Source organism: Hylaeus volcanicus, chromosome 4, assembly GCF_026283585.1.
Source record: "Hylaeus volcanicus isolate JK05 chromosome 4, UHH_iyHylVolc1.0_haploid, whole genome shotgun sequence".
In the NCBI taxonomy this organism is placed as follows: Eukaryota; Metazoa; Arthropoda; class Insecta; order Hymenoptera; family Colletidae; genus Hylaeus; species Hylaeus volcanicus.
The window spans coordinates 29,099,767-29,165,513 of record NC_071979.1 but is presented as its reverse complement, the minus strand read 5'-3'; the positions used below and the strand labels follow the sequence as shown (position 1 = coordinate 29,165,513).

Sequence of the window (65,747 nt, the reverse complement as noted above, 5' to 3'; positions counted from 1 at the left end):
AGCGACTGTCCACCGCTTCACATATTTGATCTTGAATGGTGCGTTACGATTTACGTTAAGCACAAGGAAATTGTCGACAAATGTGTGTTGTATATACAGCCATGTGTTTTTATATATTTTCAGACATGAAAGGTCCAATAATATAACAAAAACATTTTAGTTACAGCCAATCTGATATACTAAAACACAATTGGCGAAGAGGGGCGGGGATATTAGACATGGTTTGGGATAATCCACAAACTCTGCTTACCTGTGGGTATGACACTTACGTTCGAAAATGGGACCTGAGGTAACTTTTCAAATGGATCTTAGAATGTCAATTAAGAATTCACTCTTTTAGTAATTCTATAATCTCATTTCATTAATGGATATTCCTTCAGGACTGGAACATGTGTATACTCGTGGCCAGATCCAACAGATGCAACTTTATATTGTTTATCGTCAGATTATTACTATAGCATGATCACGGGATCTCAATTTAACTGCAAGGCTGTTCTCTGGGATCAAAGACAGAAGAGCTATGTACAAGTGAGTAGTTGAACATTTTTTTTAACGATAATCATAGTTAACTTGATAGTTATATAATACTGTATACATGAATATATATTTTTTTCAGGTTTATTTCATGGATCTCTGCAGAATGTCAAGTCCTGTTTACTGTCTAAGTTTCGACAGTACTCACTTATACGGAGCAACAGATCAACATTTAGTTGAATTTACATTCTCAGGATATTCCTACAAAGAAACCAATTATAAAGAAATTCTTAGATACGAACAAATAAGGGCGAACAGGACCAGCCCAGACTGGATTGTATAGAATGGACCAACAATTGTTAATTGTGAATCCTTAGAAAAGAATCTTGTTATATTAATTGTACAAAATAAACGATAACCTAGGATTCGAGTATAGCGAGACACTTAATAATTTTTTGGAGTATTGGAAACTTCAATAGTAGGTTATAAAGTAAGTCATGCTGAAACAATTATTAACACTTTATTACGTTAATAAATATTCTCTTTCTCACGACTTACTTAGAAACGACGCCTATAAAATATAAAAAATTCGATTTGGTCAATACACGAAGCTTCTATATATTTATTTCAATAGTAATAATTTTCAAAATTTTAATGTAACACAACCAGACAAATTTGTAACAAACAAAAATAAATATATTTATCCAACATGATTTTATTATCTCTAATCCTTCGTCCTTTTATATATTTTAAAAAAAAGTAACAGTACCGTATTCGTTATAATGACCTTTCACTATGTAGGATATGGATATATTCGGACGTTATACGCTGCAAATCCAAACCCAAAATTAAGTATTAAGTAACTTCTTGCAATAACGTAATTTGTATTCCGCAACTCATTCGACCCCTAAAGCATTTGTCTAATCATGTAGTTCAAAATGCCACCGTTCTTATAATACGTTAAATCTACTTCGGTGTCGAACCGTACGATTACATTGAACTTTTTTTTGCCATTATCCGTGGTAACGGTAATGACCTGGCCAGGCTGACAATTGTGAGGAATCGTTATATCGTATAACTCCAGCCCCGTCAATCCTAAAGACTCTGCAGTTTGCCCAGGTAGATATTGTAGCGGAATAATACCCATACCTACTAAATTTGACCTGCAAAAATATGAGAACAGCAATAAAATATCCTTATTCTCCAGAACCTTCTCAATAATTGTACGCTTCGATGATACCTTTTCACCAAAGGTTGTACATAACGATATCGAATAAAATTGTTTTTAGCGTAGTTTCGTAATTAGAAAATATATATTTACCTATGTATTCTTTCATACGATTCTGCTATAACAGCTCGAATTCCCAGAAGATACGGTCCCTTCGCGGCCCAATCTCTAGAAGATCCAGATCCGTATTCCTTACCCACAAGTATAATTAATGGCGTCTCGTCGTTTGCATACTTTTCAGCCGCGTCGAAAACATCCATCTACAAGTCAATCGGCAATTACGATCGTACATATTATATGTAGATTATTACTTGATTACAAGTTTCATATGAACCTCCTCGTTAGTAGGAATGTAAATAGTACGTGGTCCAGGTTTTCCAACGAACTTGTTCACCAGGCGAATGTTAGCGAATGTGCCTCGCGCCATCACAGCATCGTTCCCCCTACGCGACCCGTAAGAATTAAACTCCTTCGGCGTCAATCTACAAATAAAAGCAAAAATAATTCATGACAAATTATATTTTTTATATTTAAATTATACGAAACGTTGGCCGTTGTATATTACTTCTAATTTCAAACGTACCCGTGACTCGCAAGGTATCGCGCCGCTGCTGAATTACGCGCGATGCTACCAGCTGGACTAATGTGATCCGTCGTAACGGAATCTCCAAGATTGAGAAGAACACGTGCCCTTCTCACTGGTTTCAATTCTGGTAGTTGCTGAACGTAATCGAAATCATTTATTTATTATAAAACAAACTTACACCTAATATTTCTCTTAAATTTCTTAAACGAACCTTATATAAACTATCGAAGTACGGTGGATTCTTGATGTAGGTGGAAGTCGGATCCCACGGATACAGTTTACCGTCAGGGGCTGCCAAAGTTGCCCAACTGTTGCTGCCTACCTCTATCTTGCTGTAAACTTCTTTGAACATAGCTGGTATCACGTATTTTTGTTCGACAGCTTGAATAGTTGCTCTCGTAGGCCAGATGTCTTGTAAATATATCGGAGTACCATCCCCTCGACGCCCTAAAAATGTTCCATATTGTTATAAACCAGCAATGACTCATCATGGTTTAGGAGAAGACGTCTGTTTACCCAGTGGCTCCGTTTCGAAGTCTATGTCCACTGTTCCAGCTATGGCGTAAGCAATTACTAACAACGGTGACGCCAGGTAATTTGCTCGTGTATGAGGATGAATTCTACCCTCGAAGTTTCGGTTGCCAGACAAGACGCCGCAGCATATGAGTTCGTTCTGATTAAATGAAGGTAATGGCGGTTGAGGTCAAGATGTGATTAAAATTAAAACTTAAGAATAGGGCGACTGAAGCAAACGAGAAGTCATATTGTTACCTTATCAATAGTGTCGGCGATGACGTCAGGGAGAGGACCACTATTACCGATACAAGTCATACACCCGTAACCGACAATGTCGAACCCTAATTTGGTCAGGTAAGGAATCACTCCACTTTCCTCCAGGTAATAAGTGACGACGCCTGATCCAGGAGACAATGATGTCTTTATATAGGGTGCTACGGTCAAACCAGCCTCGACGGCATTCTTTGCAAGAAGACCTAAAATTCAAACAATACTCATTCGACTTTACACCTCAGTTTAACGATAAATGAATTTTAAGAGGCGTCGCATCACACGTGGAATGTAGATTCTATATTATACATCTAAGAAAGATCCTAAACGTTCTCATTTACCTGCTCCAAGCATGACACTGGGATTGCTAGTATTAGTACAGCTTGTAATTGCAGCAATAACCACCGAGCCGTGTCTTAATTTGTAATCCTTGCCTTCGAACTCGAACATAGCTACGGAATCTACCTTTTCGGGGCTTAAGCCGTACCCCTTGAATCCTACCTGAAAATGAAAATCCTTTATTGTCCCCTGTAATTAATACAGCTATTCAAAACTCTGAGAACAGGTTCAAACGTTTAACAAAATTTCGAACTACAAACTAGTAAATCTAACAAGAGAAAATTATAGTTAAGATTAATCGAAAAGTTCACGAAGTAGACACCTGAAATTTTTCATTCAGAACAGTTTGACGACCCAAGAATGTGAATGAACTTTCAGCATCTAGAATTCATTATCCAACAAATGATTCGCTGAAGAAGCATTTTCGCATGACTGGCCAGCAGTTCTACGTTTGTTTCAACATTCAATACTCAAAGCACAAGCTCGCTGTGGCGACATAATTATTTTTATATCCTCTGAATTAAGAGTCTATTTAATTGCAATAAAACATATGTACATGTATATATAGTCAGAATATTCTGAAGATCTTCATACCAGACAACCGAACGTAGATAAAGGCTTGTACAAGACTCTAAAATTGTTTCCCTTTTTTCAGAGGTTCCAATACTTGGTAAATTGCAGTATTCATTTAAGAACTCGTTGGAAGGCTATTGAAGGTATTGTAATCGCTTCTTGGAAGATAAGCCAATCCAAGACGACGCCTAAATATCCAAGGGTAAACCCTGGCCTGTGAGGGATACTCATTGTTTTGTACTATTAGACGTTCGACGTCATCGTCTGGGCTTTTCCTCGCGCCGAGGGTTGCTTTCATAAATTCTACAACCGTCGAGCACTGTTACTTCTCCATTCTTTAAACTTTGCGGAAATAGATACAATTGAAAAGGAGGAAACCCTCGCGACGATGGGCTATTTATCATAGAGACGCTAGAAAAAAAATCTGCCACCCCACTAAAATTTTAAATATTAATTGCAAAAACAGATTCACGATTGTAATAGCGTACAGGTTCATAATTGCGAAAACGAGCGTAGAGAAATTTATAATTGCAAAAAGTCGCTAGGAATGGTGGTAACTTGATAGCAAGACCAATCGTTGCAATACGAAGCATGGCAAATATCTGTATATAAGACTACAGTTTGCAACAAAATGTGTGGAGCTTCGCAAAACTAACGGCTGTTGTATCAGCAATTTTAGCGAGGTTGCACGACGTTCTTGGCTTCGCTGAAGACAGTGGCCTGAGTTATCCGCGAAATTAAAGATCGATCGATCATCGTTAACTATACAAAATTATTTTCTTTCGTCGAGGATCATTCCTAGATTAACAATTTTATGATAGATGTTAATACGGAGAACATTTAGTATACGTTTTTTTCTTATTGTAATAGTTGTAATCGCATTGCATTGGTACACGTACATATCGTAACAGTAACACTGTTGAAAATTGATACAAAGTACGAGCAGTGTGTAATTGATACGTATCAATACTTTTGAACAGGTATCCAAATAATTTAATATAAAGTGATACTTCATTATCAGACATAGTAACAAAATATAATATATACTCGAAGAAGAGAACATTGGATTTGATGTAGAAGAAATGTTAGCTCTCTAATTCACGTGCATGAGTTTTCAGCAAATGTCCTTGCCGTGATAGCATAGTAACGCGATTCCGATGTTGAAACATCTTTCAATAGAAATCGATCGATCTCTTGTTTTTAAAATCACAAGCGCTCGTTGCTGCTTTATCACGTTCGCGCGATTACCATTTCCAATTTGAAAGTACAGTCAGTGCTTCGCAGTTGAAATACAATAATCTACCAACGGATCGTTTGATTTTCATGTATTATTTTCTAGTCTTTCTTTGTGTGCACATAGCTAGTTCATAGATTGATCCATGTAATCAACAACATTGTCTTTGTAAACAATGATTTCATGATTGTTTACTGTATTGTCTAAGCGTCTAGACACTTTTGGGATAGAAAATCCTCGACTACCTGGACACGGATGATACAGTGGAAACTTGTAGAACGTTCACCGGGGTTGGTCAGGATGCACCGCTGTACTGGAGGAGTGGGGGGTGCTCCGGAACCCTATAAAGGTGACTCGACGAACGTGGAAGGTCATCAGTGTACAATTAACAGTGCGAGTGGTTCGTTATCGTCGCGATCGGAGTCAGAGTGCGGGTCTCCACGTTTCTGCTTTAGTATTTCGTTAAGTGCTTAAAGTTTAACGTATCGTGAAAATTGTATTCTCGACGTTCTTCTAAGAACAGAATTAGTATTAGTCATTTCGCTACAGTTTCATCTCTCAGAAACAAATTTCTTTGGTTCTTCGATATTTGCTCAACAAGTTTCGGAGATCTTCGTCCTTCCTGCAACCCACAGTCGAAGAACTCAAGAAGAAGGAGATATTCTACAGTGGGGGTTGCTATCGGATGAAATCTCGTCCGGTGTGGGTGGAATTATAGCCTCACCGGGTAGGATTCATCCAATGTCTGCCCCTGTTCAGCGATAACATCAAGCTCCACGGGGATATTCGACGTCTTGTTATCAGGGGCGAAGTATTCGTCTAGTGAAACGCTGGAACAAAGTCGTGACTAGATCGAAATACTCGTCCCCGATGCCGAGATTAATCAGCATCGACGTGACCATCGAGCCTCAATGTCTTCTCAAACGTCCCGTTTATTTTTCTTTGGTGATCTAACTGTATGGTGAATCGAAAGATCATAAAGCTAGATCAGCAAGGCAAAGTGTACGAGACATAGCATCACGGACTCAACGTACTCTGTCGTACAGAGACCAAGGAAGGTAACGGAGAATTTTGTCTACATTTGACTGGAAACTTTCCGTTTCTGGTGTTCCATGGGATTCCAATGTCTGCAAAACTGCTTTCAACATGCACAACAGGGCACAGCTTTCGGATGAAAGAGTCTGGAGGAACTCTTGCTGCGATGTGTGCCATGAGAAATTCATATCACAGCAGTAGTTACCTGGGAGTCTTTCATTTTTGTTCAACACCTTTGTAACAATGAAAAACACTGGAAAACAGCACTTTTGTTGATATTCCGAGTACAGGATGGGATGAACGTAATCCCGTTTGACGATATGATTGATCGTCACTGGGTTATGTTTGTCCCATACGAGTACTAACTAGTCATCGCCTGGGTACCTTGCACTACCGCTAAACGCTTGCACCGCTGATGTCGAATTCTTATGTTACATTATATGATAATTTTTAAATAGTTTTTACCTTGTTTGTAAGGCATTTCTTGAAGTCACTTTTCATGTCTACCACGGATACACGATCATGGGGCCTTTTTGGACCACTCACGCTGGACACCACGGTACTTAGATCCAGCGTCACTACTTCTGAGAACTTGGGATCTTGGCTTTCGTCGTCGTAGTTCCTCAACATGCGTATGGTGGTCAAATACTTCTCGATTCGATTGATGTGGTCTTCATCTCTGCCTGTAGAGGACAATTTCATAAGCAATTCTTTTTTCTATTCGACTATGATTTTAAGAATGTTCCAGCGTTACCTGTTTGTCTCAGATAATTTAAACTCTGCTGATCAACTGGGAAGAAACCAACTGTAGCGCCATATTCTGGACACATGTTCGATATCGTGGCACGATCCGCGATGCTTAGCTGAGATACACCTGGTCCGAAGAATTCTACAAACTTCCCAACTACTCCAATTTGTCGCAAATTCTGCAAGTACACGAGAAAATCTGTTGAGAAATAGTTGCACCAGGTGCGAGTTTTATTTGTACTTGAAAAATTTGTACCTTCGTGATTGTGAGAACAAGATCGGTCGAAGTAGCGTACTGGTTCAAAACTCCTTCTAATCTATATCCTACAACTTTTGGTAGTAACATCGATATCGCTTGTCCTAACATAACAGCTTCAGCTTCGATTCCTCCAACACCCCATCCTAGTACACCGAGACCATTGATCATAGTTGTATGAGAGTCTGTTCCAACCACACTATCGGGATAGAGCAAGCCATTGGTACTGAATACAACTCTGGCTAGGTATTCTAAATTAACTTGGTGCACTATTCCACTTCCTGGAGGTACGATCAACATATTTTCGAATGCCTTGGCTCCCCATTTTAAAAACATGAAACGTTCCTTGTTTCTCTCAAATTCAAATTCCTCATTCTTTTTAAGAGCGTCGTTGCTAGAAGAAAGATGCGATCCTTATCAAAACTCTTATCTTCTCTACTTCAGACAACTACTATCTGTTTTGAATATGAACGCATTATCTTTCTGCTAATTTTAATTTCAAATGAAGCATAACTATTTTTAGACTTTGATTCAAAGTAGTTATATAATTGCTCTATTTTTGTTAAAAAAAAAAAATGAACTTATGTTTAGATCCAGAAAATTTTTTTAGCTTAATTTACCTTCTAATAAAATCAACTTGTATCGAATGATCGATAACAAGGTCTGACGGGCAAATAGGGTTTATTTTATCTGGATCACCTCCCAATCTTTTAACAGCATCTCTCATAGCAGCGAAATCCACCACTGCTGGCACCCCAGTGAAATCCTGTTATAATTTATGTAATTTAAAATGCACGTTAACTTGAATGTAACTTAAAGACTCATCTATGTTTTATAATTAATTAAATATAATTTGTAATAATTTTATACACACCTGTAATATTACTCTAGATGGTTTGAAAGCTAATTCCACTCCTTCACTGTGAGTCTGGTTAACTTCCCAATTTAATATTTTATCAACATCAGATGTCTTTACTTGAAACTCGTCGCAATTCCTAACAGCACTTTCCAGGAGAACTCTAACCGAGAATGGTAACCTGTCTACACAGATCATTGAACATAATAATTATACTTCTTTAATCTGGTCAGTGTATACAAATGCTCTAAAGCATTCGATTATTCATAGATATTTACCATATTTCTTTCCAAAATGAGTGACGTCATAGTATTTGTATTCCTTTGATCCAACTTTAATGGACTTGAGTATGTTGTTAAATGGATTATCTTCTGAAAATCAATGAAATTCATTCATTCTTGTACAGAATTATAACATAAATATTGTAAAATAAAATAAATAAATTTATTTAAAATTTGTTATTAAAACTTATAGAGAACTTTTATAAATATAAGAATTTGTTACAAAGCATGCACAGAAGGTCTTTAAGTTTTGACTCAAAAAAGGTATTCTAACGAATTGTTTATACATAGCAATCCAATTGACAATTCATATTCAAATATCTACACTCGTATCTTTACACTATGATATAAATTTATCGTTGCAATACATTAGTTATTATAATTAAAAGTGACTTAATGAGAATTATATCAAATTTCACTTCATTTGTCACACACGATGAGGGAGAAACAAGGGAGACCAATTTGACACATTGCTTCGAAACAAATGAACACACAAAAAAAACATTACAATTTAATTACTTGTCACACGTAACAGGTGTCACAATTAATGCAATCACAACTCGTGTCAAGCGTCACGTTTATAATTGTATTTCTCTTAATTCATGTAACAGAACAATCACAAATTTAGTATTGCCGCGCGTTGTCACGAGAAAATGATATAAGTACACAGAATTCGAGACGTTTCTTTTCCGGTGTTTTCTCTTAAATTAGAACAGCATTCATAAATTATACAAATCTAATACTATAATAAATGGAGCGATATTTCTATTCTCTCGTAAAAGATAGCTAAATTAAACGACTAAATTGAAGATGACATGTATTATTTTCGCTAATATTTACATGTATTTCTTAAAATAATTAGGAGCAAACAAAGTGGATCTTCACACTTACCAGCCATGATTGTCACTGTAGAAGTCACGTCGTCCAGTTTGCTTACGAGGTGATAGTATTTATACAGGGTGACGCAAAGAGTTTCTTTTCGCGAATAAACATGGTATTTTGATGTAGTAAAACATGAGGTAATATTACAATGAGAATACTTATTTACGAGTTTAATTCAACGGCGTGAAAAGTCGAGCAAAAGTATCGAAGTTTGCTAAAATTAATGCGCTAGAATTAAATAAAGATATTTTATCCGTAATTGTATATGAAAAATATTGAGGTATGAATTGAGGTATTTTGAATACATTCCTGCGACGATTTCATAATATTTAGCAATAGTTTGCACGAATGCGAACAAAAACACATTGTAGCAACGTTGTTATGAAATTTTTGATACTCCATTAAATATTTCGCATTTTGCAAAAAAAAAACTCCTGTAATATTTCATATGCTGTATGGCCAGTTGACTTAATTAAGTTTGCGACTCTGATTCGAAGACTAAAACTGAATATAAACTGTAAAGAATGTAGGATTAAAGTTCGACGAGAAGGATAGACAGGAATAGATTAAGATCCTCTTCGTCTTCTTGCATGCAATTTTCTTGCACAATTTATAACAAAGGTAGTTGAATCGCCTATAGGCGATATTATTATAATGACATAATCTATTTTTATTTATACACGAAGGAATAATTCATAAAATTATCGAGTTAATCTTAATAACAGCGCTTCGTGATATGATCTATTCTTATTTATAAATGAAGGAATAATTAACCCTTATTTGAATACGTGTTTATGTTCAAAGTTCTAACGCGCGTTGTAGAATTTCGAAAGAATCGAGATAATGGATGAAATATTCCATTATAGGTGTTTTACGATAACCTCTGGAATATCTTTGCCGAAATACCTTATCACTATACTCTATGCTAATGAATGGCCTTCTGTACTGCTTATAAGAAACAATAATAACAATACTGTTATGAATATTCATATTTTGCGACTAGATTGTGACATTGTAAATATGAAAATTGAACATAACCCCAAAGAATGTAATAATAAACAAAAAGTACATTTACTGACAATATTGTGTACATTCTTATCATATTATAATTGCACAGTATACAAAATTCATCTCAGCTTTCAATCTTTGAACCTATATATACATCAGTAGCGTAATTAGATATTTTGAAACCCTTGATGAGACAATATAAGAAAACTTCATTATAAAATAGTTATTTTCCTATACCTACTTTTTATTACAGTAAGTTATACTTACAATGTAAATATGTATCTAACAAAATTAATCCTAAACAAGAATCCAAAGTAAACTACTATTGCTTTTGCTTTTTGTTATTTTTTTTTCCATAAGTTCAAGGCTAATCTTACAATTAGTTACAGCCCTGGCATCCTTTGTTCCTAATACTTATTTCTTGCATACCCTGTATATGGTCGATAGGTCGATAGTAAATTCTCGAACACTATATCGAATAATATGATTACCTGTTGCGGCATAGTTCTGATTGGTTTTTATATGTAAACGTAACAAATCCTAATAGTTCGTTTGTGACTATTTGTGACAGATACGTCAAATCGAATTGCTTCCAGTAAATATTTAATTCTTGTCGAAAGTAGTTTATTAACACAAACAAGACATGGAGAAAAACTTAGAAAAAACGCTGGATGACGTGTAAGTTAAATAGAAGAATAGATATTACTCTCGTGGAAGGAGAAGCATATTAATAGTTGTTTACATTATTACTCACAATGTCAACATTTGTATAACATGGTATTTCTGTTAGCATGCATCGGATTCTATTGAAATTTGTATCAGTTGACGAACAATATTGTCATAAAACTGTTAAATGATCACAAATCTTGTTTATAGAAATAATACTGATGGCATAATTGGCTGCGTTTTGGCTGACCATGCAGGATTATGTTTAGGAGGTATTTCTTTTAAACGATATTTCCAATTCAATATAAACATAAAATAACATAATAAAATACAAATATTTTTAGTTAAAGGGAATGCATCTACAGAGAGCGCAGGAATAATTGCAGCTATCGCGGATCAAGTTGCAAAATTGGAGCCCAAACAGTCTGCTCCAATCATATGTCTTCAGAATGATAGCAGGTAACAAGACAAATTTTTATACTTTTATATTTTATATTCTTTGTAATTGGAAGAAAATTGATGCTAAGTTTAAATTATTAACTGAGGAATTTATTAAAACAACATTGAAACTGAACAAGTTTTTTTAAATAGAAGGATGTAGTTAATAATAAATACGAAAAACATTATAAATAACTTTGTAGGATATGCCTTATACAACGTCAAGGTCCTGTTGTAGGTGCAATTTATAAGGATGTCTCTGTGTAAAATAATTTCTGTTACTCGAACTAATAATACTGGTTATATTTAAGCTAAGTCCATTATGTTTAGAACTATCTTGTTAAATATATATATATGTATATACATGTATATACATAAACTCTGAATAAATAATTTTTATGTAACTTCGTTGAGATAAAGGAGCTTACACTTGGTTGATTTGAACTATAACAGTATAGAAAATATGTAATTATTAAATTTTATAAGGTTTACATTAGTTCTGCACTGCAGCACCTTTGTAAATAATTTGTATGTAAATATCAATAAACCATCATCATCAACAAAGTTAAGGTCAGTCGCTTTTCTTGTGTCTATTTCTGCGCTCGTACCACTTGTTTGTACCGAGCCTAATTAGATCGTGATGCTCATAGATCCAAGACACAAGTACAACTATAAACAGTATTACTCCGATAATTAGATGTAAGACTTTATCGTCAGGGAAGAAGTAAGTCTGAAACGTACAAAGTTTAAAATGTTAATCCAACACTTTCCAATAATACTTGGGAAGTTATGGAATGATCCTCTTACATGAGACACATTGGTGACTAAAGCTGCTATAAAAAGAGAAGCGGAAAACATTGGCTTTGGTACTAATCCACGTAATGGACGGTATATCGTATCTTTATATCTTCTGTTGATGAAAATGGTTGAGTGGACAATTCTTAGGCTCATATTTACGCAATTTCCAAGGATGAAACCAACTGGTCCAAACCAAATGGCAAATAAGTACGATGCACCTAAGAATGCGATCGACTCGTAAATCATAATTAAATTGCTTTTGTTTATAGTTGCACTGTCAGCTGTTGCATTCGTGTAACATTCTGTTACTCCATTTATTCCCAACAATAGAATAGCCAAGCAATGCGCTCGCATTAAAAGAGTTGGTAGATGCGAAGTCAACTTTGCACCGCCGTACAACCATAAAAGAGTGCTCGAGTAAGACTGTCCAAACACCAAAACGACCAAACCGATAGACGTGACGGCTGAACATAAATGTGTAAGAACATTTACGCTTTCTTGAATTTTTACCTAAAGCACATATTTTATTAATTACTCCATAATGATGTGTATCGTATTTCTACCTCTCGTCAGCTACTTACAGGATTTTGATCATTAATTGGTTTGTCACGTTTGATCATTTGGGTAAAATAGAAATACCCACTCTCCTCTATTGGACGGAAAATAAATCTTGCTGCTAGAGAACCTAGATTGTTCACAATTTCGTATGTTCCCTTTAGAAACACGAAAACAGTGTTAATTTTTTAAACAAGAAGGATAATTAAATACTTATCTGTAATTAAATACCTGTTCAGTGAATGTTAATACTGGCATTACTGTCATAATTAATCTTTCTCCTTCAGTCAGAATTTGTTTTAAAATTCCTTGTCTAAAGAAACTCCATGTAAGGATAGTCAATTTTTTATCTAAGTACGATTCCTAAAAGATAACTATTTGTACAAGCGCTATATATACGAGATGCGTTTTAATACATACTTTGTTCTCTAGATATCCAGGCAAAAAGTCTTTTACTGTTTCGAATGGAAATTCTCTCACGACGTATTCGTCGCTATTGTCTTTTATCGACATTCTTCTCTTTAACTTACACTTATTCATTTTTTTAATATAATAATGAAAATATGCATAGTGACTAGTAGTATAAAATATTGCCGCGATTAGTTGAGCTGCGCCAAATGCGAATAACGCATTTTCTGGATTGTGAAGTATCAATGGTACAAACGTCATGGTACGAATGGCGATCATGATAGTATCGAGTATAATCTAAAAAAATTAAAAAAATTATTTCTTACAACAGGATAGATAGAATCAATTCAAACAGTTTTAAGTCGAGTTCTTACTTTCAGCCTAACAAACAAAAATGCACTTGCAACCAGTTGTACAATTAAAGATGACAATTCGATAATACAAGATAAAGCAACTGCCCAAACTGCAAATGTGTAATATGGCGGTAATGCTTCAGCTGTTGATAAGATAGAAAGCCAGATATATCCAAAAGTTACAGACATTAGAAAGCAAATAGGAACCCTGTAAAAATATTATAAAGTGTGTTTCAGTGTTATTAAGTGTTATTATATAGTTTAGGATTATTTTGTTTTGAGAACTAACGTCATCCATAATAAATTAACAACTTGGGCCCAATTATGTTCTGCTGTGTTTGTTAAACATGCTTTCATGAATGGTTCTCTGGATAAGAATAGGATCATTGATTCCAGCAGCAGCAGTCTAACATTTATAACTCCCAGAACTGCTTGGCCCACGTGTCGGACAACAAAAGCATTTAAAACAAACGTGACACCTCGACATAGGATCTACAAATAAAATTGTTATAATTACTATATGTTACAATTCCTTGGAGATTTATTATATTGAAGAAATAATTCTTCCAGATTATCAGTAATTAGATATAGTAATTTAAAATATCGATAATATTAGTATTGTTTGCTTTTACAGTAAGTCCTCCAGTTACACAATTTTGGGTTGTATAAAATCATTGATACAGAGTTGCCAAATAAAGTTTCTTTGTTTTTTTTATAATAGAATATGTATAAGATAGTACACCAAATGTATTGTAGGCAGAATCAGAGCAGGGTCAAATTTCACAAGGCTTGCAACTAATACTTTTCGCAAGTAAAAATTATTTGACAGTATCTACATTCCCCTCTCTCTAATAGTGTCAATTATTCTTGAACCATATCTGATCTTTCTTCCTAGAAATACAGTGGATTTATACAATTTAATACGGAAATCTTTAAAATGAATAAATAGCGTAAGTCGAGGATTTGCTGTAAAGGTAAAATAAAGCTTTTCAATGAAACCGAAACGACAGTTCTCGCCATGAAATAATTACGATAGTTCGAACGGTCGTTACGTTGGTAAAATACCTGAAACACAATATTGAAGGAAGCATTTTCCAAGCTGCTTTTCAAAATGGTCTGCGACATTTTTCTGGACGATCGTGCGAAAGTATAAATCTTTCGAGATTCCCGCCCAAAGTGGTGTCAACGAAATTTCGAGGTTATGTGAACACTTTAATGATACCTAAAACATCAATTTGATCATTTTTCGGAAATTTCCTTCGCGCTCCCGACCGACCAGAATACAGCAAATAGAAAAGCCAAGAATTTCCTCATACTGAATCCAACGGCTTTCATGACGTAATTGCGTCGTGATCCCCTATATATATGTAATATATCGCGTCTAGTAATATTCTCTCACGCATCTTCGTCTATTTCTGTGTTTTCGCTAGTGAGAAATTGCCCTAAAAAACAAAAGCCTCTCCTAACCTATAATAAGACAGTGGTTTGTTCGGTTTGGTTCGGTTTCGTAACGTACGAGGTTAGGTTAGGTACGAGCTAGCAGACTACGGTGGACTACGGTTAGCTACGGTATCGACAGTTATAACTGGTTACAACGAAAGTAAACGACGGTTAACTTGTGATGTCGTTACATAATAAATACACGTGCTCGTTGATAACGCGTAGCAATTTCGTTAACGTCTACGAACAATCGTAAAATCTTAAAGCACATATCGCACTTGTACTTCCCATAAATCGTGTTAAACGTTTTGTCAAAAAGCTCTTTACAATGGTTAATCTTTCGAACGATACTTTTTAACTTATTAATTTAGCGACACGTTTAAATCGTTTCATTAGTATGCTTCACAAGTCTTGAAAATGTTAACGCGATAAGAAACTATAACACTAACCAGAAATGTTGCACGACAAGAATTTCGAGGGGAACACAGACACGATAAATGTTATCCTCACATCATCTATCGTAAGTAAACAATTCAAATTTGCGTAATTAGTATAAGATCGATTTGTACGCGTGTTAGTTACTGCTATCACTAATCCACGTGTCAGGTTTTTTTTTCGTTGTCAGTAGATTCGTGAAGATTATTCAGTGATCATTTTCTTACGATTTTATTCAGAATCCGGACTTCGATGTTGAGGTGGAATTTTTTCTACGAGTGTTTATCGCTTGCTTAAAATTATTTCAGGTGGAAATATATCAGTATTGCAAAAATTTTAATGTTAATTGTACATAAGTTCTCGAAAAAAACAGGCGTTTCTTATTCTGTCCTGGATTTTACGAAGATATTTTAAAGTAATTTTAATTTTAGATAATTTCCTCTTAACGTAACGTACGAAAATTATTATGAAAGAAAATTGTCACAAAGAAATAATTTTTTTAGCACCATGTTTTTTCGATATCTTAAGATTACCGACATTTTTACTAACGCAGTAATGTAGCTAATTAAAAAAAAGAATTTAAACGCGTAGATATATGTTGACCTTTACATAACTTTGAATTATCAAATTCACATGTACAGATGTGACAACAAAGCAATTGTACTTAATAATATTAACATTGACTTTATAAGAAAGTTTTCTAAATCGCAAATAAAATTAATATTTCACTTGAACAGACCTTGCGAATCTAGGTACCTCGTCAAAAAATAGTTTTAATCGTACCCCGCAACTTCTAATGCGATTCCTGCGTGAATCATGTTGCAGATGCATATTAAAATATTATTTTCAATTCACGACAGTCAGGTGCCCTCGCAGGAACCGTTTGCGACTTGACATTTTTCCCATTGGATACGCTTAAAACACGCTTGCAAAGCCAGCATGGTTTCATTAAATCTGGCGGTTTTAGACGGTTGTATCGGGGATTGGGTCCTGTGATGGCAGGATCCCCCCCATCCGGTAAATTCCGATTAATCATACTTTTTCCAATCAACAAAAATAATTTCGTACTAATAAGCACATTACTTGCAGCTGCCATATTCTTTATAACTTACGACGGAATCAAAGAAGTTTTACAACCTCACATACCTCAACAGTATCACTCGTTTATACATATGATCGCCGCGTCGTTTGGAGAAATGGTAAAATTTGTTTATATACGCTTAGATCCTAACAAGGATTGTTCACGAAGAAAAAAAATTAGCAGTCCTTCTGAATATCAGGATATTTCATAGTTTTACATTTCTTTCTTTTTCTAAATTTTTTAATTCGAATACAATGAAGGGTTGAAGCTCAATTTTCTAAAAATACGATCTACCAAATTATATCACCAATATGATTTGAGATTCTACTAACAGGTCGCATGCCTTATTCGGGTCCCAGTAGAAGTAGTGAAACAAAGAAAACAAGCGCTTTTACACGATAGACAAAGATTAGCACTAAGAACTTTATACCGTGGCTATGGGAGCACCGTGCTTCGCGATTTACCGTTTGGTTTCGTTCAAATGCCCCTGTGGGAATATTTTAAACTCTGTTGGACACGACAAGCGGGCCGCGAATGTACACCTGTGGAAGGTGCCTTCTGTGGATCAGTATCAGGTAGAAAAAATAAAAATTGCATTTAATGTATAACCTATTTATAAACGCCGCAACGAAATATTTATGTAATCATTGATTTTTTTTGTAGTGGCTATATCCGCAGCTGTGACGACGCCTTTGGACGTTGCAAAAACTAGAATAATGTTGTCGAATACGTCGGCAGATAAAGAGGAAGTAAAAATATCGATAATGTTGAAGGAGGTTTATCGAAGTTGTGGCGTGAGAGGGTATAGACATTGTCAAATTTTGTATTGAAAATTATCATTGTTACGCAAATAATAATTGGTGCCTAACGTCCCCAGGCTTTTTGCAGGCTTTCTTCCAAGAGTGGGCGGCTTTACCATTAGCGGATTCGTATTCTTTGGCGTTTATGAGAAAATTAGGGAAATCCTATCGCCGTAACGTTTTAAAAACTAAATATTGGTGACGGACACGTTTCTCGTCAAACACGTCATATTGCTCAATTAAGCGCACCAGCAAAGCATTTATTTATAGAGATTTATAACAAAAGGTAATGCCACTGTAATAAAAACGAATACAATTGTCTATTTTTTAAAATAATAATACATTGTTCCTTATAATATCTTTTATTATAGCTCTTAAAAGGGACCGCGATTTATCTTGGAATAAATTTTCTTTTACTAAAGAAAGGCACTGGATTAAATATAAGGCAAATTTGAATACTTGCACTTCACATTTTTATCGATGTTAGTAACACCATGTGTTATAACTTAATAAATTTTTGTCCATGACCTAGTCGTGACAAAGGTTGAAAATTACATTTTTAAAAGTGTATTGTCGGATCGTAATACGCTAACTTTATATTTACCACAATTTTTCTCAAAGGTATATGCTTCATAAAAAAAAAAAAGTATGAACAGTATTACAAAAATGTAAAATAAGTATATTTAAAAATAGATCTCAAGGGTAGAAGTTTCCTTTACATGTACGTGCAAGTATGTATCTTGACTAAGTATATTGCACATTGATCTGCATTTACAACATTCACTTACATAGAGCGGTATAATATACGAGAGATAAGAGAACTATAGTAACTTCTAATATCCATTTTGTTACGTAAACGAACAACAATGTGTTTTCTTAGGCTCTTCGATTACATCAATTGTCTCTTTTATACTTTGTACATTCACTGGGTCGGACATAAAGTCTTGTGCAATTTCATTAAACAATTCAGCTAAAAAAATGGACTAATAAATATATACGATTTATAGTATCGATGCAAGTCTAACATGTGTGTGTATATTCTTACCAACATTTTCCCCTGTTTTGCTAGATGTTATGAAGAACTTAGCTTGTATGCCTGTTGTATATGTTTCCACAACATCTATTTCAGGTGATGGAATTGCACCGTGGTCTAAGATATCCTTTTTTGTACCACAAATATATACTTTACAATCCTCTTCAACACTTCTGAGCTCCCTTACCCAGAATTTTGCCCTCTGAAATGTATTTAATTTCGTAATGTCGTAACACACTACAGCAGCTTTTGCTCCACGGTAATATATCCTAGTCATTGCATCATACCTACAAGAATATACATCATTAGCAACAAAATTCAACAATGAGAAATTAAAAGAAACTGAGTTATAAATGCTTACTTTTCGCTGCCTGCAGTGTCCCATATTCCCATAATAAACTTGTTCCCATCGTGTTGTATTTGTTTAGCTGCAAACGCAGCGCCTATAGTCTAAGGAAAGTGGAACTGAGTTAATTTGTTTTACGATGCACCTTCTAGACGATTCTCAGCGCAAATCTTAATAACTTTATTTTAGAATATTCCTTCCATGCCGCGGACTAAGAGAAACAAGACGGCCTAAATTAGTATTATCTCTCGATCGACCCAAGTTTTTACAATTTGCACAAAATTTAATAATATCGACCCTTTCGCATCCCTTACAAAAACTTGATGCAAATTCGTTTCAAATTATTTAGTGTAAAATTTAACAAGAATCATAGGAATTGCTTGATAATGTAAATACCTAAAAAGAGAATCTAGTATGTAATGTATCTTTTTATAAAGTACACTTACATTTTGATAGGAAAGACTCTCATTGAATCTTTCGTTTACGAAACGTTCCACAAGACTTGTCTTCCCTACGGCCGCGTTACCCAGTAACACGACTTTCAAGTCGACCCGTCTCATGCCTAAACAATGTTGACTCCTCCGAAATATAGAATTATTACAGCGAAATAAATACTATCTTTTTCTGTAACATTTAGGTTAGAATTATCTCGATATGTATTCAATCAGGAATGAATCACTGTTTAATCACTGTAAATAAAGTTCAAATGATTGTCGTGTCATTCGATACGAACGACTGTTTGATTAATGATTCAGCATTATCTGGTCAAAAATGGAAAGTCAACCAACAAATCAAGTACCTACACAACGCACTTAATAATTCATTTCTTGTTATAGATGGCGCTTTTATTTGTCACGATTTAAATAAATTATTTATATTACAACACTATTATTCTATAGAAGATAATAATCTAAAAACAAAAATAAATCTGCCGAGGTATTTTTGTAATATCGTTTTCTTACCGAATTTTTTATATTTATGAGTTTGCTTGCTGATATTTAAGTTCGAAAATATATTTTTAGAATTTTCATTTGTCAACACATTTCGATACAATTTTGTATTCTTTTCGAATTATAAAATAGGTTATGTTATATCAATATTTGTTTGCATTAAAGAATGATCAACATGATTTTAATTTTCGCTCACTTCAATTAGTACAACATGCATCAAAACTTACTACATTTTACACTTCAATTTTTGTTACTTACTTCGCTTATTAATAATTAAAATTTGAATATTTTTTGAAAGCATAGGAGGAAAAATAATTAGATTAGATTTATCTTTGTACTTTTATACTTCTTTCATCACACCTTATAATGGTTTTCAATAAATATTTCTCTTAATAAATTACAATGCATTTTAACAGTTACTGAAAAATAATGACTGTATTTGAATCTGTTTCTTTGTTTTATTATAAGCATACAATTGAGTATGCTTTATAACATTGAAATTAACAATAAACGTGAAACTAGAAACTAGTCAATAGTTTTCATATACGCGCACAGATAGAGTTCTCATTTTATAAGCACCTTTGGCTTTACTTAGCTTTTCCTTGTGCGGCAACTGCAGCTATAGCAGCCTTGACAGTTTCTTCGTCGCCTAAGAACTTCATAGACACAACTGGTTTGAAATTTTCGTCTAATTCGTAAACGAATGGAATACCAGTTGGCAGATTCAATCCCATGATATCTTCGTTGCTTATCTCTGAAAAAGGAATGGAGTTAATATACAATTATTTAAAACTTCCTTTCTTTGAAAAAATAACTGCTTACGATCCAGATGCTTGACTATTCCACGCAAGCTGTTTCCATGAGCAGCAATGATAATTCGCTTTCCTTCCTTCAACTGTGGAATAATAGTATTATTCCAATATGGTAAAGTCCTCTCAATCGTCAATTTTAAAGATTCAAATTTAGGAAAATCTTCTTCTTTCAGTTCATTGGCATATCGTGGATCTTTTACTATGGCATCGTAATACTTGTGGTCTCGTTCCATAGGTGGAGGTGGTGTATCAAAGGACCTTCTCCAAATTTGTACTTGCTCTTCTCCGTATTTGGTCGCTGTTTCAGCTTTGTTCAATCCAGTGAGAGCTCCATAATGACGTTCATTCAATCGCCATGTTTTGTGAATGGGAATGTTCTCTTGCCCTATTTCCTTAAGAATTGCTGCCAAAGTGTCATTAGCCCTTGTCAATACTGATGTATGAGCAACATCAAAGACTAAACCATCATTTTTTATTGCCTTTCCTGCAGCTTCTGCTTCTTTTCTGCCTAGAATTGTGATCACATGTTATAGAATATTTATTATGGAATGGAATTCATTAATTCTTTGAATGAATCAAAAATAGAGATGTGTTTTTAAGAAAGAAGGATATGCATCTAACCATGGGCTTGAAGGGATTAAATTCAGAAAAAATAAAGGTTATATCTTGTTATTCTATAAGTGTAAAATTACAGTATTTATTTACTGTTTCATGGACACGATAACGAAATGCATCGATAGATCTTAAAAAGCGTGTTATGATATTTCAATCAGCTCGACCTTTTGCCCTTGAAGCCACTCTCAAGAGTTGCCATCATAAGATCACTCACCTTTTTCAGATAAATTGGCATCGTACCATCCGCAGAATTGGTTCAACTTATTCCATTCGCTCTCTCCATGGCGTACCATAACAATCACGTATTTCGACATTTTTGTTTTAGAACCAAAGTCGCGTAAAAGAGAAACACGATTAACCAGCGCAGATCTGTGCTCAATACTCCGGCACAACTGCTTGATTCGTAAACCCCCACCACCTGTCACACATTTCGATCGTACGAGCACCTTATTTAAAATTTTACACGACCACATTCTGTCGTTCAACGATCTCAGTTACAGATAATTTCTCAACTGTAGAATCAGAAATTAGTATTCATTGAAAAATGGCTCGTTGAGAGCCGTACACAGTTGCAGTTGGAAATCTTAATACTTTATCTCCCTACGTTTTCATTTAGTAAGCAGCGAAATATTTCGCGCCACTGAAGAGAAAGGTTAGTTTTTATTGAACGTCGCAGCGTTCCTAAAACTTCGTTCTCTTTGCAATTACTGGCGAAATGATAGGCTGTAGTGAAACCATGTGACTTGGGTAAAAACTTATCACCTTATCACTTATCTGTTGTTCGTTTTGTGTTTCTTTAATCATTAATCATTAATCATTAATTTTGTGTTTTTTTAATTATACTTACAATTTCGCTTATTGCCTCTTATGCCTCATTTTTTCCATCAACGCGTTTCAAAAGTCCACAAATTACAGTTTGAGAAACACTGACCACTGACGTATATACAAAAACAGTATCAAATAGATAGCATAAAATAGCATTCGATAACAATGCTTAGAAGTACAATTACTACTGACTGTATTTAAAATACAAGTATTACTGACTGTATACAGTTTTACTATGATAATAAAGAATTATGTGATTTTTTAGAAAAGTCGTCTTGTTCGATTATAAATAGACATAACCTTCGTAAATGTCACAAGTATTGAAGTTACTTTTAAATATATTTTTAAACGATGTTATTCAAATAGCAAACATAATCGTGCAGCAATTGTAACATTCAATGATTTGTAGAGGAATCTATTAGTTATTGTTTATGTACGATGGAACATTCGAACAATGAAGGACTTGACAATTCTTCTTCACTGCTAAACAAGGATTTTTTACAAATTTCGTGCAATTGGCAGATCAATAATAAACTGTTTCACGATGCCTTCACCATAGCAGCCTCGTCTCAAAAACTTGAGAAGTAATGAAAATATATCAACATCTCATTTTAAGCATATTCAATAAAAAAGCAATCTGACTTTGATTACAGGATTAATATCGATGATATAGTTTCCTTGGATACATGTATATTATTGCAACCAGTTGAATCCAAAGAACCATGTGTGCTGGATATAAAACTGACTAACCGTCAAAGGATATCTCATATTGCTGTAGTGTCAGAGGCCTACGTGTTAGAGTTTTTCAAAGAATTTGGTGAATATGAAAAAACAGTATTTGCAGAATTCGAGGATGAATTTGAGGATAGCTTTGTTTACATCGCGGAAACTGCAATTATTCCATCTGCTACAGAAGCTAGCATTAAGGTATAAGAATTACACGCAATATAGTTTTAAAAGTTTCAAGAAAAGGTACTCAAAGTAGAATTTTCCATTTCAGTTTACAAAAATAAAGAGCAAAACTTTAGGTATGTGGGTATATGGTATAAAGCTCTACTTAACAGAGCCTGATAACGATTCTACGAGTTTCCCGACTGATATTTTTAATCCTGAAATAATTAAAAATTTCCTTACTAAGCTAAATTTTAATACAAAAGAAAATGATGCTTCCATTGATGTTCAATCGTGTTATAAGAATATCTTGAATTCATCGAAAAATAGAAGTATCGAAGAAAGTACTGAAAATGAGGCGGCGCTCGGTACCAGTACTAAGAACGAGACTGTATCGGATATTACGCAACTTAAGACTTATATTGATAATAAATTCCATGATATGGAAATAAAAGTGATGAAAAGCATCGATGAGATGGAGCAAAGGACCAACCAAAAACTGGATACCATTTTACAAAAATTAGAATCACAATTTAATGCCAAGTGATATTCACTTTATACCATTTAAATGAACTAAGTACACTTGTAAATAACTAAATCGTGTATTTAATGTAACTCAATATGTACAATAGAAGAAAAAATAATGATTTTGAAAATAATACTGTTTTGTAATATTTTTTTTATAAATTCGAAAATTCAAAAAATTTATAAACTTCCTGGAAGTAGTTCATTTTGCCATGGTTATCCATTTTCATATAGACATCATAATGTCACAAAATTTTTTAAATTTTCGATTTAGCAAACGAGAGTAATTTAAAATTATATGTACTAAAGCTACATGTATTATGTGTTTCAAACCTTTTATAATACACTGTGTAAGAATGTACCAAAATTTATACTAGATCTCACCTAATTCTAGAATGTTTTAATTTTATACATGTATGTAAAAAACATAGAACTGTAAAGATTATCATAACATATCAATGTAATGAAACAAAGTTTAAACATAACACTACTTTAATCTGCATTATCTTGTGGAGGATCCCATTGATGAAGTTGCTTCCTCCACAATCTTACCATGCCGTCCCATCCTCTTCTACTGTATTTAATATGCTTTGGAGGTGTTCTTGGGTGTTCTCTTGTACGCTTATCTCTGAAATGAATTTACAAATATATAATGTGATTATTAAGAAATTTTTCAAAATCCCATCAATAATATCTTTGCATATAAAATCATTACTTAGGCACAGCCTCAAGATATCTATCGTATCCGATGGTATTCTTTCCATAATCTATTTCTTTTTGCCTATGTGCTAATATTTTAGGATTTGTTTCGTATTCTATGCGTCTTCTACTACTGTCAGAAGAATTTGTAGTGGTACTTGAATCACTGTTACGCCTAGTACGTAAAAATTTCCTATCTTCGCAATATACATTCTTTTCTCCAGGTCTTTTGCGAAAACTATATAAATCTTCTGGCTTATTTCTTACATTATCTTCGAATTTTATGGCATTCCCATTAGCTAGTTTATTTTCTTCGCATTTGACTTTATTATCTTGTACATTTAAATTGGTATCTTCCTCTTTTTTCTGATCTTTGTTGTCATACGAATTATTTTCCACAGGTTCAGTTTTAACAGGACTTTTAGGTTTTACAACATTTTTATTTGACTCTATTATTTTATCAAGCTCACTTGATCTCATACAAATGGCTTCATTAAGAAGAGCATCTTCTTCAGCATCCAATTCCAGACATAACTCGTCTTTGTCTAGATCCATTTTACTTAAATTGTAGGAATTGTAACACGATCTACGAGTTAAAAAACTGATATAAAGTAAAGTGTATGTATTAACTGGAAAAATAATTCAAGTAGTACGAGGAGCAGACGATACCTTAATAAAACTAACCTAAACAAATGTAACAACTTTGTTATTAGAACATAATGGGTAATCGTTGATTACACGCTTTAGCAATAAATGTAAGAAATCGATAAATTACACGTTTTTCTCAACTGTAAACAAGAAATTTAGGTCGGGTTACATTGCATTTAATTTTAAACGAACGACTGGATAATTTCAATTCCTACAAGTGATACAAATTCTACGATGCGCGCCTTTTCTGACAATAATAACAATAACAATAGACAGAGAAAACTCATAGTTTGATAAGAGCTTAGGTAATTGGAGATGATTTAGGGATAATAAAGGAGGGTTATAAAGCTTCTATAGTAAATCCAAGCGAAAGATAAACTTGGATAAACTCTAATAACGCAAATAGGCGATTTACAAAAGATTCTCACTGCTCGGAAGTATGTGTGTTTTTATACTCAAGGAGAATTTGAAACGAATTTAATGTATTTATAATAATTATGCAGAATGGATATATCTGTTTTTACATTTGTATGTGTGTATTTTAAATATATTGTAAGAATTAATGGTCTATTTAAAAAAATTATTTATAGTTGAAATTGTTTTCTTTCATGTTAATCGCCATCTGGTGGTGAACAACCTGAATTAAAATTCGAAGTTTGGTCAGCGCCTCTATCAGGAAAACGCCCAAGTTTGTCCTCGAATAGTTCCCATTGCCAACGCTAGATAGAGCCATTTGTTTATATTAATATAAGAAATAAATATATCTTATAAAAAATTAGTAGACAAGCATTGTGATATTAAAATATAAATGAGAATTATTCTGCAACCCTTGAATCCTTTATTATTTTTTTTTTAACAAACAAATGGCGCCATCTAACGTTGACAAGGGGAACTATTCGAGGACAAACTTGGGCGTTTTACCGATAGAGGCGTTGACTAAACTTCGAATTTTAGTTCGCCCTATTTACCACCAAATGGCGATTAACATGAAAGAGAAAAATTTCAACTATAAATAATTTTTTTAAATAGCCATTAATTTAATTATTAAATTAATATCAGAGCTGTGATTATGTTATATAGTATACTTAATTATGTACGAGTATGAAAAAATGAGTTTTTAATAGTATAAGAAAATATGTATTACAAGAGTAATAGTACAATAAATTAAATGCAACAGTAGAGTATAGATCATTTACATAATAATTGTATACCTTTTTCAATAAAATACTTTCAATGTATTGTTGTTCTTTTTCTCATCAGTCTTTATAATTTATTATAAGCCCAAATGTATTCCAAAACCCTTGTTAACCTGAACATAATCTTCCCTCTCTTGATGAGCAACTTCAAAACAATCATTTGCGTTGTTGGTCCTTATAAAACATGTATACTACAAGTATAATAGCCACTTTTATCCAAAATTTCATTATTTATACCCCTTTACACTTAACACACTATTAATTATAATGATTTCAATGTTTTATTTGTCTTCCTTTTCTCTAAATTGTATATCTTATGTTTTTTGTTTTATTAGTTTCAATTTGTCGTTTAATTGTGTAGTAGTAACTGGTAATTAATGCCCATGAAGAATTTATTCTCTTGGTGAAAGAATGTAGTAGAAACCATTTGTAAAGTATCGCAGAATTGTTTCAAACACCATTTCTCTGAATACTTCTGCAATGTAGAAGTATCATGTAGATATATTAATATAATAAAGTAATAATGTTATATTCAAACATGTATTTAAAGTGGGAGAGAGCGTACAGAGTAAAGAGTTGTGTACTCTTATTGAACCAAATAAGCTTATGGATGCCTCAGACATTGCTTTGGATTTACTTGAGCATTACTTGTCCTTGGTGAAGTTTATCAATTCTGGTAAAAGAACATTCAGTACATATCATTATATAGAAACAATAACAAAATAAAAGAACGCTGCGTGACAACGCATCCGTTGCACGTATTCTAATTAAAAAAAAAGCGATCCTTGAGAAAAAGCCCACCACAAATTGATGACACTATCGAGTCTAAATATGGGAAGGACGAGGACCGTCCACCCACGCTACACCCACTCCATTTGTTTTCACGCTATCAAAAATTCCCAACTGCTTCTATTCATTCAAAAGATTTCATTTAATGTATCAATACTACATTTGATATCGGTACTTCATTACACACTAATCTATCTTAGGCTTCCATTCCCTCTTGAGTGACTGATCTTTCCATTTCTCTAAACTACATTGGCTATACAATTTTTGTTTTCTTTATGAAAAGAAGTATTAAAAGAAAACTCTACTTAACACTTTATCTACCAAGGCTGTTCTATTCCAGGCCTATTTATTCATAGCCTTTTTTTATTCCAATGCCTATATAGAACTTCTATGCGCAATTATACAAAAAAGTTTTGTTTTTAATAATGCTACAGGTTCTCAAATAGATGCGAGAAGGTATAATAATAAGAAAAACTACCATTGATTTCCTACAATAAGCTCAGTGGCTGTGCTGTTTTTTTTTTTTTTTTTTTTTTTTTTAATTGAAACATAAGTGATCCATGTCTTATTGGATCACCAACAGGCCCTGACTCAGTGTACTGTTAGTCCATTGCTTTTTAGAGGTCCTGTACGTTATAACGGCATTCACTTTCAGAGCCTCCGGGTAGCGCGGATCCGCTGCGATCTCAGTCAACCAAGAGACGCCGTCTCGCGTGGATCAACAGGTGTTCTTGCTCGTGCAAAAAGCGATCATCAGCATGGGTAAGTTTTCCTTATAAACTGATCTGTTCGCACAAACCAATTGGACAAAAGTCCAGATACTGCGTTGGGCAGTGAACACCTCGAGCATGTTGGGACTCGTTTGGGCCGCGAAAGCAATAAATTGTAGACGAAACCCACGCTGCATACTTGTTAAGGTATGCGGGATGAGACACGCTATGTATTCATAATGTTAGACGCTCTGCTGACGCTATTCTGCTGACAGAACAATAGCATCTAAATGGCTATAACGATACAAAATTACCATGCTCAATGTATTCGAAGAACTTTGCTAATATTAAATTTCTATAACGTTCTGGACCGCTTCGTTGGAAAGAAGAATTTAGTTGTTCGGTATTTTTCTGAAAGACGGAAGAATCGTGCTTTAGATTTTTAAGGAAGATATAGTTGTAACAAGTATTTTTAGAGTTTGACAACTGCAGGAATATATTTTTCTCGTATTATTTTAAATATTACATTTAAGTAGCATTGCACAACGTTACATATTGAATATTAATTTTTAAATTTCGAGCGTTATGTATTAATATTAATCAAGAAGTTAATTTATGGTGGCTTTCATTGTACGCTACGCGGCGAACGAATGATGGTTCAAATGTCACAGACAAATGTCAGAAAGGAAAAGTAACGTTGAAGCGCGTCTGCTTGCTGGTAGCGATCGAAATAATTGAGTTACGAATTATATGCCACGAAAAGAAAGTACCGTGGTACGTATGATGTAACACTGTACGCATTTTTTTTTTTTTTTATTTTGGTAAACGGTGAATCAGCGATCACCTTCGTAACACTCGCATGCTTGCGCCTCGTTAAGCATTGACCTAGAAAAGAACAAGAACATCTTGATGAGTAAAAAAGAATGCAAATCCACGTTTTAAAGTAGGTTGATTTTTCTCTCCTTTTGCGGAATGAAGGGAAGCAAAAATATCTGTAACTTAGAAAAGTATAGATATAGTTTGTTTAACTTTCTTCCTTTACTATTTTTTAAACGATGAGGTGTAAATTAAAATGTATACCTAGAAAAGCAGGTCGCGTTTATGCAAGTGTCGTATCTTGTTAACGAAATGTCAGAAGGGTATCGGTTCTGCGTGATCTGTATCCTGAAACAGGAGCAGCCTGATATCAAACACACCACGCGGAACCACGACCTCGTCGTCCTTGCAAAAGACGTGCTTGAGCGCTGCTTAGGATCGATGGTAGATCGGATAAAAATAGTGCCTGGCCGAGTGTATCCTCCCACTCGCAATAATAGAGTCAAAGATCAGTTCAAGGACATTGACCTTGCAACTATTTCGTATTCATCCGTACCGATCTACCTCCGGCTATAACGCACCTCTGAAGCTTTTATTTGCATAATCAATCATTTCCCTTACATTGCAAAGACGGTGTGATTATATTCTCTCATAATTGAATAGGTAAAGTAACAAAAAATTAGCTCAAGGGAACTGCTGCTCCTGCAACTGTTTTGCATTTCACCATGAACACGCTGATCTATCTCAGGCTTTAACGCGATTCTGAAACATTTATTCACATAATTAATTGTTGTTTTTCTTGTACCGCGAAGACAATGTGACTCTGTCCTCAAGACCGTAAGAATGACTCGTCGGAAAAGGGATTGTCTGTCGCACGGCATTGACTCCCTTACCAGACGGCCCAGTTTTCACAGTTTACTACGTCTGCTTAATGACAGAGTACGTTCACGCGCTCCCTTGCACAACTTTTCACGCACCGAATGAAACCTGTTTAAAATTGCCAATTATATTTTCAATGCGTGCAAAGTGATGCAAATGAGGCGGTTATTTTCATGGTAGCAATCGTTCACTCAGTGAAACAAGCGTTGCATTACCAGTTACCTTTAAATTACAGAGGAATACTTACCCAAAACTGAAGTCGGTGTTTTCTTTCTTTTTTCAGGGACCGCGCACGTTTGCAGTATAGTGGCCGTGCTCGTCGTAAGTTTAACTCGAAGCATGTCGAATCACGTAGAGAAATCGGGAAAATGACGATGTCTTGGCACTGGCCACGCTCTCGGACCATTTCCATATTTTTCCTTCTTCCTCTGTCACAGCTTTACGCAACTTCAGAAGGAAAATCGTTTACCAATTCTGCGCTGTACTCTGTTGCATAAACTCACGGAACATTGATCCTTTCACGAATGGAAAGTTAGATAAATGATGTATGAATCACTGTAAAGTGCATATAATCGATTCACGATGGACCAAACGTCTGTTTTCTTATGTCGAGATAAAGACACTCTGGTCCAAACAATTTTGATACCGCTATAAATATTACAAATTGTTTTGCGAATAATTATTTCACGGTATTAAAAACAAATAGAGTATTAACAGTACCTTTCTCATGATCACGGGGAAAACAGGAGAAAATGCGTTTCAAATGTTGTTTCAATTAAGGCCTATTGAAGATACTTTCACGGACGTAGACCCCCTCGTAATTACAGAGTAGTAACGGAGAAATATGCTTTAAATATGCGATACTCTCTCTTTTAAATTAAGGTACACGTAAGATGTTTTTAATAGAGCTAAATTATCGTTAATTCCTAGTTATTGCAGAGCTACTGATTTATCTTTTAATAGAAAAATAGCCTGTTCTATCAACTGGAAATTATCATTATCTGCTGGTGCAGTCTCTTAGCTTCGAACCGATAATCTTCTTTCGTAGAGCGTCACGCAGTTTACTCTATTGTATCTGATTAGGTCCTCCTCGTCACAGCGGAAGCGGGCGACATGATGCGTAAGAGCATCGTCTTCGACAAAAACACCCCAGACGTGTTCTACTGCCCGCAGCAGAAGCCAACGGGTTTCAAGAAGATGATCGTGAACGCGAAACCGTTATCCAAGCTGTGCCAATTCGAGGGGAAACCGATACCTCCAGATTACAAAAGTGATTGTTACAACGACGTGGACGAAACGGAGTACGCCTGCAAAGAGAAATACAGAATCATGGTGAGTCGTCATCGATGAGATCACCAGGCCCACTGAAATTTCTTCGTCGAAAGCAGTCGTCAGAAAAACAACAAATATAGTATTAGTATGCGAACGATACGGTATGCAGAAGTTTACGCGCTTCACAGTAAAGTAGAGAGCGAGCTAGAAGAAGTTAAAGCAGGAATTTCCAACTATAGCGATGAAATCATATTGAAATGTAGGTCTCCATATAAAATTATCGGGGCTTGTGTGCTTTAGCCGCATTTCATGGCGTGTTTCGTTAACGCGACTACACTTCCATGGCACGAGGTTCGATCAGAGACTATTAAGTACATACATTAATTATATGTTAATCCTTAAGGGTACTTCATCGATATCGTTTAAAGTATTCTTCAACAACATGATTCAGAAGGCCCTCTTGGATCCTCCTGATTCTATCCAAACTAACTTTGTGTCCACCGTGACGAAAATAAAATTGCACAATGAATTTCATTAAAACGAAAAGTCTCTAATCGAACCTTGAAGAGCACACGATAAAAGTATGCCAAGCGAATGTCAGTTTTACCCAAGATGCACGCATCATCCGATCATCGTAGCGCCGTGTCCATCACGTGTAACGGATTGGTGTCGGTTTTTTTTTTCTTGCAGAAGCGATTCAGAAACGCGGAAGGGAATGAGAAAGCTGCGGATGACTTCGTCAAGAAATAGATGAGAATCAGTGCTGCACGGCCGAAACTGCGTGTGCCAATTTTGCAATGCGCGATTAATGCTCAAGCTTGCATCCCACAGTCTCATAATTGTAAAGCACTTTTTTTTTTTTTTCTGAAAGTTGAAGTAGACTGTCCACTGCTATTCGCCTGAACGGTTGGATGAATCCTGAAAATAGAAAATTATATTAGTTCCACGATCACTTAGTTAACATTTGCAAGATAATTAAGGTGAAAAGCATCAGTAGCAAACAGCTTTACACTGGTGACTACTGGTACGATTACCATAGTCTGTAATAGTACAAAGCATTTAATTTATATTATTATCGTTACTTTACTGTACGTAAAATTCTGGTAGGATTGGACGTTAAAAGATATTCTCAGACTGTTCCTTTTGATGTTGAAATATTAGAATTAGAGGGACTAAACTGTACCGGTGCTCTGTACTTTCCGAGCTTGGTGGGTGTTCTGTATTTTTGACAATAACATTAATAAAACTAACAATAACGGAGTTGGGCAAATTGATCATTAATCCGCCATACGATGCCTTCAAAAGCTGCTTCGAGAGATCAGAAACTAGTTTTACGCGATATTACGTAATTCCTGATATTTTTATAACCGTTTTGCTCACTAACTTTGCATTATTCATTACGTCGTGAACGGTTGATTTCATTCGATACTTTTGTACACGTGAATGCTAGCTTGTTTCACAAACTAAGAATAAAATTTCGCTGCATTAATACAAATTGTTTCATCATTTACTTCAAAGAAATTCATTTGTTTTAAGTTGACCTTAGTTTACAATGTTGAAGCTCTTTTATGTCTCTAAATATAAAAATAAAATTCAAGAAATTATAAGATCTATATATTATTACTCAAAGTAAAATTCGGAACCTTGAATCGTGAAGTGAATCAGAAGACTGCATCAGAGATGTGTACACTGGGGTAGGTAGCACTTCACATTAAGTCTCAGCTAGAAAGAAATAGGATAAAATAATTACCTATTCTCTTCAATTTTTCTCATACTTATTCTCTGTTTGTACATTAGTGTCATATATGTATCTTTGTTTTAGACGAGACTACATCCGCCAGGAAGTGTAACACCTTACAATGGAGCACGTCTGTCAAGGTTTCTTACTTTTGATAGCGATCTGTATAAGAATAAAAATCAGATTTAAAATGTTAGGCGATGAGAACAATCTTCCATACGTATCTCTCTTATTGACAAATTGTCGACGATTATTTTAGAATATCATTTTTACGTCGTAACATCCCGAGAGAGTATCTTAACGGAACAAGTTCGAATAATCAAGCTTTTGTTGCCATTAATCCATCGATAAATTGATGTCCTCAACTTTCGTAACATTTCAAACTCTTCAATCGATTTTTGTCTTATTGATAAATTTGTATAATATGTTGGCAATGTTAATTGTAAATAATTCAAGTTCCTGTAACTTTCTCTCGCTTTAAAAGTCTGACTCGATCTTATTTAAAAGCATGCTCGTTGTTATTAAAGTATTTAACGTTCCTATTCACTGTAAAGTGTACAAAGGTTTCTTAGCATATTTTTGTAATATATTTGTAACATAACGCATTGTAAAGAGATATAGTAATATATGTGAATAAATATGATGTTTGATTTTGTATATTACTGATTGTATATACAATGCACTAGCAAGTCTCTTTTTATATTATTTTACCTGAACACATTTGATATATTCTTCAGTTTTTTTAATAAAATCGTTTGAAACACTAGTTAATGTACATAATGGAATGTTTCAGAGTGGAGTTTAAAATAAAATACTGTATATATAATTTATACAATATATTAAACAAACTATTTTAAATATACATATGGTTTCCCTCTAGAAACTCAACATTTACTAGTTAGACTATTTTGGTGATGATGTACTTACATAAACAGTTGCACGAAACTTAAATATAATAATTTAAAAAGAAAGAAAAACAAAAATCTTTTCAGCGAGGAAGAAGTTTTTCATATTTATAAATCTAAACGAAAATGATTGTAGAAGGTGAAATTTCTCGTTCAATTTGCTTAATGTTTAATATACTATTATAAAATATACAAACTATATATAAAATAATATGAATAATTTATATATTCATAAATGAAATATCACATACTAAAGAATAGTATAGTACAGCTATACACTTTTGTTATTCACTTTTGATAACATAAATTATCAGTTACTAATAAACACGTTTCGGTAGTTTATAGAAACAGATAAGAAATCTGTCTACGTAAAAAATTGATATACATATCGAATGTAACTAACTTGCACAATTTTCTCAAACGACTTACACACGTAATAGAATCAATTGAATTTTCAATCAAACATAAATTAGTAGTCGCACATACTTTCAGAGGTATTCGTCTATCTTAATAATATTTCACTTTTAAAACTCCATTACGAATTGATTCACCAAGCATAAAAAGAGGGAGAAGAGTATCATACTCTATGTTATATATTGCAGGAACATCAGCTTGGAAAGCATATCATAACATAAGTGAAAGAGATCAAAGTGCATCACCCCGTCCACTCCATTTGCAATTTACTAACAAAGGAAACATCGAGACATACTGTACACGCGTCGATCGTATATGCTTCGACGTTCCCTTGCGAAAATTACCATTCACTCACGAAACGTTCATTCGCGTAGTTCATCTCCGTTTGGAGGAAATTTCATTTTACAAAATTAATTTTCCACCGTTCGAAGCACGAATCTGCGCCACCTGTTCAGGAGTGAGGATGAGCTTGCTTCCGTTGGGCAATGCTAAGGCATAATGGCTTCCAGTATCGTTAACGACCACCACCAACTGCGTGTTCGGACTTTGAACCGGCTGAGCAGGCTTCACAGGCGTTATAGAGATGCCACCTTGGCTCATACGTTGTATTATCTGTTGAGGTATGGAACCCTTCGGTGTGGCTACTGTGACGTTTGAGGTAATAGTTGGCTTCTGCCTAGATTGTACAACATTTTTACGAGGCGTGGTCTTCGCTTTCCCCGTTTCAGAACCTGCTTTCTTAGTAACGATCATCTCGATCTCGTCGTCGCTGTCGCTGAGAACGATCAAACAATTGGATTTATTCTGAGTTGCATTTTCTGAAGGTGCACTCGGTTTCCTTGGTTTCAGTGATTTGACAGAATTCACTCGTTGCTGGGGAAGGTTTCTGGGTTGTCTGGCGTTATTAGTTCGCGGAAAAGTCCCTCTGATAGGCATATTGCTTCTTATAACCGCGCCATTTGGGTGTGGATTGGGTGTCGGGCGTGATGGGTATCTGTTTTGTGGATGCGGGTATCTATTTTGCGTGGGATTCGGATGTGTTGGAACAGGAAGATGTTGATGTGTATTCTGTGGAAGAAAATGAGGATTGGCAGGTAGGAAGTCACGTTGTGGCGGATGGGGCGCTGTCATCACGTATGGCATGTAACCAGGGTGATTGATGAATTGTTGAGGAGCTATCATCTGTGGCCCTTGAGGCTGCAACGATGGAGGAGGAACGTAACCAGTTTGAGGATTCTGAATGATATAATTCTGCCCTCCGTGAACGTAGTAACCTTGCTGCATCTGTGGTATGATATTCGAGACTACGGATCCATGCTGCACGATCGTATTGGGCGAAACGACAGTCGCGGCATTCGGCTGCATCACGTAATAATTCATTGGATTAGGCTCAGTTTTAATCATCATGTAATTGGCGTTGACGTTCGCAGTGTAACCGTTGTCGACCTGACACGGAGTGTAGTCGTAAATCGGGCCTTCGTCCTTGATATCCAATTCCGAATGCACGCTCTCAATGTTCTCGACTTTGTTGATCGTTTCTAAGGAAGGCACTATTTGTTTAAAATTATTTTCTACCACAGCCTCGTGATTCTCAAGGTTTTGATTCTCCGCCACGGCTTCGTGATTTTCTACCGTAGGTTCATGATTCTCTACTGGAGCCTCGTGATTGTCGGTGGCGTTAGGACTGGAAGCTTTTGTCGAATCGGTAGAGTTTTCTAGGTTACCTATGTGGTCTTCTTTGACTGCAAGTTTTTCTTTGTCGATTTTTACAGTCGAAGGAGCAGCTACCAGCGATTCCGCTGCCTCTTGTAGCTCGACTACTTTGATGCTTTGTAATTTATGTTCGAATGACTTCAATCTTCTATTGGCAGCTGAAAGAATATAATAAAAGTTATTGTTATCAGTAGAAGGTATTGTTTATATTTATAGTAAACTGGTATACTTACACGGACGTTTATTTTTCCTTTTGCGAGAGCTCGGTAGAATCCACTCTTGGTCTGAGTCCTCCTCGTTCGTCCGACCATCAGCGAGTTTGACTTTCGAACCAAAGTGAGGAGTGGATGCACCGGTCTGTGCGCTGGGAGCCGCATAGACTGCCTCAAGGTTGGGCCATTCTTCCAGCTTGTTCTCCTCGATCTCATCGTCTGAATAAAATTGTTCTGTGTAGGAGGAGATGCCGCGTGCTCGCAACACTCTTCGTGTTTGTTGTCCTGTTTCAGTAACAACAATAAATCATTTATGAACACCGATAAATGAAGACAGTAACACGTTTCTATGAGATTGTGTCTACTGCTTCTTTTACCTTCTTCACAGTTCGAATCTTCCTTGGACTCTTCTTCGGCTCCTGTGCTTTCCTGGCTATTGTCTTCGCTTCTTTGTGACTCGCTTTGCGTGTTTTCGCCTTGACGTTCTTTGTGGTCTTGGGGCTCGTGTTTACTGTCTTCTGCGTGACTGGTGTGCTCCTTTTGGCATTCTTTGCTCTTGACGGTGTTGCTTTGGGCGCCAGTTGGGGATAGGGTAGACTGCGATAACGTTTGTAACGATGCATCTCCGGAAGTTGGCAGTGGATAGCCCTGCGATCCAAGAACCCACCAATTAGAGCCGACACCCTCCCCAGATGAGTCCTGACACTCCATACTGCTACAACATACAGCAGCTTGTCTGCTCGACAAAGAAATCAACGTTACTAAAAAAATGCGGATGAATTCCCCCCTTAATGGTCATAAACAGATTGTAGCAATTTTTAGAGGTTCTATATAGAATGAACGTTTAATTTGGGAATATTATGCGTTGTTCACGAGGTGATACGACTTACAATTAAGAACGTAAAGATCAAAGATATTCAATATATATCATGTGTTTAGAGGTCATTATTCCCAAATTAAACTTAACATGATGGAATGAATGGTGTCGGTAGAATTTGATGTTCCTTTTATTATTACATCACGTGCTTCGATATAAATAAAAATAAATATACCCTTCTTTTAAATTGGTTAATTCCTTTTGAAGTTTTGCTCTGGCTTTCTTCAATGAGTCGCAGATAGCTGGTTCCATTTCCTTTAAAGACTCGAGTAGATCTGACAATTTCTTGACCAGTTTCAGTTCACACAGAGGAATAGCCTCATTCTGAAAAAATGATCATTCGATCGATCGATCAATTAATTAAAAATTTAGTTGGTTAATGCCAAACACTGATTTATGGTAACACGTCGCACAATGGCCTTATATTATCCTTACACTTCACTTCTCTTGGTCCCGACGCGGGACATTATGCGAAGCATTATGATACCGTTCCGTTGATAAAAAACCTACTACAACTTTTTAAAAATTATTATTACAGCAATGCATTCGACGTTGTTGGGCAGACAGTTCGCGAGTAACTGAGGTATTTGTCCACGCGTTATTTTCGACAGAAGTAAAATGTCAGAGGGGTCAAAGCAAACCATGATTGTAGGTAAACAAAGCAAGAAATTTCTAGACCGCGACACTGTTTACACAAATACTGACGTGAGTGTAGATCCATCGTTCCTCTACCGCAATATGCCTCTTGTATATTTTTTAACACCATCTTTCTTAATGAACAATCTGGTTCTTTTGACCGAAAATTCGATCTCTTTTAATGGAACTTAATGAGATACTTTTTATTTTTTTGAACAATATTTTCGTTTTTGTTAACTAACAAAAGTAATTCAAATGAAAATGAAAACTGATCTACATACGTCATCATCCGTATCAGCACTCGGACTGCCGTTCTTGTGCAAGAAGGAAGCTATGAGGTCCTTCAGTGAAGCAATGCTGTCTGCTACGAGTTGAAATTTCGAAGCACTCAGTTCCAATAGCATCCCATTAAAATCATCCACTTCTTGTTTACAGTCCCGCGTTTTCTCACTCCTCGTTCTTCGAAGGTTATATCCAATTTCACTGTCCTCGTCGAATGAGAGATCATCCTCCATCACTTCTTCTTGCAACATCGACCTCAATTCACTCAAAGAAAGATTCTGTTTCTTCTCAGATTCCATCTCGTTATCTCTACTTTTGCTACTTTGACCCGATTGCGATTCTTCAACAGACCCATTACTTTCTTTCTTAGTCGTAAATTGAACATGTTCCTTCGTTTCTTCGACAAGACTAGCGTTATCTTCCGGTGTGCTATGACCACTTTGAGTTTCGCTCAATTTTTCGTCGTCGGATTTTGATATGGTTGATATTTGGTGCGTTTCTCTAACTGTGTGAAAATTACTGGAACTTTTGTCGCCCAACTTGAAGCATTCGGCACTGATAATTTCGTTCAATTTCTCATCGTCAGTCTTGGAAACGCTGGACAGGTTATCAGCGGGTTCACTTTTACTTGTACAGAGATCTATTGTGTCTAAATATTGTCTCACCGAGTTCAACTCTAACTTATCTTGCGAGGTATTTGTCGAAGATGCGTTTACATCGTCTGTCCCCCTCCCCTCGCTTTGATTCGTTTTTAAATTACCCAATATACCGCTAATTATTTTTATATTACATTTTTCGTTACTGCTATTCGAGAATCCCTTGAACATTTTCTCAGGCTTACTTAAATCAGAAGACGTTTCAACTGAACTATTCGTGTCATAACCGCTTGACTTTACATTTGTACAGTGCGTCTTACCGCACTCTGTACTCATTTCCGAACACTTCGATAAGCTTCTCGACCTTTTCCCATTGACGGTGTCTAAATTAACTTTTTTCTTATTTTTATTATTACTACTATCGTCGTTATTATTATTATTATTATTGTTGTTATTATTATTATTATTATTACAGGTGCTTGTACTACTCAGATTTGTGTCTTCGTTAATTAAGGAGCCTGTAGCACTGTCGCTAGTGCACTTGCAGTCGCTTAGAATCTTTTCATCGCATTTATTTACTCTTTTTCTCGATCTTGAAGGCAAACCATTGCTCCACCGTGATTTTTTCCTTTTGTGCTTGGCTCTTTTCCTCATCAAATCTGACTGTTCCAGTGTTTTATTTCCTAAACCTGTTTTCAACTTTGGCTTGATGGGCTGAAACAATAATAAATAATTAGAAGAAATCACATAACACAACGGTATGTTCGATTAATTTATCTCGGTTAGTACCTTCACCGTAGATAGGATTTTATTATCGAGACAGTGCCTATATATTCGTAGATCACTTTTAAGGAATTGTGGAAAATAAATGTATCTTGCTCCGTAGCGATCGGTTCCTAAGACTGTTTCGAACTGGTCTTCCCATGGTTGCTTAGCTATTTCCTCTTGCACAGTTTTCCTAGTGTGCTAAAATATTTGTTCTCTTAAAGATAGAAGTTTAATGTATTTGCTTATTATACAGCTTCATTCTATGTAGTGAGCTTAATCAAATTCTTTTTATCGTACCATAACCGTATCACAGATTGTTTTCAGAAGCCAGACTTTTTGCTTGAAAGTTAACTCCTCGAAATCCTTCCCATTCAGCAGAGGGGCATCGGGAAAAATGTTCCAGAATTCTGGTTCGACGCCAATGGTTTCTAGAACCTAAAAATCTTTGATCACATTTCCTGTCACTGCAATGCACAATCGCGATCTGTGCATAAAAATATTCTATTTTGTGAGGTCATTTGTTGCATAACGGATGCACGTTTCAATTAATGATGCGACAATGGCAAATGCTTACTTTGACGGCATCCTGATGCTTTCCCTCGTAGACTTTGAACCAGCTTTTTATTTTGTAGGCTAAAATGTTAGTCCAGAACTCGTATGGCATGGGTGGTATCTTCCTCAACTTCGCTTTGGTGATGGGAGAGCTGAAGTTAAAAGACATAAGAAACTTTATCACAATCTATAACACCTTTCACTTGATGTCATTTTAAATACTTCTTTGGATTACGTATTTCCTTACCTTAACAAGGATGTCATGATATTCGCCAACTGCTTTGAAGCTCTTGGTATTAGAAGCATACGTTCCATTTCATACATAGATAAATGAGGTATATTCAGACTTTCCTTGGTAAGATGAAGAAAATGAAAAATTTGTGGTAGCTGAAACACAAATACTTGTGTAAAACATTAAGCATTACGTGAAATTCAGAGACATCATTAATAATAGGGCTAAGTACCTCCCACATAGATTCCATTTCCTCTCTGGTTTTATCTCGGAAAATGTTCTCCTGTTCCCAGTTGGCTATCGACTGCTCCTCCCCCTCTAACTTCCGTTTTCTGTTCTTCTGCGGCATTTTCTGCAACTGAAATTTGTGCAAATTTTAATTGTGTAATGAAGTATTTTTTGTTACTCAACTGCTACAAATATTATTTTATGGTATCAATATATCAACACACTCTTGTCTTGGCTCGTTGAACACATTTTCAAGAGCAGGTCAGAGTAACTCAAGCACACGTGAAAATGTCATTAATTAGACAGAATGGAGCTTAAAAAGTTTGTTTTCCTTTCCAGCGTACAATCATTGTTATCTTCCACCGCGCCATTAACATAAAATACACAATGATGACCTAGTAGAAGCTCTCTACCGCCAATGCAGTTTTAAAGGCCATGTGTGTCTTTCCACTCTATCTTCTAAATTAGATCTAGTTCAGCATTTAATAAGCTTTATTAAGTTTCCTACTTATTGCATACGTTCTCGTGTCCTGAGGGTAGCATTTACTTGCAATCTTGATAAGACAAGAAACATTTATTTAAAACTAAACGTTTCCGTGAATATTTGCTGTAATTAACAATGGGACTTTTCGCTATGTGAATAATTACTGTGTACATTGTTTAATGTATTACAGACACGACATTACATATAAAGATCCTTGAAAAGGTTTGAAGAATGTCAATAAAAATTTAAAAATTGTAAAGCTTGTCTTATGATATGATTAATTGAGATTTCTTATAAATATAATAAGTAATTGAAGAGTTAAGATTGTACCATTACTTCCTTTTCTGAGCTTAGACAACTGTATAATGTACTCGCGTTTAATATAGATAAGGTATTTGTCGAACAGTCGTGTTTGAGAAGTCCCATTAGAGTGTGAAGAATAGTTAACATTTTCGCTAGGCGGTTAGCGGTTGTAGTTCTCGCGTAATGTGAAACGATCGTCGACGTTCTCGTAACTTCGTTTCTTATCTCGCTGGGAGATCGTAAAAGCTGTACAGAGAATTGACAATTTAAACGATGTACGTTGTTTGGTCGACCTTGTACTCTTCTTACAAAGTCGTTTACAAATGACGCCGAGCAGGAAGAATGATATCATTTTAGCATAATATTAATTTTAATTTTATATTCATTATGATGGCTCCTCCCACTTCGTCTCACATTCCTTCGCTTCTTCCCTTCATTGGACGTAAGTGGAGGCTGACACGATTCGCAGTAGGGTAACCTTGAGCAGCCAAATAATTTTGTCTCGACTCAGAAGAAGGTCTACATTTCTCTGAAATGTTGTAACGACTTAAATAAAGCTGATAGATAGCATTAGACTAGTTACAAGAATAATTTTGTGAGAACTGATTTACCAAAGTAAAGGTTTGTTTTTTTTTTTTTGATATTCGAAAGACAGTAATGAAAGTTGCTCGACGAGGGTTGTCGATGCATGTACTTGTTATCGGGCTTATTATTCGAGCTCCTTCGACGAAAGCGTGAATAGACATCGCATTAGACCGCGTGCACCTCGTCATCCCTTTGGCCAAGTGCACAAAAGATCTATTTCAAGGGGAAACGATAAAACACAGCCGTCTGTCATTATCTGTGTCATCGCGCATGCACTATGGCTAAAGAAAACAAGACACATCGGCACGTGAGGGTCCTGTCGGCGTTAAAAGGATGCCCATGCTAGCGTTCAACCCCAGTCCGTTGACAGACATCTCTCACAGATGGTTTACAACGCCCTAAACGCTTTCCCAGCCACCCTAATTGCGTGAAAATATTTTCTGACCAAACGAGGCCTCTCGCAAACTCGAACGAGACCGTGTTCTTAAACTTCTCGACAATCTCGAAAGTATCCAAACTCCTGCGCTTCAAATAGGATCCGCATTGAATTTCCGCAGACCTGCGTCGAATTTTCTGCAACAGAAACGTTTCTTTTTAGGAAAGTCAAAAATAGAATTCAACTCGATTCTTTTTCTTCGATCGATTTTTGAAGAAAGTTGGCCCGGAGAGTGGCAGATCGTCGCGCGACGAATTCAAAGCCGCGATAGTTTCTGCTTGTGAATTTATTATAGCAATCTGGACACCGATGCGATGCCGATCAAGCTCTACTATCGAGGTTACTCGAGAACGGATCACGAAAACGAAGCGGCGCCGGATGAAACTTCTTACAAGACGACCAACAAGGCCACGTTGAATTATTTGAGAAATCACGATCTGAATCTACCTTATTCTATCAACACGGTTCACTTGCAGAACCCGTACAAGCAATCCCAACGACTGGAAGGATACTCAACGAGGGAGAACTTTAAAGTGCGATCAGGGTCGGTGAAGGTGAAGTATTACAGTATTGTCTCGAAATAAGCAACTGCTTTCTGTCTCGAAATAAGTAACTATCCCCACCTTTTATACTGTATTTTGATTAAATGGTAATTGTAAAAGCATTCTGGTTTCCTCGTGTTAAATATTTTCGAAGTACTAGTGGTCGTTATGTTCAGATTGGAAAAACTAGGAAAAAGAATCAAAGACATTTCAGTAAATGTAGATCAGCAGAAATATTCGTGAAGTAATTAAAAAAAGTATTGTACAATAAATACTTGTTATAAGAAATTTGGATGCAAAAATGCGAAACTTTATACGAAATAAATACTTTTCAAGATCATGTATCGATCAAGGGACACGACGCTAAGATGGAGGGCCAATAAAAATGCAGTGTCGAAGAGGGACACCTCCATGCTGCAACATTACGATCACGACGACGATAAGAATATAAGGTAATTCGCTACGAAGACGATAACAATTCCATTCCAACAAAAAGAGACCAATATGTACTAAGAAATGTTAATAAACATGTATCTTCCAACTAATAGGAAACATGAAAATGTGCAACAGTGTTTTAACAATTCAGACATAAACAATTCTCTGAAACAATACTGCACGAACAGTTCGCTTCATGGCTTGCGTTACGTTGGCGACTCAAACCTAACGATCATGGAAAGGTAACTGTATTTATTTGTATTTTCATTCTGTACTCAACCCGTCCCTTCCAACGTGGATGCTTCTGAAAACATAACAAGAAAAAGAAAAAAATTAATTAAACTTTTTTTGAGAGTATTTTCTTGAAATATTTGAAGAATTTTGAAGAATTTTGAAGAATTTTGAAGAATCACAGTTTTTCTTTCAGAATCTTCTGGATAATCTCGTTCACGCTTGCGGTTGCAACTGCCAGTTACTACATCTGGTATCTGTACTGGAAATGGTCCTTGTCGCCTATCATCATCTCCTTGAGCCCCGAATCTGCATCCTTGAACGAAATTCCGTTTCCCTCGATCACCCTTTGCAACATGAACAATGTGAAAAATAGCGACGCAGTGCGCATTAACGCTGGGTGAGCAATACAGAAACTATCGACGCACGGGTATCGTGTAAGCAGAACATTTGTCTATGTTATTTACAACGACGTAGCAATAGTCGATCGACAATGGTAAAATGAGATAATCGTAAAATAAAAGGCAAATACTAACGGTTTACCAACTGGGTAGTCTATTAATCATCTTTTTGCCATGGCAGAAGTAGTACTTTCTTTATCTATTACTGAATAAAAGATATTATTGAATTCGATTACTTGTTCAAACCTTATGTTAATGCTAGATATGAGAAGATATCGAAAATAAAATACTGAGACGACTGTTCGTTGATAGAAATGACGCACGGCTGAAGCTGTTGTTAGAAGACAGATGCAACTTCGATTCCAACCTAACGGCCTTCGATCTCGATGAGAGCACGATAACATGGAGTAGCATGCTGCATTTTATGATCAATGTATGTACGTAACATATTACGATACACTTCTACCTTGTGGTTTATTTAGATAATCGAGTGTACACACGCGCTGTTTGCCCTCTGTCTGTACAACCAAGTATCCTGGACTTATCTTAACGTATCTACTTATGGTAAACAAGATCCCCATCGATGATCTTTCGCGGTGTCGCCCTTGCAATTATGTTCGTACGTATTAAATTACGTGCTTGGTTACTCACTTTTGTATCCAACTACATTTATTTATACGAAAATTGTTGCAATTAATTTCTCTCCCCTCGAACAAATATTCTGTAAAAGTGTATCGTCGATAAATAAAAATAATTCCTTCGTTGGTATCGATATTTCCATCGACGATTCTTTTAATTCTTCGACAGATGTCGCAAACCTGCACGGAGATGTTGCATTTGTGCTCTTGGCATGGTAACGTTACCGAATGTTCGAGGATCTTCAATCCTACTATGACCGATGAGGGAATATGCTGCAACTTCAACTCTGTGCACAGGAAATATCTATTTTACAATCCGTGAGTAATTTTCATAACAGTTGGACGAGAATTTTAGATGGGGTAAAAAATTACTTTCCTTGTTTGAAATGTATATAGAGATAGCGTGACTGCAGGCATGTCCCTATGCCCTTCAAACATAACAATGCGACTGCCAATGAGTAAAAGAGAGAAGTTAACCCCTAGCTAGATGGTATCCAGAGCCACTCAAGTGTCCTTAAACCAACAATCTGCCTCCAAACGTCAACTTTTTAACTTTTAAAGCTACAAATAGTAGGACAATTGTCCAATAGAGCTACAATTTCAAAATCCAGAATCAGAGACTCCTAGAGACTAAACCCAGACACCCTTGGTTTTAGCAGAAGTAACTCCGACTTTAGTTACTTGATCCTGGGAGTTCACTTTAGAGGAAAGTTTCTAGTATCTTCGATGTACCTTCCAGACGAGATTGGCCCGACCTGAACATCACGTACCCGTACAGTAGCATCGATTGGAACCCTGAAACTGGCTACGACGAAAACGTGGCCGCCGATTCTCTGCCATGGAGGCCGTACGGCGCTGGACAATTCTACGGTTTAACTTTGGTCCTCGACGCGGACATAGCGGAATATTATTGTTCGTCCACTGCCAGCGTGGGTTTCAAGGTACTATTACTTTCGTGCGTACGAGAAAATTTGAATCTGTTATTCGTTGAACATAAAAAGAATAGAAAAGAATTCTGTAGAAGGTTAATAATTTATTCATTTTAGGGATTCAGCTTGCAATAGTGAAACAGAATTTGTGTTCCAGTTCCTTCAAAGCACTATTGTTCGATATAAGCTCCGGTAACTTAGACAGCCTTCCCCACTCTGTCTCCGTTGCCATAGTGCAGGGACGTCTGCTGATGTTGCGTTATGTGTGCACGTCCTACGCGAATATAATTATAATATCAATGACACGTTTTGCATTTATGGGGCCTCTAACACAAAATGAAACTCGAGGTCCCATTTAACGTGAAATACAAAGATGTAATCAATGTTTTAGCAGAGATGTTTGAATACTTGTTGCGTTATTAATTTCAAATAACAAATTAAAGATCGGTTAAGATTAGACTTGCCAAATAGCGAATAAAGGATGAAGAGTGACTTTTAGTAACTAAGCAAACATAAACAGACGACAACAATAACTGTTTTCCTAAAGATGCATGTCTCTCGTGACCTAGGCCACTTGCCAACCCAAGAACCCTTAGTTACAATAGATGTAAACACGAAAGGTACAAGGGTGGCACGCGATTGTTCAACACAGTAAGTCTTTTTGTAGATGCTGCTGCACAACCCAGTGGAGACCCCTAAAATAGCCGAATTCGCGTTCACTGTGACCCCGGGTGAGGAGACCAGGGTAATCATAACGCCTCGGATATCGACCGCCAGCATGTCGATAATCTCCATTCCTCAGAAGAAGAGAAAGTGCTTCTTCACGACCGAGCGAAAGCTGCGCTACTACAGGACCTACACGCAGAGGAATTGCGTATTGGAATGCGAGGCGAACTTCACCCAAAAAATTTGTCACTGCGTCCAGTATTACATGCCCAGTAATTTCTAACGCCACGATAAACCATAAGGCTTCGTGTTTCTTTAGCTTGAACGAGAGGTTGTGACCGCGACCCAATGCTTCAGCTGTTTATTATTCGCAGAGTCCTCGAACACGCCGATCTGCGAGAAGAAAGACGATGCATGCGCGACGAACGCTCGAAGAGCGATGGAAATGAAACTTTACGACGAGGACAGTGGCTTAACTTCTTTAAACGTTTCGGGAACGTGAGTCCTCCGATTCATCTCTATAGAATTAACGTCTAGTTGAACGTTGAAGATGCTGTTGTTTACAGGCCCAGCTGCAACTGCTATCCAGGGTGCTTCGAGATCAACTACAACGTCGAGATTTCGCAGAGTAAATTAGTTCCCAACTTCAATATCGCCGAGGGCTATGTGAAGAAGAGCAAAAAATATTTCACGTAATTTTCATTTTGTGTTGAAGTCCACGATGTAGATTTTATGTACAGTATGAGGCACGTTCAACAGGTCTTCTGGATCTATTTTTAGGGATAGAAAAGAATGTTAGAGGCAAATGTACGATTTCACGAGGCCCATAGAGTACTATTGCTATTTTAGTTGCAATTTCATGAGTCAAGGGCATCTGAAAATTATTCATATATATATATATTCATTTTAACAAGGAAACGTGTATTTCGACGTATCTTTTAGCAATCTTCTATTGCGACCCATAGTCTAAATTGAAATTCTCTTTTTTCAACAGCGAGAACATGGCAGTGGTTCACCTATTTTTCGTCGAGTCCCAGTTCACCAAATACGTGAAAAACGAACTGTTTGGATTCACGGAGTTCCTTTGTAAGTAGTAAAAAATGACCGGTTCGAATGTTATGTATGCGGAGCAAGAACTCGATGACCGAGATAAGGCTTGGATATTATTTCAGTAATTCGATCGACGTTTCTTTTTTTACGAGTACGTTCTCAGACACCTGATCTACGGATGGACAAAATTGCTGGTTAAAATTACAATCACGAATACCGAATTAAAAATAAAATATATCGTGACGAATAAATAAAGTTGCAAGTACTCGATCGAATAAGCGTTTCGATTCAAATTAAATTTTGCCCATCTGTGATTTCATGCTCATCCTCGTGCTTTATTCTCAATGTATTGACCGTTCAAGGTCACTAATCAACAGCCTCCCATTTGATTTATAATTCCCTTTCGCCTCGTTCGTTCGTTCGACTGCGATCCTCGTTTATTTTCCTGCACATTCTTTCTACTTATTTATCAAGGTTCCTTGTTATTTTCAATAGCTATTCGGGAGTCTCGAGATTCTTATAATTGAATTCTCTTTGTACAGCAAGCACGGGTGGCTTATTGGGACTCTTCATGGGCTTTAGTTTCCTCTCGCTGGTGGAAATTGTTTATTTCCTAACGCTGCGGATCTGCTGTCGTATATATAAAAACAATCAAGCTGCTCGTAACATTCTTCAGGTGCAGCCGTTAGATCAGAGCCGGAACGTAATTTACCCATTTGTACAGTAACTTTTGCTGAAGAATCTTATTTTTAAAAGTGCACAAACATACGAGCAATACATGTAAATAATTATCGAAATAATATACGAAATATACGATTCAGTGTGCTGTGCTAATTACATTTAAAAAAAAAAATATTCCCTCAATATAACGTGTCCAAATTAGGCATTTTTTATTATAGTACCTGGTAACTGTTGTAAATCAGGTAATCTTAAATTTTCGATGTTAATATCGATAGTTTATTTCTTATATCTTTCAAAATCGTATCTATTATTGATAACATCTTATTTTAAGTATTTTAACTATCGTCAAAGTGACAATAATATTTGACCTTTCAATTTTATAAATTACTTGACAAAAACATGAAATACAATATACTATAATTCTACGTATTAACGATCCAAAATCAGCCAAAATTCAGCGTAACAGTTTCTTGAATTGACCACAATTAAACTAGAAATTATTCTATGAATTCCGACACAGAGACCAAGTGCGTTACTAGTAGATAATTAGCTGTATTCTACGCAATTAAAACCTGTAATCGCGACGCAACAATTAAGGACATCCATAAACACAAGAAAAATGAAATTCTGTAACGCAGTTGGTCGTGTCAACTGAACCGTCGCATTTCTGAAATATCGTGGACCAGTTTTTCCAAAACACAGGTAATCCTGTCTCCGAATAAATGTATCTTTTCAATTGACTTACCTTCAGCGCGAGATTCCTGGCCAAACTTCAACCGTAGTCAGGCAACATCCTTGCGAGTAATTTAACGTGATGTCAGACCGTGACGGCAATTTCCAAACCCGTTGAAATCCAAAAAGCTCACGTATCCAGGAACTAAACACAGTTTACTATTCCCCACGACGCCATGTTTATTTCCGTATGGAACGGGTGTAACTGCGTCCACTCACCGCCGCGTAATATCGTCGACTGATGTCACGGCATCACGGCGTTCATCGAACTGCTCACGCATGCGCACTACGGACCGCGAATTTTCGAATAATCTCTCTCAAGTATTTTATTTACTTCTTATTCGACACGTTTTCTCATCGAATTTCTAATTTACTGTAAATATATATATACATGTAGTTTTAATATGAATTTTCTTGGAAACGAGTTCAGACATTTAAAATAAAGACACGTTTGAGTGTAAATAATGTTTTAAAGGAAAAGAGTATACAATAAATGCGAAATAAACGTAGAAAAATAAACCTTTCGATACTTTACATATAAAAGATAGTTATTATTGGAATTAAACGATTACTGTCGCTGTTCAGGCGTGTCAATCTTCCCGTTCATCTACTAAATAAAATTCACGTGAGTCTTCAAAAATGAAAATGTCCAGCGGACATCATTTATTATTATACCTAATGTCTGATATAATCGTGCGCTAACTTTTAATCGGTACGGTTTCTTATCTAGGCAATAATCAATATGATACATGTTACATTCAAAATTATAATTCTAGTTATATTGACAGCAGACTAATCTAAAGTGACAATCTTTTTTTCTTCTTTACGACTGTTCGTTCCTTCATACAAAACGGTGTGTGTATACACGCATATAAGTTTCTTCACAGTGGCTTCACCACCGCGCGCTATTCGTCACTATTGTAGCTCCGTTTTGCGAGTAATCCTCTTTTTCTCTCTCTCTCTCTCTCTCTCTCTCTCTCTCTGCCAGCGACATCGTTCAGAACTGAAACATTTTATAAATCTTCCTTTTTTTCTCACGTTTTTTTTCTTTCGATTCGATTTGATTAAAAAACCTCGCGGAAGTTGAAGCCAAAGGAAAACGGAAGATTGAAACTTAAGTTTTTAAACAGCGCATGGCGGAATACATTCGCTTTGTCTGTAGCGTGTTTACATGATGAAAGTAATTCTTTTTTTTTTTTTTTGCTGTTGTTGTTTTCGTTTAACTACATCCTCCGTAAAAGTGTCTTCGGAATTCTCGCGTGGCGAGCGATGAAAATACCGAGGTCACCAATTTATTCGTGGGACAAAGTTACGTCAGAAATGGACAAAATTTTATTCGAAAATCCGATAACAAATAAAATCAACGTATAGCAATTTATTCGTAACGATCATTCGAAAATGAACGTATGAACAATCGTTTGTATTTTATTCGTTATTCGACATTTTTATCCGGATAAGAATTTTGCTCATTTCTGGTTTCTGGTATTGTCATAGCGTCGACGATGAGAATACCGATGAATTCATCCGAGGTCCTCAGCGAAAGGACGAAAATAATGATTATTCTTCTCTCTTCGTCTTCATCTTACAATTTCAATTTCATTCGTTTTTTTTTTTTTTTTATGTATAACTTTACAATCCTACAATAGCTTATAGAAAGTGCGTAGATTTCCAAAAATTTTTACAATGGCAAATGAAAAAATATCTCGATAGATACCCTGAAAATAAATTACGTTAAATATACAGTCTCACGTCGTTATTCGCGGTTTTTAACCAATGTTTCTCTTATTACTTTTTTTTTCCCCCATTTTGTCGTCGTGATAAAAAATTTGCGAGACGTCGTCTCGCTTTTGTTTTCTTCTTCCTCTTACTTTCCACAAAGAAGGATGTCCCGGTTTCTACTTATCTTACAAAGAGGCCATACGACTCATTTCCTTACATCTCGTTCGTAAGAAAGAAAGGTAAGTTAAACTCCTTCTATCCCGTCTATTTCAAAGATACCGTTCTTCTAATCGCTTCGAAGACTTAACAATACGACAATGAACAGATAATTTAATAGGAACGTGTTCTTTTATTATCAAAAATTCGTATGATCAGCAATTATTGCTCATACAACGTGTATCATGTAAAAATTAATCTATATCGTCGCGATAGGACTGCATATTTTTTCCCATTATTTTTTTTTTTATCCCCCTTCATCCATTAACTTCCTTCGTTTTAATTAAGAAACTCCGTAAAATTGCACGCTATGTCTAAGGTCTATTCATGGGTTTCCTTTCTCTACGCCTTTAAATTTTTTTTTTTGTTTGTTTGTTTACGAATACGTTTCTAAATATTTACGGTATCCCGTGTGTTTCGCCGTATACCGTTCTGTGTATATTCGTTCTTTTTCCCCACCTCGTTTCGTCATTACTTTTCTTTTCCCGTTGTTTGGCTAGACGATGAACATCGTTATCGAACAGAAAAAGAAACGGAAAAAGTAAATTAACGCAAATACTATTTCGCTTTCGTCTCGAATGGAACAGCGTCTGCGGCAACGAGGAAAGTTTGTACAAAAAAGAAACAGCGTTTATCATCTTCCTTCGAGCACGGACGAGAAATCTGTACACGTTTTTTTAGACTTATTACAATACTTAATACAAAGTTTTACGTATTATTCGTTCACCTCGGTCAATCCTTATCTGGAGTTGCAGATATTCAGCCAGAGAATAGGCGAAAAATTGTCTTACAATTATCTAGAGGAGACGAACGAATCCAGATAAAGACTAATTAACGACAATGGCGTGCGCAAACGGTTAAGCCGTCGGTCCTTCGGAAATGAACGCAATTAAAAGGGTCGAACGTTTTAAGGATACTATTAATCTTTTCGACCCGAAAACTCGTGCAAGCACATTATCTTCAAGCGCTTCGAAGATCCGCGTGTAGTTACAGGGAATTTGAGCTGCGTAACGACCCTGAAACCTCGACCCTCGAACTTCTAGACGATCAAAGATGGATACGACGCAATCATATTCGTATTCATTGTTAACTCGGGTTCCAAACGTGACGCATAAAAGTAAATTTTTGTTTGTTTGTTTCAACGATCAAATTAGTGCTAGCTTATGTACAACTGATGTGACAATAAATCGGGCAGGTCAGGACATATAATGTTTCACTTGAGGCTCAGGAAGACGCTTCCAGGCGTTTTGATTAAAATGGAAGCTCCGAATTGTTTTGTTTCGTCCGCAATATATTATCTAAATGCGCGAATAAAATTGTAAGGAGCCACGTGACCACTATACAGAATAAATCTGACCTCTAAAGATTAATTGTTTTAATATCGAAAGAATTTGTAGCAAACTCCACAATTATACCAAAATTCAGGACACTTTTCAATTAGGAAAAATGGTGAGATTGGTGAATGGTGATATAAAAATTGATCACTGTTTTATTCTTAGTATTATATTATTTAATGGGAGTGTTTTGCGGACCCATAGCTCCTTCGACAATTTTCACGGACGCAGTTCCTAAAATTACTTATTCACCTAGTACTTCGTACTTACAATCCCCATCGACCTCTCGTTGGCAGGTCTCTTAACGTAGGTACAATATATAAAAGTGCGCTTCTCTCTCTCTCTCTCTCTCTCTCTCTCTCTCTCTCTCTCTCTCTCTCACTCTCTCACTCTCTCATACTCGAAAAAAAGGGCTCGAGAGTTTCTGGTACAAAAGAAGTGTCGACAATGTAGGGTTCTCGTAGAAATTACGCCGCTCGAGGAAATTAGGGGTTCCCGTTGCCGGACGATTCTGAAAAATGATCTGGACCTCGACAATCGTGAACTCTGCGCTCTTAACAGAAATTACCAAGGTAATCGAAACACTTTCTCGGTCGGTTTGCCAAATCGTTCTGAACTAAGAAGGCCGTGTACGATACGAGTCTATGCAGATCTGTTATCGAGACGAGCGTTGATAGATGATCTGTGGTGTTCAGTCTGCCTCTGTGTCGCGACTATAGTCGAATCAAATTTAATTAGTCACTCAAGGCCACGTCAAACTCCCACTTTTACTTGCTTCCGTGTTTGAGAAACGGAAAGGGGCGTTTACGGTAGAGTTGGGCAACTGTTTATTTAGCGAATTTTGTAATCGGTTAATAACAGTCATCGTCGAAGTTATAGTTTAGTAGGATAGTTTACGTCAAAGAAAAATATATATATCAATTATATCGTTATAACGAAACACTGAATAAAAAATTGTTATTGTCTAGGTAAGTAGAAATATAAAACCTCGCTTAAAGTAAAATTGTTTTATCATTTAGATAAGTTAAAACATGAAACTCTTTATAAAATGTACATACTTCTATCCCCTTAATAAAAGATATTTGATCGTCCAAATAAGTAAAAGCATAAAACTGTACCATATAATTTGTATAATATTTTACTTTAACATAAATTGCATCCTATGCTGATAACTTACAGATGATCACACGCGTTCGATCAGCACTTTGCCCAACACTAGATCGCAAGCAGCTATGGGCAAAATCTTCGCTCGAATAACAGATGACTTTGATCGTACAATTCTGATCGTACTTTTCATTGAAAATATAACGAATCAGACGTCGTCTATTCTTTACACGAAATTGCGTTATCTAGTATTTCGTTCGTCTCTGGTCGCAAGTACGTCTTTCCGTCTTTCGAGCACACTTACGGAACGAAATGAAAAGAGAGGATAGCCAAACCAGTACGGTGGGGATAGCTCCTCGGTAGCCTTGAGCGGCCAGTTGATTCCGACGATAGTCACAGATTTACGGCAATGGCACATCAGACTGGTGCGACCGACATCGAGTAATCGCACGCAACAATACATTTGCTGGGGCCGGCGAATCGAGCGATATCGTTAGACTTCCTGTAAAAGCAAAACAGAGATGAAACAAGATGGCCGTCCCGCGTCGTTTTCAAATACGTGCATCTTTTATTTTTGGCACAGCTCGATAACAGACGGAATTAGATCCATAGCGCGTACGACCGTTTCGGTTCGGAACGATCCGCCAAGCATGCTGGAAAAGTTTCGTGGCATTTAAATAATATCTGTATCGTATACGGGGCCTTTAAAGTCGGATACCTTACTGGGCGTTGTGGTCTCCTCCGCACGGCCGATCCTCTAATTATTTCGAGCGGCGGTGTTAGCTAGCACAATTGTTTTTTTTTTTTGTTCGTATTTGATTTCTTTCTTTTTTTTTTTTTACTTTTTGTTTTGTCACGACGAAGCGTGCGGTAAATGCGATTCATCGGTGTCCAACGGATTAAGAACTATTTTGTCATGCTTTCACTCGCCTAATCGAACGAAAGTGAGTCGCTTCGTAAAACGTAACGGTCAGAGCCCTCCTCTTCGACCTGGGGACATCGTATAATTAGTAATATTTACAAACTCTGCTCGTTCAAAAGTGCCGTTAAGCGAAATAAGAGAGGCGATAATCGTGTATCAGACACCCTGACCTACCGAGTGCCTGCTATACGTGTTTATATATATTTTTTTTTATACTTTTTTTTTTGCTACTTCGAAATCGTATGGACGTAAAGGTGGCTGAATTTGAAAAGGAAAAAAAAGAAGAAGAAGAAGAAGAAGAAGAAGAAGAAAAAAAGAAGTGATAGAGTTAAATGAAGCGTTAGTGTTCTCCATCGACTATCGTGTTACGTACTTGGTGTGTCGTAATCAGGGATGGGGTACGTTCGAACGAATACGCAATCGAAATAAGTACCGAATAACGAACGTACGTACTCGATGCTCCGAACAAATTACGAGTTGCTTGATTCGTTATTCTGTTTTTTTCTTTTTCCACTGTTCCGACGAAAATTGCGATAGCTAGAGACAGACTCGGAATTCGTAAGATATTCGGCGCTCGAATACTCGTTTATTCGAGGTACAAATTTTCCCCATCCCTGGTCGTGATCAGAGATGGGCAAAACCTTGAGCTTCGAATAAATCTGAAGTTTGCCGATACGTTTATCTCTTTTCCTCTTTCGAACATTTTCCAAAGAAGGAAGCGAGACAAACATATCGGCAAACTTCAGATTTATTCGAAGCCCAGAGTTTCGCTCATGGTTTAATGTAATCACTCGTGATTGAAGGAAACTTTTTTTTTTTTTTTTTTTACGAGCGTCACTCAGTCTTGCGGGTGGGGGGGGGGGGGGGGGGTGAGAAAAGAAAAACGGACCCTATAGGTTTTATTCTGTTCGACGTTCCGTAAACGACCAAGCGAGCACGCGGTGGCACGAGCCGGCGAACGGAAGCCAGGGAAAACACCGAAAGAAGTATCTAATCTAATCCAGAAATACTGTAGCAGGTATTATGACCACGTTAAAAGTAAATTAAACGTAATTATCATATTTCTTTATATTTTTACAAGTTATATCGATTAAAACAAAGAAATCCCCTGAAAATGGATACCCCAGAATTCTCCGCGACATAACCTCGAGAAAAATCGATGCAGAAGGTGTTTCGATCACTTCGTGATCAAATGCGTTTAGATAGCGTTCCCTTTGTAATACTTCGAAACTGATGGTCGCTTTATACACCGTATAAAAGAATTATTTTGAGACGTCACCGAGCCATCGTCTTATTAACAGCGATTCCTTTGTTTTCCCCTTTCCCTTTTCTTTCGTACAAAAAACATCGGTCGGGGTGAGAAGACGAAATCTACTCGCGATTCAATTGGTAACGCTTCCTAGGCGAATTCCGAAGGGCGATTGCTTGTCGTTCGAATCTCGATTAGAAGTACAATGATGTCTCGCTTCTTGATTACGACCGCGTTAAGAAATACTCGATGTTCGTGGCAGCTTAAAAAATTTTAAAAAACGTCGGCTTAACTTGAAACTAGTGCCGCGGGATGGATAACAGATGGCAATACAGACTAAAAACGTTTGGAGGTTATGGCCAGTAGATGAGATTTTTGATAAAAAGCTACTTTTTCAAATGAAACAGTGGCGCTGAAAACCTTACAGAATAAGAATCTACTACGAAGAATAAATTCTTGACAAATTCCCTGTTCGCGGCAATCTCGAGTTTTTCCATCGAGAAGCGAGACATTCGTGTAAAACAAACGATGATCGAAGATGGAAAAAAATGCCTGGTCGCGAAAAGCAACGTTAGACGATAATGATACACGAGTAACAGCCGGTTCTTTATCCTCGATCAGCGTGAGTGTGTTTCTGAAGAAGAAAAAAAAAAAAGTATCGTTGACGCCACAGTTTACCGACCAGTCGGAGCTATGGTATCGTCGATACTTTTCCTTTTTTTTTTTTTTTTTTATTATAAACCGAATAGATTCTCTCCGATTCACATCGTTATTCGAAGTAGTTTCAGCGACGGCGCTCGTGCTGTCGCTCCTAACAAGTGGGGGATATAAAAATTAATTGTATGTATATGTATAGATAATCTAGTCAGCTAATTGCCGTTTACAAACTAGCAACTATTTAGTTAACTGATATTCAATATAGTTCACGGCCTTAAAATTATAAAACAGATTAGTCTGCTCGTCGATATTCACTATTAATTATTGCAGCTCCGGTGAGATATAAATCTTCGTCACATGTGGCGTCACTTCTGTCGTTAATTTCTTAGTTTTCACTTTTAGTGTTCTTCTACACAGGGATGGGCGGGTTCGAACGATTTCTGTGGATTGCCTCATGAGGCACGGCCGAAGATGTCCATTTTGTAATTTTAATCCTCATTGCACAAATGATATAAATGCAATATGAATATATATTTCATACACAAAAAGTGATAAGCTCATGACTAAGGGTATAATGCACTCATTAAATTGTAACAAACGGAAAATGTAACTTGCTCTGGTTTTTTTTTTCTCCACGGTTAAAGGAACCCAAGTAACTACTGTCTGATAAGTAAAGAATACTTATATTCATTTTCAAATATACGTTATTGTTTCAGGTCGTGTGCGTATGGTATTGGCCTGGTTCTTCGAATTTATTTATGAGCAAACGAAGAGATCATCATTATTCTCATTATAACTGTTGCACGAATCATGGAATACAAATTAGTAACGTACTTAGTCAGATATTTTTCGAAGTCAATTTTGCCCATCCCTGTTTCTATGTCGTGGTCGTTATGTCATTGCAATAAACGCAATCGTTTCTTTTTATTCTGAACCCGAATGACTGGACGGAAGAGGGCTCGCTCAAATCGCGATATCGTTCCTCGCCACGACTTCCGTTTGAACGCGCGTAAAGATAATGCTTGTTTCTTAACAATAATTGTCCACGCTTTTTTCCATTCTTTAATCGTTATCCAGCTATTAAGATTCGATTATCAAAGGAGACGACCGAGATAACATAAATGTTTAATTTCGTTTTCCTATTTAAATCAGTGAAGAAAGGATCGAGGTTCAGGCGTATTAAGCGCTTGGATTCGCTCGGGAATATTTCGCTATAGCGTTAGTGAAATGTGCATTGGCATGGACAATGTGCTACTAGAGCGATCGGGTTATTGCGCTTCCTGCCTAATAAAGAATTACTTCCAGCTATCGCACGTTATCGTTCGAATGAATCATGAAACCTCGACGCTAAATCCACGCTGCCGTTATCTTGCTTTTGCTTCGATTAACCCCAGAAAGACTGAAGCACGAGTACGTCACGTTAACGCAATGATTCTTAATCCCCGCCATAATCCTACATATTCTGCGACTGAGATTTATAGACGAAACATGTCTGTTACGTTTATTTTAATTAATTCAGAATTAAGTTTTTATTGTTCGAATTCTGTACTCATTAAAATTAATAGACCCTTCCCTTTCCTTGCATATTTTGTTAATGTTCTCAACGAATTAAAACTAATTTTTAAATAACAACATACAAGGCACAAGCAACAAGAGAAATTTTGTATCCTAACCTCGACGAGCTCCCCCCGTTAGTCTTTCTAGGGTTTACTCTGCTTTGGAGTGGGAGACGATTCATACATAAATATAAAAAAATCAAACAAAAGTCAATGTGCAAATTCGATTTGTAAATCAATTTAACGAAATTCCTAGCAACCGTTTCAACGAACGAGATTTATTATTCGATCCGACGTCACTGGTTTTTTTCCCTTCTAATAACGCGATTATCCTCGAGAGAGAAAATATAAAATCATTCTCTTTCATCCTTTTCCTTCTCTAATATCGTTTCGTAATTCGATCGCATGAAAGATTCTCTTGATTTTCGAGCCCGCACTCTTCCGAGTCACGTGTATGTTTCGTTCAGAAATTATATACGCCCGCGCAAAATATCGTTAAGTCTCTCTCTCTTTCCGATACCCTTCCTGGTGCGTTTGAATTTTCGTACACGTGTATACCCCCGGCTGCGTCAAACGCCAAACAATATCCAACCACTAGAACCTAAATCTCCGCACAGTCACTCCTGGAAACTCGTCTCGAATTGTTGTTCCACGTTTTTGCATTCTCGCACGCACGCGTTCGTGTGTGTGTCTGTGTACCGTGTTTCCTCAATGTTAATTACTATTTGTTGCTTTTTTTCCTCTCTCTCTCTCTCATTTTTTAAAAAGGTTAAAAAATTAACCCCTTTACCAGCTCCTGAAAGGTATTCTCTAGCTGAATCATTTAGGCTCTGGGAAGGTCACCTGACACTTGTAGACTTCTTCGAGCATTACCGCTTGTCCTTGACCTTGGCTGACGGTAACGGGAGTCGTGGCGTTCACAACGACAACCTGTTGACCTTGCTGCGCTTGCTGGGGCTGCTGCTGCTGTTGCTGCTGCTGATTGCTCGCGTTCGGTTGCTGTGCGTTGCTTGCATTGTTCGTGTTCTGATTCCTGGCTGTTTGGCCGTACTTTTCGTGAATTGCACGATGACGCTTCAATGCGAAACGATCGGAAAATCCGATCTCACATATATCACATCTGAAAAAAAAAACGACATCGCTCGTTAGATTACACTATTTTTTTGTTTGGATAATCGAGCTGAAGTTTTTCTTTTGCTCTTGAAAAGGATAAGCGATAATACGTTACCTGTGCGGCTTTTCACCAGTATGGACTTTCGCGTGATTTTTCAGATGTGTAGCTTGATTAAAGGCCGAACCACATATACTACATTTGTAAGGTTTTTCACCGGTATGGATTCTTCTGTGATTCCAAAGGGTCGAATGTCTGGCAAATGTTTTTTCACACACTTCACACTGATAGGGGCGTTCACCAGAATGAATTCTTTCGTGGTTCTTTAAGTGAGGACTTTGAGAGAACTGCATACCACAAACACTGCATTTGAATGGTTTCTCACCAGTATGCACTCGTCCATGGTTTTTCAGATAAGCAGCTATAAAGATGAAAGCGAATATTTTAAGTGCATATTGGGTTCTCATGAGTTACCTCGAGTTGCATTGTTTTCATTTTCATTTATTCACCTTTTGCGAAAGCTAAGCCGCAAATATCACACTTGAAAGGTTTGTCCCCAGAATGGAGTCTCTTGTGGGACCAAAGCGACGAATATCGGGAAAATGTTCCATCGCACACGTTACAATGGAACGGTTTCTCTGCCTGGTTTTGACTGTTCTGTTTGCCACCTGCAATTTAAGAAACACCCAAATTCTTAGTTTTCCTCGAAGGGCCAGTTCTACAAAAGGATATGATTCGAGATGATTCGATGAATGAGCAATGAGAGACACTGAAGCGTGTGTGGTTTTTTTTTAACGAGTTTCTTTTGCACATTTCTTCCTAACACATCCAAAAATAAAAATTAGTTTTTTTTCGATAATGTACGTACATCATACCCAAATTTGAACATGTGTGTTACGAGTGTTAATACAGAAGATAAGAAATAAAGTACAGAGTCGGATGTTACGAGTTGATTAGTTTTGTGTTGTAAAAATAATTACAATAAGTACTAAAATGTCCTCTTTGCGGTCTATATGCGAACTATGTGGTAAACTAAAATTCAAGAGGACCGTTTTATATCAGCAATGTTAAAGTTACCAAATTTATAAAACTGTCCCTTAGGGGAGATTTCATTCCATGCAATGATACTTAAATTTAGGTATCGACTGTTGTACCAAAAAGGAAACAGAATATATAGCAACCAAATTTTTAACGTTTTTAAACATTGTAAAAAACCAAGTTAGTGAATGCTTATCAATTTCCTTCTACCCACAATAGTATGCAAATAAAAGAAAATCAGTATGGAAAGAAGCTTGTTGAATAAATTTGTGATATGCATTTATTATTCCTATTATAAGTGCGAAAAATGAAGTTTTGGAGTTCACGAGAAGAATGTAGAATGAATGTTATTCAATGATCCTAAACATGAGTTTGTATGAAATAACGACAACAGGATATAATTCTCCACCTAAAAAAGGCATCGGAATCAATCATCGGTGGGATGATCGTGGAATGTATTATATAATATAAATCCCGTGTTCTTTTTGGCTGTAACTTTTCCGACTTACTTCCTATGATGATGCGGCCTGTTGCCTTGCAGCCGCCACACTTCGCGAGGGAACTGATTCCGGAATCTAGTTTTTCGTCGTGTTTATCTACCATACACCGCCCGATGTACGATCATGACAGTAATGAAACGATAGAAGTAGAAGAAAGGTGATTATGATGTAGGAAGAAAAATGTTTCTCATTGTCATATACAAATCTCAACATCTCCTAACTTCAACGTCCAATAGGACAACTACCATTTTAAAGCAGAGCAGCGTTGTATTATTTCAACAAACATTTTCCTTCAGACTGCGCGATAACTTTTACTTACCGATAAAAATTATTCCTGTACCATTACACTTGTGACACTTGGTAACACTGGTTACACCCCTTCGTTTTACAGGATGATGACCAGGTTTGATAGCTGTGAACATAAAATTCTATTTAAACTTACGTCTCCTTTCTGTGGACTGCAGTTATTAAAGTGAGTCCTCGAGATAAGCAAGATTTTATTCGAATCTCTAGTATCACCCCATATAATAAAGAACCGATGAAACCTACTCTTTTTAATTTTAGTAGGATGATGTTCACAAGGGTCCTCGCTACCACAATCTTCGCAAAGCTGCACCTTCGGTTTCTGGTGCATGTTTGTTTTATGGCTCTTCAATTCTCCTGGTAGCGCAAAGCATGCTCCGCATATATCACAGGTATACGGTCTCTCTGGTGTTGTTGCGACGGTAACCGTTGTCGGTGTTTGTACAACAACTTGCTGTGGTTGTTGCTGAAGATTGCTAGGCGTCGTGTTGTGAATCCGTTTGTGATGATTCAGTAAGCTCATGTGTCCAAAGACCAAACCACAAATATCGCACTTGAAGGTCGCGTTGGTAGCAGCCGCAATGCTCATTTGGTTCAGTAATGTGTTGTAACCAACAGGTTGCACGTCGAAACGGTAACAACCCTTGTCGTCGGTGGTAATCGCACCGATTGTGCTCACAGCGTTCGTTTGAACCTTTTGCAGCATGTTGACATTGTAATAGAAAGGAAATTCCGCAGTAGCCGATTGCTGCTGAGATTTGTCCTCCTTCTTGTCCGTCGTGACATACATCTGCTGAGACTGCTGCTGCTGCTGCGTCTGCTGACCCTGTGCAGCTTGTTGCTGCTGTATTTGCTGTGGGTCAAACATTGCTGCTTGTTGCTGAAAATATATAGCAAATCATAAGTCTCAGCATTATTATCTTGATATGTACAGAAGAGTAAACTAGTTTCATGAATATTTTAATAATTAACTAACCTGTCTCTGATCGCCGTAACTCGAATTACTCTGCTCTGTCTGAGTAAAACTATTGGTTTGCTCTGTTTGAGTGAACATGGAACACTTCACTGGCTGCTCGATTGGTTGGCTCTGTTGAACGGTATTTATCGTTAGATACTATGATAATTGCCTAACACTTTTAAAAAACAATAACATTCTACTATACGTTGCCTCAGTTGACATTCTACGTACAGTGGTATACGTTATGCGCATCAAACTTCAAAGAAAAGCGAACAAATATTGTTGAGTAAAGAAAACTCATTTCCTCTTTACATCGTTGCGGGTATACAAGGTGCATACCTGTTGTATTTGATCAGGACGGGTTGTGTTCAACCACACCACGTTGTTGCCATTTGATTCTAGGGCCATTGATGTGTTGCCTTTGACCCTGCACAATCGGTAGGCATTTATTAAACCAAAATTAAAACAGACCTGTCGACTCCAATTCCCTCCCTGATCAAAGCCACATCAAAGTAGAAAGGAATGGCATACAGTTACTGATAAGAGTATTCGAATGCTTGCAATCTATATCATTAACAAATTACAAAAATTATGACTGAGTTATGAAGTTTTGAGTTTGTGTAAAATCACAAGCAAGTTCAAGGAAATGTATAGAATTTCTAAAATATTGAGTGTAAATATACTATTTACAAAAAACATGAAGACATTTTAAGTATTTTCTGTAAACAGTATGTTTACCTTCAATTTTCTTGTAAATTCTATACATATTTTTAAATTTGCTTGTACCAGTACATTCTCAAGTCCTGCATTATACTTGAGTTGAAATTTTACCTGAAAAACAAATTTAAGAGATGTATTATTGTATTTGCTAACAGCATAAATCGCAAGTATTAGAATAATTTTGTAAGCAACTGCAGATCACGCAACAGGACCAAATGAAGGGAAATAAGAAGGAATCCAGGTTTGATACATAATGCTAATCTCTAACTCATGTCTTTTCAATGAAAAGATGCTTCTCAACTAAACCGCAGTTACATTGTCTGTCTAAGACTCTCTAGTGGACAAAGTATAGAACATAAAGGTCCTCTACTCGCACATGCAAGCAGAGTAGCGAGTACCTCCATGCGAGTCGTATCAAGTTAAACGTTATAATTGGCTTTTGTGAGGTACAATTAATCAATTCTATCCACATATTACTCATTTGCAACAGCATAGTCCCCCCTTTTTACTTTTTTCCATGTAACAGAAACGTGGAGGAAACAGCCAGCATGGGGGCACCCTCACGCTTTTATTCCCGATAGGGACTCCCGAGGGTGAGACCCACGAGTGGACACCTAGCATAACAGACGATACTCACATGTGAGTCTACACGGGCGCCGCGGGTTACATGTCTGGCTGCCAAACGGGTAATCTTCTAGTTGCCATGACTGCGGCGCGGAATGCCGCGCAGCTGGTCACACTTAATCCCGACGATGGCAATACCTTGGTAACTGGTTTCGGTGTATCGTCCTATACAACATCCGAAAACGAGTTCCTCGTGTCGGTTGGGCCGTGGTCGCCGCGGAAAATCAATGGCGATCGATTATCGAGCTTCGATGCGCCTCCTCGGTACGTTGGATCCCGCTAAAATTCACCCCGGTCACAGCACCGTTTCTATCACGAGCCTCGTGGATAACGCGAGAACAGTATCTCCGTTACACGCTTGTCAACGGACAGCGTTGACCCGCGCATATCATGTCGTCCAAGCGCGGTGGCGGCTGCGGCGACTGCTGCACGAAGCGCGGGTTCCTCGGTCGCATAAAATTGGCGGTAGCTCGCGGCGTACGACTCCTCACGGTTTGTTTCTCGTCGGGTTGGACCGCGTCGCCGCGTACCGTGGCTCAGGATAGGCCGTATCGCAAACAAGCAGACCGAGCACCGTCAACAAACTCTGCGGTAGCCATTACACGCGACGAGGATAACAATGGGCGACACGAACGCGCGCTGCCCTCGATGCCTTTTTCCGAAGCGTTTTCGGGCGCCTTCCGTGAATGCAGCCAAGCGCCGCCAAGGTCAGCACCCGGTGACGCTATTACCCGTTACGCCGTGCGCTCTCATTGGCCCGCGGGACACTGTCGCCGTTTCCCATTGGTCCGCGCTACCTTCGCGTGCGAAACTTGGAAACGATTATTTACCTTTCGGCGTAAAAATTAGGCGATTCTTTCGAAGCCCCCACCTCCCCCCCAGGAGGTCGTTTTCAAAATTTTTTTGTGTAATTCTGATTCTCTCCATTCGAGATAATTTTGATTGCTCAGGTTTGATTTTCGTAGAATACTTGATATCGAATCGTCTGTAATTTTGTATCACGGGTTTGTATAGAATATTTTTTAAACATGCGATATTAATATAAAATAAGTTTACAAGGCATGCATTTTTAATATGTAAATTAATGTAATAAGTTTCGAGGGTTTTATTCGACTACGTTTACATCGAACGACAGTAACGTTCGCAAGTCCAGGATCGACCCTAGAGTCGCTGGCGCCTCCAAGAAATTTTGGATTAAATTTTTTTTTTCTTGTGTTTAACCCAAAAAACTATATAAACGTCTTCATAATTTTATTAGCTTGCATACGATATTGCATCGCGGAAAAGGTAAGCATGTTTTCTTTGTTATTAAAATTGTCCAGTTTTCTCGTTGAATCGTCCCTGGCGGACGCCATGTTGCGATGGCGCGAGGCATCGCTTGCTTGTGTTTGCTTCCACGTAAAAGTAGCCCTGACCAAGCGTATGAAGTTTACAAAAAAAGCAAATGAGGTACAAATATGTGTTGTATAATTCAAGTTTTTCCACAGACGAGGAAATTAGCATGGAAAGATATACTAGGTATCTGTTTCATAGGCTATTCTGAATGTTTGTTGAGATTGTAGGAACAAAGGTATCACGACAATGCTTTTTCCCGCCCATTATTAATAATACTCGTTAATCGGTATAAAGAGAGTAGACATGCTCTTTTTCGGAGCTCTTGTCCAAATTTGGACTTTTTCTATGTTACGTAATTTGTGATTTGAATTTTACCTGTAAAAATTAACATGACTCGTGAAACACGGTTGAACCTAACCTCAATTCAGTTTTCGAAGTCTACGAGTATTAGACGAGTTTATAAAGCCACCAAAGTATTCGATACGTGTATCACTTTGGTTCGATACGACATTATTTTCATCAGGTGTTGGATAAAATCAAGCATAAATGTGTATACAAATTACACAAATTAATTTAGAAACATGAAAGCGAATAATAGCGTCTTCTTCGGTGTTCTTGCTTGTCAGGCTCGTATCATAAAAACTTACCTATGCACGATGTAACTTACAAACGAAAAGAAAGATGTGTTCTGATTTTCGATTGGAAGAATCCATTTTCATCGATTGCATACTAGCAATCAGAAGCCAAAACATATTTAGTGTCTTTCGTAAACGTGGGGTATAGCGACAAACTTTCTATTCAGATACAAATTTTAAGCTTTATATTATAGTATGAAATACTATGTAATAAATAATAGGGATAAACTGTTAATAAAGCAGTATACTTACTGATACTTACTGTAATCTAATATAAATGTCTGCAGAGTATACACTCAGGAGTAGTTGAAGAATTCAACGCGAGATGGAGCAACAGTATTCTTAAAGCTCGTTTGATGCGAGCATTTGGCTTTGTACAGTGGTTCGTATATTCGCGAGGTAAATGCTCGTTGATTTACAGTTAAATTAAAGCAAGCTATATAAACCCTATTAATGACTTCCAACTTCCAGTGATGCAGAGAACCGTGAACGATGAACGACCTCTTCCAAGAAACGATTCCAAAATTTCGTTACAAGTTATTTGGCAAAACTCCATTGTCCCTTCCCATCGTTCCTTTGTTTTGGCAAACTTAGCGACTAGAGGTAAAACAATCAAATCCTTAGTAACCTGTATGCGTTTGTTTTTTATCGAGTTAAAGTAAATCTGTCTAATTTGAAATTAAATTGTATACTTCTCAGACTGTGATTCGTAACACGATGATATGAAATCAGTAAAGTGAAACATAATCAAATTTTTTGAAAATTGATGAAGTTGAAAGAAAGTAACTACTTGTCACTTTCTGGAATAATTAAACATCCAAGAAGAAAACTTTTTCGGCTCGATCACTTTACTATTTACCGAAAGGAATTTAAGAACCTTCACCAATTTTTCCCGCAGCGACCGAATAATCATCGAAACACAGCTGAGAGCTATTCTCAGTTCCAGGAACTTTTATTTTCCTCTCTTTCCGAGTTTTTTTATTTCGAAAGACCATTTTCGCTTCGGCAGACGTTTTTTTTTCTACCGCTAAAAATATAACGCGTCGCTGACTTGTTTCGTGACCGCGATTTGCTGGTTTCTTTTGTACATACAAGCCCCTGTGATCTAGAAAACAACCCTATCGCATTGCAGCGAAAAGCGATGTCGGTCGAGTCTGCATTAAAGTGCAGAACGAAATGTCGCAGCTGCACTTTGAATCAATCGCGATGCTTTCGTTTAAACTGTCTCTTCGTTTCGCTCGCAATATTAAAAATAAAGCATGAAAGACGGAGATTTTTTTCGAACGTTTCGTATATTTGAGAGATGCGAGGTATTTGTTGGCAAGTGATTTCGCGACAGTTTCCCTGAATACGTGAAACAGCGTGGGCGACTACGGTTCTAGACGACTATTAACAGCGATCGCAGGACATTATTACGAAACTCGTGTGTCATCTTTCTCGCGGCTGGCGTCACTAGACCGACGACCATTAACTTCGAACACTAGACAAGCGACTGGGTCGTTCTCATAACTTTCAGAAATAACCACCATCAACGATCGCTTTTGCTATGTCAAGTGGTTCGGAGAGTGATACAAAACGACCCTGATACGTGTACTTTATTCAAGTGTGCTTATTGACCTGAAAGAGAAGTTTATCTACAAGAATGATCGATTTTTCAATGAAGTAAAAATGTGAAGTATGACCTATTTATTTAATGAATGTTTCAGCCTCCTATTTAGGTTACCTTCGGTATGGAAAAAGAGCAAGAAGATACAAGTTTCTATGCGCGAATTTAGCAAGAAGACCAACATGTAGCTAAATGGATATAGAAGTTGGAGATGCTTAATTTTTTTGAAGTATGTACATTTAACTCTTCATTGAGGAGAAGGAAGTCATTAATCATTTTGTAATTCAAGGTTTTGTTTTTAAGATATGTGAGCTGTTGGAATACAAATGCCTGGGACCACTTGTTCTTCCTCCTACACGTGCACGACACGTATAAAATAATTTTACAACTTTTAATATCACCGTTTTATTTACTTTGTTATACTATTTAATGTTTAATATGGCCTATTATAACTTTATTATACATTATACATTTGTCATACATTGTTTGAGTTTTGATAACGTCACTGGAAATCCGCCTCACCGTGCGTCCGTACGGCCCTGCAAATCGTAGCGCCTGTTTCAAAACGCTTCGACGCCCGGCACCAGTCTAGTCCAGTCAGTTGGCGTCGCGACGCCGCCGCCAGAGGT

The 65,747-nt window shown here is 36.7% G+C and overlaps 13 protein-coding genes and 2 long non-coding RNA genes across 29 annotated transcripts in view; 7 read left to right on the top strand and 8 right to left on the bottom strand.

Annotated features, from left to right (window-relative positions):
• LOC128875451 (F-box/WD repeat-containing protein 4) overlaps positions 1-905 on the top strand; it is a 2,282-nt gene extending 1,377 nt beyond the window's left edge. Inside the window, exons 4-7 of the mRNA XM_054121046.1 lie at positions 1-38; positions 161-289; positions 381-528; positions 617-905. The exon at positions 1-38 is cut by the window's left edge and continues 126 nt beyond it. Coding sequence (XP_053977021.1) covers positions 1-38; positions 161-289; positions 381-528; positions 617-817 — 516 coding nt within the window. The 3' untranslated portion in view covers positions 818-905. The remainder of the gene's footprint in view (positions 39-160; positions 290-380; positions 529-616) is intronic.
• A 70-nt stretch (positions 906-975) lies between these two features.
• LOC128875446 (cytoplasmic aconitate hydratase-like) lies at positions 976-9,308 on the bottom strand. The gene is made up of 15 exons (XM_054121035.1): positions 9,287-9,308; positions 8,393-8,485; positions 8,133-8,299; positions 7,879-8,024; positions 7,259-7,652; positions 7,010-7,181; positions 6,721-6,938; positions 3,416-3,575; positions 3,060-3,280; positions 2,805-2,961; positions 2,500-2,735; positions 2,286-2,422; positions 2,037-2,184; positions 1,796-1,962; positions 976-1,637 (listed from the first exon to the last, which is right to left on the bottom strand). Exons 1-15 carry the CDS (start codon positions 9,291-9,293, stop codon positions 1,382-1,384), a joined length of 2,679 nt encoding a protein of 892 aa, XP_053977010.1. The 5' UTR covers positions 9,294-9,308; the 3' UTR covers positions 976-1,381.
• Positions 9,309-10,767: 1,459 nt separating this feature from the next.
• Positions 10,768-11,935, top strand: LOC128875459 (uncharacterized). Its single transcript, XM_054121057.1, has 4 exons — positions 10,768-10,963; positions 11,162-11,223; positions 11,296-11,410; positions 11,593-11,935. Exons 1-4 carry the CDS (start codon positions 10,929-10,931, stop codon positions 11,654-11,656), a joined length of 276 nt encoding a protein of 91 aa, XP_053977032.1. The 5' UTR covers positions 10,768-10,928; the 3' UTR covers positions 11,657-11,935.
• Positions 11,936-11,957: 22 nt separating this feature from the next.
• Positions 11,958-15,775, bottom strand: LOC128875448 (protein RFT1 homolog). Of its 2 annotated transcripts, none has more exons than XM_054121039.1 (9): positions 15,393-15,775; positions 14,569-14,725; positions 13,793-13,995; positions 13,525-13,711; positions 13,163-13,447; positions 12,974-13,105; positions 12,769-12,900; positions 12,197-12,697; positions 11,958-12,119 (listed from the first exon to the last, which is right to left on the bottom strand). In XM_054121039.1, exons 2-9 carry the CDS (start codon positions 14,626-14,628, stop codon positions 11,961-11,963), a joined length of 1,659 nt encoding a protein of 552 aa, XP_053977014.1. In that variant the 5' UTR covers positions 14,629-14,725; positions 15,393-15,775; the 3' UTR covers positions 11,958-11,960. The 2 variants fall into 2 exon arrangements, with proteins under 2 accessions (XP_053977014.1, XP_053977013.1); XM_054121038.1 differs by lacking the exon at positions 15,393-15,775 and adding an exon at positions 14,820-14,963.
• On the top strand, positions 14,986-17,768 carry LOC128875455 (S-adenosylmethionine mitochondrial carrier protein-like). 2 transcript variants are annotated; one of them, XM_054121050.1, is made up of 7 exons: positions 14,989-15,463; positions 16,239-16,395; positions 16,468-16,577; positions 16,794-17,034; positions 17,123-17,261; positions 17,337-17,545; positions 17,631-17,768. In XM_054121050.1, exons 1-6 carry the CDS (start codon positions 15,398-15,400, stop codon positions 17,434-17,436), a joined length of 813 nt encoding a protein of 270 aa, XP_053977025.1. In that variant the 5' UTR covers positions 14,989-15,397; the 3' UTR covers positions 17,437-17,545; positions 17,631-17,768. The 2 variants fall into 2 exon arrangements, with proteins under 2 accessions (XP_053977026.1, XP_053977025.1); XM_054121051.1 differs by lacking the exon at positions 17,631-17,768 and having other exon boundaries at positions 14,986-15,463; positions 17,348-17,519.
• Positions 17,769-17,917: 149 nt separating this feature from the next.
• Positions 17,918-19,765, bottom strand: LOC128875458 (ras-related protein Rab-24-like). The gene is made up of 4 exons (XM_054121056.1): positions 19,085-19,765; positions 18,654-18,742; positions 18,305-18,579; positions 17,918-18,229 (listed from the first exon to the last, which is right to left on the bottom strand). Exons 1-4 carry the CDS (start codon positions 19,196-19,198, stop codon positions 18,108-18,110), a joined length of 600 nt encoding a protein of 199 aa, XP_053977031.1. The 5' UTR covers positions 19,199-19,765; the 3' UTR covers positions 17,918-18,107.
• Positions 19,766-19,913: 148 nt separating this feature from the next.
• On the bottom strand, positions 19,914-21,503 carry LOC128875453 (phosphoglycerate mutase 2). The gene is made up of 3 exons (XM_054121048.1): positions 21,230-21,503; positions 20,411-20,908; positions 19,914-20,342 (listed from the first exon to the last, which is right to left on the bottom strand). Exons 1-3 carry the CDS (start codon positions 21,486-21,488, stop codon positions 20,176-20,178), a joined length of 924 nt encoding a protein of 307 aa, XP_053977023.1. The 5' UTR covers positions 21,489-21,503; the 3' UTR covers positions 19,914-20,175.
• Positions 21,504-21,768: 265 nt separating this feature from the next.
• On the top strand, positions 21,769-23,281 carry LOC128875454 (uncharacterized). Its single transcript, XM_054121049.1, has 4 exons — positions 21,769-22,157; positions 22,250-22,424; positions 22,494-22,767; positions 22,841-23,281. Exons 2-4 carry the CDS (start codon positions 22,279-22,281, stop codon positions 23,276-23,278), a joined length of 858 nt encoding a protein of 285 aa, XP_053977024.1. The 5' UTR covers positions 21,769-22,157; positions 22,250-22,278; the 3' UTR covers positions 23,279-23,281.
• Positions 23,282-23,322: 41 nt separating this feature from the next.
• Positions 23,323-25,077, bottom strand: LOC128875457 (histone RNA hairpin-binding protein). 3 transcript variants are annotated; one of them, XM_054121054.1, is made up of 3 exons: positions 24,640-25,077; positions 23,972-24,556; positions 23,323-23,884 (listed from the first exon to the last, which is right to left on the bottom strand). In XM_054121054.1, exons 2-3 carry the CDS (start codon positions 24,508-24,510, stop codon positions 23,749-23,751), a joined length of 675 nt encoding a protein of 224 aa, XP_053977029.1. In that variant the 5' UTR covers positions 24,511-24,556; positions 24,640-25,077; the 3' UTR covers positions 23,323-23,748. The 3 variants fall into 3 exon arrangements, with proteins under 3 accessions (XP_053977029.1, XP_053977028.1, XP_053977027.1); XM_054121053.1 differs by having other exon boundaries at positions 23,972-24,541; positions 24,640-25,076; XM_054121052.1 differs by having other exon boundaries at positions 23,972-24,541; positions 24,625-25,075.
• Positions 25,078-27,229: 2,152 nt separating this feature from the next.
• LOC128875652 (uncharacterized) lies at positions 27,230-32,662 on the top strand. Of its 2 annotated transcripts, XR_008456860.1 has the most exons (5): positions 27,230-27,350; positions 29,277-29,314; positions 30,077-30,325; positions 30,956-31,959; positions 32,088-32,662. XR_008456860.1 is itself a non-coding variant. In XM_054121423.1 (4 exons), the coding sequence occupies exons 1-4, from the start codon at positions 27,347-27,349 to the stop codon at positions 32,190-32,192; spliced, it is 396 nt and encodes a 131-aa protein (XP_053977398.1). In that variant the 5' UTR covers positions 27,230-27,346; the 3' UTR covers positions 32,193-32,662. The 2 variants fall into 2 exon arrangements, 1 of the variants encoding a protein (XP_053977398.1); XM_054121423.1 differs by lacking the exon at positions 30,956-31,959.
• LOC128875654 (uncharacterized) lies at positions 27,357-30,067 on the bottom strand. Of its 3 annotated transcripts, none has more exons than XR_008456863.1 (3): positions 29,241-30,067; positions 28,736-29,101; positions 27,357-28,462 (listed from the first exon to the last, which is right to left on the bottom strand). It is a non-coding gene; the product is annotated as an uncharacterized LOC128875654 (long non-coding RNA). The 3 variants fall into 3 exon arrangements; XR_008456861.1 differs by having other exon boundaries at positions 27,357-28,876; positions 29,008-29,101; XR_008456862.1 differs by having other exon boundaries at positions 27,357-29,101; positions 29,241-29,641; positions 29,714-30,067.
• Positions 32,663-32,824: 162 nt separating the features above from the next.
• Positions 32,825-47,788, bottom strand: LOC128875649 (myb-like protein O). 3 transcript variants are annotated; one of them, XM_054121412.1, is made up of 12 exons: positions 47,545-47,788; positions 39,643-41,363; positions 39,423-39,548; positions 39,206-39,345; positions 38,981-39,110; positions 38,704-38,841; positions 38,428-38,604; positions 37,042-38,352; positions 36,300-36,448; positions 35,625-35,983; positions 35,269-35,532; positions 32,825-35,193 (listed from the first exon to the last, which is right to left on the bottom strand). In XM_054121412.1, the coding sequence occupies exons 3-12, from the start codon at positions 39,537-39,539 to the stop codon at positions 33,725-33,727; spliced, it is 4,254 nt and encodes a 1,417-aa protein (XP_053977387.1). In that variant the 5' UTR covers positions 39,540-39,548; positions 39,643-41,363; positions 47,545-47,788; the 3' UTR covers positions 32,825-33,724. The 3 variants fall into 3 exon arrangements, with proteins under 3 accessions (XP_053977387.1, XP_053977386.1, XP_053977389.1); XM_054121411.1 differs by lacking the exon at positions 39,643-41,363; XM_054121414.1 differs by lacking the exons at positions 38,981-39,110; positions 39,206-39,345; positions 39,423-39,548; positions 39,643-41,363; positions 47,545-47,788 and having other exon boundaries at positions 38,428-38,620.
• LOC128875650 (pickpocket protein 28-like) lies at positions 41,357-47,177 on the top strand. The gene is made up of 12 exons (XM_054121415.1): positions 41,357-41,780; positions 42,105-42,220; positions 42,317-42,445; positions 42,631-42,834; positions 43,148-43,268; positions 43,643-43,791; positions 44,213-44,414; positions 45,070-45,340; positions 45,443-45,566; positions 45,635-45,760; positions 46,063-46,154; positions 46,661-47,177. The coding sequence occupies exons 1-12, from the start codon at positions 41,541-41,543 to the stop codon at positions 46,843-46,845; spliced, it is 1,959 nt and encodes a 652-aa protein (XP_053977390.1). The 5' UTR covers positions 41,357-41,540; the 3' UTR covers positions 46,846-47,177.
• Positions 47,789-48,161: 373 nt separating the features above from the next.
• On the bottom strand, positions 48,162-62,207 carry LOC128875651 (zinc finger protein 723-like). 6 transcript variants are annotated; one of them, XM_054121419.1, is made up of 9 exons: positions 61,556-62,207; positions 60,538-60,625; positions 60,217-60,327; positions 59,487-60,120; positions 59,257-59,349; positions 57,909-58,067; positions 57,517-57,820; positions 57,079-57,408; positions 48,162-52,894 (listed from the first exon to the last, which is right to left on the bottom strand). In XM_054121419.1, coding segments are annotated over exons 1-8 (1,692 nt in total). In that variant the 5' UTR covers positions 61,558-62,207; the 3' UTR covers positions 48,162-52,894; positions 57,079-57,107. The 6 variants fall into 6 exon arrangements, with proteins under 6 accessions (XP_053977394.1, XP_053977395.1, XP_053977391.1 ...); XM_054121420.1 differs by having other exon boundaries at positions 48,162-48,534; XM_054121416.1 differs by having other exon boundaries at positions 57,132-57,408.
• A 1,091-nt stretch (positions 62,208-63,298) lies between these two features.
• On the top strand, positions 63,299-64,478 carry LOC128874932 (uncharacterized). Its single transcript, XR_008456710.1, has 3 exons — positions 63,299-63,654; positions 63,800-63,911; positions 63,984-64,478. It is a non-coding gene; the product is annotated as an uncharacterized LOC128874932 (long non-coding RNA).
• Positions 64,479-65,747: the final 1,269 nt, after the last annotated feature.

Bases quoted from the DNA above. Each gene is read 5' to 3' on its own strand.
- LOC128875455 (XM_054121050.1), top strand. From the start codon at position 15,398: ATGTTGCACGACAAGAATTTCGAGGGGAACACAGACACGATAAATGTT. The intron at 15,464-16,238 runs GTAAGTAAACAA...AATTCACGACAG, and splicing joins TTATCCTCACATCATCTATC to TCAGGTGCCCTCGCAGGAAC. The intron at 16,578-16,793 runs GTAAAATTTGTT...TTCTACTAACAG, and splicing joins CCGCGTCGTTTGGAGAAATG to GTCGCATGCCTTATTCGGGT.
- LOC128875652 (XM_054121423.1), top strand. The intron at 29,315-30,076 runs GTAAGTTTAACT...GTATCTGATTAG, and splicing joins GTATAGTGGCCGTGCTCGTC to GTCCTCCTCGTCACAGCGGA. The intron at 30,326-32,087 runs GTGAGTCGTCAT...TCTTTGTTTTAG, and splicing joins AAGAGAAATACAGAATCATG to ACGAGACTACATCCGCCAGG.
- LOC128875458 (XM_054121056.1), bottom strand. From the start codon at position 19,198: ATGAGACGGGTCGACTTGAAAGTCGTGTTACTGGGTAACGCGGCCGTA. The intron at 18,743-19,084 runs GTAAGTGTACTT...CACTTTCCTTAG, and splicing joins AGAGTCTTTCCTATCAAAAT to ACTATAGGCGCTGCGTTTGC. The intron at 18,580-18,653 runs GTAAGCATTTAT...ATATTCTTGTAG, and splicing joins GACACTGCAGGCAGCGAAAA to GTATGATGCAATGACTAGGA.
- LOC128875650 (XM_054121415.1), top strand. From the start codon at position 41,541: ATGCCGATCAAGCTCTACTATCGAGGTTACTCGAGAACGGATCACGAA. The intron at 41,781-42,104 runs GTGAAGTATTAC...ATACTTTTCAAG, and splicing joins TGCGATCAGGGTCGGTGAAG to ATCATGTATCGATCAAGGGA. The intron at 43,792-44,212 runs GTGAGTAATTTT...TGTACCTTCCAG, and splicing joins AAATATCTATTTTACAATCC to ACGAGATTGGCCCGACCTGA.
- LOC128875457 (XM_054121054.1), bottom strand. From the start codon at position 24,510: ATGGATCTAGACAAAGACGAGTTATGTCTGGAATTGGATGCTGAAGAA. The intron at 23,885-23,971 runs GTAATGATTTTA...AATTCATTTCAG, and splicing joins TATCTTGAGGCTGTGCCTAA to AGATAAGCGTACAAGAGAAC.
- LOC128875448 (XM_054121039.1), bottom strand. From the start codon at position 14,628: ATGTCGCAGACCATTTTGAAAAGCAGCTTGGAAAATGCTTCCTTCAAT. The intron at 13,996-14,568 runs GTATTTTACCAA...TTTTATTTGTAG, and splicing joins CCTTCAATATTGTGTTTCAG to ATCCTATGTCGAGGTGTCAC. The intron at 12,698-12,768 runs GTAAGTAGCTGA...TATGTGCTTTAG, and splicing joins CAATTAATGATCAAAATCCT to GTAAAAATTCAAGAAAGCGT.
- LOC128875459 (XM_054121057.1), top strand. From the start codon at position 10,929: ATGGAGAAAAACTTAGAAAAAACGCTGGATGACGT. The intron at 11,224-11,295 runs GTATTTCTTTTA...AAATATTTTTAG, and splicing joins TGCAGGATTATGTTTAGGAG to TTAAAGGGAATGCATCTACA. The intron at 11,411-11,592 runs GTAACAAGACAA...ATAACTTTGTAG, and splicing joins TGTCTTCAGAATGATAGCAG to GATATGCCTTATACAACGTC.
- LOC128875454 (XM_054121049.1), top strand. From the start codon at position 22,279: ATGGAACATTCGAACAATGAAGGACTTGACAATTCTTCTTCACTGCTA. The intron at 22,425-22,493 runs GTAATGAAAATA...CTTTGATTACAG, and splicing joins TCGTCTCAAAAACTTGAGAA to GATTAATATCGATGATATAG. The intron at 22,768-22,840 runs GTATAAGAATTA...TTTCCATTTCAG, and splicing joins CTACAGAAGCTAGCATTAAG to TTTACAAAAATAAAGAGCAA.
- LOC128875453 (XM_054121048.1), bottom strand. From the start codon at position 21,488: ATGTGGTCGTGTAAAATTTTAAATAAGGTGCTCGTACGATCGAAATGT. The intron at 20,909-21,229 runs GTGAGTGATCTT...TCACAATTCTAG, and splicing joins TGCCAATTTATCTGAAAAAG to GCAGAAAAGAAGCAGAAGCT. The intron at 20,343-20,410 runs GTAAGCAGTTAT...TTCCTTTTTCAG, and splicing joins AATAGTCAAGCATCTGGATC to AGATAAGCAACGAAGATATC.
- LOC128875446 (XM_054121035.1), bottom strand. The intron at 7,653-7,878 runs GTAAATTAAGCT...TCTTTCTTCTAG, and splicing joins CAAGTTGATTTTATTAGAAG to CAACGACGCTCTTAAAAAGA. The intron at 3,576-6,720 runs GTAAAAACTATT...TTTCATTTTCAG, and splicing joins AGAAATGCCTTACAAACAAG to GTAGGATTCAAGGGGTACGG.
- LOC128875649 (XM_054121412.1), bottom strand. From the start codon at position 39,539: ATGCCGCAGAAGAACAGAAAACGGAAGTTAGAGGGGGAGGAGCAGTCG. The intron at 38,353-38,427 runs GTACTAACCGAG...TTATTGTTTCAG, and splicing joins AAATCCTATCTACGGTGAAG to CCCATCAAGCCAAAGTTGAA. The intron at 35,194-35,268 runs GTAAGTATACCA...ATATTCTTTCAG, and splicing joins AAGGAAAAATAAACGTCCGT to CTGCCAATAGAAGATTGAAG.
- LOC128875651 (XM_054121416.1), bottom strand. The intron at 57,821-57,908 runs GTGAATAAATGA...TCATCTTTATAG, and splicing joins CGGCTTAGCTTTCGCAAAAG to CTGCTTATCTGAAAAACCAT. The intron at 52,895-57,131 runs GTGACCTTCCCA...CGATGTCCCCAG, and splicing joins AAGAAGTCTACAAGTGTCAG to GTCGAAGAGGAGGGCTCTGA.